This window comes from Dipodomys ordii, unplaced genomic scaffold, assembly GCF_000151885.1.
Source record: "Dipodomys ordii isolate 6190 unplaced genomic scaffold, Dord_2.0 Scaffold126, whole genome shotgun sequence".
Lineage (NCBI taxonomy): Eukaryota > Metazoa > Chordata > Mammalia > Rodentia > Heteromyidae > Dipodomys > Dipodomys ordii.
In genome coordinates, this window is record NW_012267342.1 from 8,103,769 (window position 1) to 8,175,857 (window position 72,089).

At 36.5% G+C, this 72,089-nt stretch overlaps 1 protein-coding gene across 1 annotated transcript; it reads right to left on the minus strand.

The window, feature by feature from the left end:
- Positions 1-12,436: 12,436 nt before the first annotated feature.
- On the minus strand, positions 12,437-44,692 carry Hnmt (histamine N-methyltransferase). Its single transcript, XM_013030082.1, has 6 exons — positions 44,444-44,692; positions 39,506-39,558; positions 22,188-22,295; positions 20,289-20,419; positions 19,003-19,096; positions 12,437-13,523 (listed from the first exon to the last, which is right to left on the minus strand). Exons 1-6 carry the CDS (start codon positions 44,578-44,580, stop codon positions 13,168-13,170), a joined length of 879 nt encoding a protein of 292 aa, XP_012885536.1. The 5' UTR covers positions 44,581-44,692; the 3' UTR covers positions 12,437-13,167.
- Positions 44,693-72,089: the final 27,397 nt, after the last annotated feature.

Consider the following 72,089-nt stretch of genomic DNA (forward strand, 5'->3'; position numbering starts at 1 on the left):
CTCTATGATTAATTCAAGTTGGAAATCTACAAAATAGAGCTGAAACTATAGGAAAAGCAGTGAGCCAGTTTTGTTCCTCTCTTTGTAGGCTATACAGATATGTAGCCCAAGAACTAACTGCTAAGCTTGCCCAAACAAATCTATCCAGGGCTTCTCCTGGAACAGTAAGCCCTAGCTATGTCCTTTGTCCCATTTTTGTGTAACTTTTAAGTAATAAGAAAGAAATCCAGACTCATTGCCCAATCAGTCCTGGAAGGATATAAAGTAAAACAATAAAAATAACCACAAGGACTGTGTATCTCCCACTCTGAGCTATTGCTGGTTAGATGGGGCCTTGGAAAAAGTGAAGAACAGCAGCAATATCTTGATAAATAAGCTAAGGCTGTAATGTGCTTGTGCTGATAATAAGTAGCCCAGAACAACTGCCTCTTGTACAAAATCCAAGGATTTATATCCAGTCTGCCTGCATTGAGAACTAGAGAATTAACTCATGAAACCCATATATCAACACGTGTGCAGAAATGAAATTAGCATGAAATTAGTTAGCTGGAGGACATAAATAGAGGTAACTGACATTTTCTTGCATCTTCTCTATCAAATGTCTTCAGAGAACTCACCAAGCCCAGACTATAATTGATAGCCAGTGTGATTTATTTTAATATTTTGTGCTCTGGGTAGGTTGTTTGCAAAGTCCTTCAAGTATCATTAAGATGAATCAGGAAACATGGATAATTCTTCAAGAAGAGAATGTGATCATGGAAAGACACTGCTTATACAGAATACCCACAATGTGTCATCTCAGCCTCCAGAACAAGGCGTCTCTGTATTTATGAATCCATTGCTACAGAGATTACAGCAATCTGACATGGAGCTCTAATGAATTTTTTGGCACATTTGGAAATTGTGATAGTTGTTGCCCTGAGAGCCTCTAAATCACCTTCCCTTGTACTGTGGTTGCCTTTTCGTGATGTATATCACATTGAGATATGGTTTACATGAAATGTGGTTTTAACCATCCTGTATTAGTTGATCCCATACTATGGATATGTGTTGTACAGTGTATGAATCATACACCCATATTGAATATGGGTGACAGATAATTTAAACATGAAATCACTGAGGCCTGGGCAGAAATAAAGGCAGAGAAATACAGGCAAAAGTCAAGGTAGCTGGCTAGAAGAGTCCAGTTATCTATGACTAGCTTATAGATTCATTACTGAAGTGTGTTGTCCAGAAAGAGGGTTATTTCACCATTCAAGGAGATGACTTTTTCTATTTACACATTTTTCTTCACTGCTTCTCCTCTTCTATAATCAGATTTCCTTCAGCTTAGGGCTGGACATCAAGAAACAAAGGCAATGAAGTTCTACAAGGTCACACTCTATATCAAAGATGAAAGATTGTTTGTTCAATTGAGCCAACCAAAAGGCAATGTGAGGTCCTAAGACTTAGAGTCAAACCTACATCTTGTTATCAACTAACTTCGCAAGCCTAAATTCTTTAACTTGTGTCTCAGTTTCCTCACTTTCAAACAGGATTAATTAGAAATGAGTATTTTTAACTCATTAAGAATGAAGCAAATCTTCTATTTGTTCCACTTAGGAGAAATTTATGCAGACACTCAGAGGATCCTTAAGTGAAATGTAATGTGTGCTCATCACAGAGATCAGGAATGGAAATGGCATGGGGCTTTCCATGAGACAGTCAAAACTCACCTCCCACTTAGAGGTTACTGCATCTCTTACTTCTGGTATCTTTCATCCTCTTAAATCTTACAGTTTCCTGTCATTCACATTGTGGCATGCTAGATGGTCCTCCCAACATGTGGGCCACAGTGGGTACTCTGGGTTGAATCTATCCAATGATCTTTCAGCTCAGTTACTATAGAAAGCCACCAAGACTTTCTTACTACTTACTTCTCGGTCATGTCAGACTTATTCTTCCCACAGAGACTTTGCATTTGCACTTCTTCTTAAAATATTTTTTCCACCTAGCTCTTTGTAGGCCCTGTTCCTTTATTACTTCATTTACATTTTGTTTACTCTGTTAACAGAGATTTTTTGTTGCTGTTGTTGGTCCTGGGACTTGAACTCTAGGCTTGGGCTTGGGCTCTGTCCTTGTGCTCTTCAGTTCAACACGAATGCTCTACCGCTTGAGACACAGTACCACTTCTGGTTTTCTAGTGGTTTATTGGCGATAAGAGTCTCACGGACTTTTCTGCCTGGGCTGGCTTTGAACCGAGATCCTCAGATGTCAGCCTCCTGAGTAGCTAGGATTACAGGCGTGAGCTACCAGCGCCCAGCAACAGAGATTTTTAAAGTGATCTCTAGTGCTCTTGCCCCCTTATTCACTTTGATTTTTTTAAAATGTTACTGCTATGGTTTGAATATGAAATGTCCTACATAGACTTATTTTTTTAATACTTGGTCTACAGCTGCTATTTTGGGAGCTTGTGACAACTTTGGGAAGTAGGATCTAACTGAAATAAGCAGGTCACTGGGGTGTGCTTTGAAAGTTATAAGGGGTCCCAGACCCCTCCTTCTTTTCTGCTTACTGTCTTCATGAGCTGATTGCCTTTCATACCAAGGAAGGTATTGCCAGGATGATCTTCCCAAGCAGATCAAGTGACTCTAGACTAGATCCTTTGAAAGGGTGAGCAAAAATAATCCTTTCTCCTTTAAGTTGTTTACATTAGGTATTTTGTCAGATCAACACAAAGTAACTAATACCAAAGTAACTAATCTCTAATACTAAAGAGTGTTGCTGTAAATAAATGTGATCTTGTGGTCTTAAGCCTTTGTAAGTGATGGGAATCTGCTTTGTTCTCATAACTCAATATTGTTCCCACAGGTTGGCTTACTGATTACTCTCTCCACCTCCCCTGACATTCCTGAAATTCTCCAGCCCAGAAGCAATCTAGATGGGCTTCCAGCCCACTTCTCATCCCCACCCCTCAGGTGCCAAGCACCTGAGTTCTTGACACTGGCTATACCTGGCTGAACCAGGTTATAGCTTATAAAATAGGCTCCTGGACCATTTTAGGCAATTACCATGAATTCTTTGGACAGAACTCTCACTCTCAAGACATATCCCAAAATTCCTTGCAACTCTTTAGTTACCTGTGACCCTGCCCCTCACCCAAAACCATATCTAAATCCCTGTCCCTCAGGTCACCATGGTGTCCTCTTCATCTTTCCTATAAAGTTTATCTAGAGTGTTCAGTTCACTTTCTGCTCTTTCTTTATTCTAATAACCTCATGACCCAGTTTCCTAACAGAAACTAGTTTGTTGGAAGAATTCAGGGAACTTTAGGATTCCAGAAAGAGATGCCCTAGCATGCTAGAAGCAAAGCTTAATGGGCAATTCTGAAGGATATGCAGAAGATAAGAATGCCAATAGGAATGTCAACAAAATAGATGACTAAAGTTTCAAGACAAAATTAGCACAGCATTTCTCTATATTTTTCACCTGTTCAGGGACTTTGAGTCTTAATTAAAAATCAACGGACTAATTCCCTCTATTAGAAGAAATTTCAAACAGCATAGAATTCAGGTTGTGGCATGGTTAGTGCTGGCTGCTTTTAATCAGATTTATATTGAGAACTGGGAGCAAAAAGTGGGGGTATTGCTTTCACTGTATTTGATGTTGGTATAATTTGTGGAGGGGAAGGGGAAAAACAAATCATTTAAATAGGGATACAGGTGGACCCTTTGCAACAATGAGATGTACAAGTCGTTAGGTCGAAAACGAACTTCACAACTTTGGTGCGGGGGGTGGGAGGAGAGGATTGGGTGGGGGGTGGGGGGAGGATGGGAAGGGATGGGAAGGGGAAACAAAGGAGGAGGCTACAATGCTTGATAAGAAATGTACTCATTATCTTGCCCATGTAATTGTAACCCCTCTGTACAGTATTTTCACAATAAAAAAAAAGTGGCGGGTAACACTGTTCAAAAAGAAATGTACTCATTACCTTATTCATGTAATTGTAACCCCTCTGGACATCACCTATATAATAAAATTTAAAAAAATAAGCATGGTGTTGATGCTTCATGCTTGTAATCCTAGCTACTTAAGAATCTGAGATCTGAGGATCATGGTTCAAAGCCAGCCTGGTCAGGAAAGTCTGCAAGACTTTTATCTCCAATTAACTACCAGAAAACTGGAACTGGCACTATAGCTCAAGTGGTAGAGCACTTGCCTTGAGCTGAAGAGCTGAGGGATACTATCCAGGCCCAGAGTTCAAGCCCTATGACTGACCAAAATAACTAAGGAAAGGAAGGAAGGAAGGAAGGAAGGAAGGAAGGAAGGAAGGAAGGAAGGAGAGGAAGGAAGGGGAAGAAGGAAGGAAGGGAAAGAGAAGGAAAGAAAGAAAGAAAGAAGGAAAGAAAGAAAGAAAGAAAGAAAGAAAGAAAGAAAGAAAGAAAAGAAAGAAAGAAAGAAAAAGAAAAATGTATATAAGTCCATTTGTCTGGTCACTGGTAACTCATGCCTTTAATCCTAATTATTCCTGAAGGTAAGATATAATGATCAAGATTCAGAGCTACCTCAGGCAGACAAAACCTAGAAATTGTATCTCCAATTAACCAGGAATGAGAGACAAGGCTCAAGTGATAGAGCACCAATTGTGAGCAAAGTAGTCAGCAGAGTGAGTACACGAGACTGAGTTTAAGGGCTTGTACTGGTGTTTGTGAGCATGTGTGTGTGCACGCGCGCACGCACACACACACACACACACACAGAATAGGAGGTAGGAGAAAGTTGTAGTCAATCATTAGCATTATTAAAATGAAGCCAAGCACTTTGCACTAGAACAATAGGGAAGATGCCTTTAGGGTATCTCAGTAATTTACCTACTGTATCCACTTCAAGGTGTTAAAGGTTTTACACTGAAGAACAGTATACTAGATTGATGCCTTGCTTTCACTCAGCCACCAGGGAAGTGTTTCACCAGGTTCAGCTATTAAGGTACACAGAGATAGTGGCATCCATGGACTAAGGAGGTACATCATTAATACTGTCCACAATTATGGTTATGCTGTAACCATGCAGAATGCCAGAATTATGAGTTTAGGGAGGCTTCCACTTACATATCAAAGGAAAGCTTAAAAGGCCAGACAAATGGGGACAGGGTCACAGTTCCTGCTGCAGCCTCAGAAAAGATGGCACATGAGCTTGAAGCCTCAGTACTATAGAGATACAGAATGCTGGAGATTGCAGGGACATGAATATTAGCTGAGGACAACTGCAGGAAACAAGTGGACCAGACAACAGAGTCTATGTGAGCTGCCAACAGCAAGGTGCCATCGGTGGGGCTGCCCAAGTCTGTTGGATTTCATCAAATCACCTTACCAGATATCCCATGTTGCCCATATCGTTCACCTTACCATTCAGACATGGAATTACAGGATTTAATTTCTTCCCTGCTGTGTGTTGTTCATATTTGGTTCCAATTTCTCATTTCTATTCTACCATCTCCCCATTCTAGAAGGAGACTCTTCACTGTGTGCCATTGCATCTTGGAATCCATGACCTGCTTTTCATTTTTACAGGAACTCACAAATAAGAGTTGTTTTGAAAGTTGTCTGAGAGATGTGCACAGGCCTCCTCTCTCTTATCTCTGCTTCTGGCCTGCCACCAAGACGAAAATCTCATCCACCCTACATTCCTGCCAAGTACTGAGAAAGCATGTGATACCAAGGCAGCCTGGGGTGAATCTTCTTAGAAAGTGATTAAAGTTAAATCCTTCTTTATGTTGTTTGTCAGCCACTTTGTCACAATGATGAGAAAAGTAACTAGTATAATTGCCTGTCATTTGACCACAAGAAATCAAGTCAGTCAGGCAATATCTTCCTTGCTTAACATGACTTGCATCTAGGAAGCATTCAATAAACATTGGAAGAAACATATTTCATGAAGAAATAAATAAGCTCTATTGGTCAAGATTTATAATTCCAAGTTTCTCAGAGAAGAATTCAGTGGGTCTACTTTTAATTTTTCAAAACAGGCTGATCCAATCAATCTCTGGCTGGCCAGCTATCTACCCTTTTTTGGGGGGTGGGCAGGTCCTGGGGTTTGAACTCTGGGCTTGGACACTGTCCTTGAGCTCTTCAGCTCAAGGTGAGCGTTCTACCACTGGAGCGACAGCGCTACTTCCGCTTTTCTAGTGGTTTATTAGAGATAAGAGTCTCACAGACTTTCCTGCCCTGGCTGACTTTGAACCTCAATGCTCAGCCTCCTGAGTAGCTAGGGTTACAGATGAGAGCCACCGGTGCCCAGCTGCTGTCTACCCTTTGGTCTGATCAGACAGGATTTAAATGAGGCCACTTCTTCACATGGCATAGAGCACAAATACTTATTAGATCAGGAGACAAGAAAAGCAGATCCTTTAAGGTATCCCTTACATAATCTTTCCCTGATGATATTGTTGCCATCTTGAAGAGTCAGCAAAAATCTCAAGGTGAAAAACTAGAATGGCTCCTCTGGGATCCTACCTCTTTTTCCTCAGTCTGTGAGCAACCAATAGTCATTAGACTATTTTTTTTTTTATCTATTTACTCCACTGTGGAACTTAACAAGAAGTCCCAGGTATTTAAAAATAATATTCTGGAGAGGTAAACATATATATGATTTCAAAATGGTAAAATATTATGCCTAACTCTACTGTCTTTCTTAGGGTATATTGGCTGTGCAAAGCAAGGAGATTAATTATAGCATCTCCAAATATGTATAAAGAATAATTTGGGGGGTGGGGGGAGGGGGGAAGGAGAAGGATTGGGATGGGGGGGAGGCTGGGAAGGGATGGGAAGGGTAAACAAAGGAGGAGGCTGCAATGCTTGGTAAGAAATGTACGCATTATCCTGCCCATGCAATTGTAACCCCTCTGTACAGTTTGTTCACAAATAAAATAAAATTAAATTAAAAAAAAAGAATAATTTGGTCATGGTCATCCCCCCATTATAGTCTTACTCTCACCCTCCTTTCTATTTGCCATTTTCCTTCTCTCCTTTCTAGCAGCTCTCTTTTATTATTTTGAACTGTGTTTTTTTAATCTTTAGAATTTTATTTTATTTCATTGTAAAGATGCCAAGCAGAGGGGTTGCAGTTACATGAGTAAGGCAATGAGTACATTACTTGTCAATCATTGTTACCCCTTCCCTTGTTGTTGTCCCACTATCCACTTCCTTCCCCCCACTCACCTCCCCCACCACCCAAAGTTTTAAAGTTTATATATATATATATATATATAAACTTTATATACATATATATATGCTGAATATATATATTCAATATATTTCTGATATACTGTCCTATGGGTATTTTTGTTGCAATGGGTAATCCTGTGTCCTTGTTTCATCATTTTGTTATTCCCCTTCCCCTCCCCAGATAAGACAAATGTACATACAAGATGCAAAATCAAATACAGTGACAACAGGGGATATACCGTAGGAGGAAGAACATACAAAGGAAACAAAAAAAATCACATAGTACGTTTAAAAAAACAACAATAAAGACTGACCTCTTGTGCCCATATCTTGGGGTTCATTTCCCTTAGCATCATCTTTGCACAGATTTTCGAGATTCCCAATCATAGCTAGGTGTTCCCTTATTTATCTCTGCTATGTGTGGCAGTGGAAGAGTATTGTGTTTCAGAAGTGGGACTATAAACAGTTATAATCTGCAAGTATCTGTGTGATGAGGTTTAGAATGGTTTGGGCGGAAGGGATAACACCCTGAGGCACTTTGGCACTGTCTCACTGACTACCAATATGGTCGAGCTCAGTGTTTCACACATGGAGATCAACAGAGTAAAGAAATCAAAGAGGGAATGAAGGAGTAGAAATAATTGTAAATAGGTTGAGGTGAAGTTAGAGGAAAGATTACAATATGCAATGAAATATAGGAGAAGAAAAATCAGATTAGAGGGATGTAGCAAAGCCAAGGAACAGAGGGAGGAAAGTTATGACCTAACTTCTAAGTAAGAAAGAGAGAAGAAAAATTAAAACAAAACAAACAAAAAAAGAAAGAAGAAAAAATATACATATACATTAAAAAATTAGATCAATTATGTATGTATGAAGTAATAACACTAAAATCAAGAATACTAACATTGTGCACTATGGAATTGAGTGATCAACTTATACTCTGAATTACGTCTATACACAGTTATGGAGAAAGCCTAGTGGTCACCGTAGGCTGTGTATCCAGTTGTGAACAGAAGAGCAATGAGGAAGGAAAAAACATAAACAAAACAGGATTGTTGCAAAAAGAAAACAAAGCTAAAAACAAAAACACAAAAATACTGACAGAAAAAAAAGATACCAGAGAGTTAAACTAGTTGCAAAAAAACAAAAGAAGAGAAGTAGAAAAAAATTAAAGAACTTAAAAAGAATAAAGAAAAATTAAAAAAATAATTGGGGAAAAATAAAAGAGAAAAAAGTATCTTCAACTTATTTGGATGACTCTTATGTCTCTCCTAAGTCTGCTTTCCAGTCCCTCGATGGCGTCTTTGATTTGCTGGTAAAGGTTGGTTTTCCCTGTTGTTTGGTTGGTTTCTCAAATCAGCTTGTTTTAGTGTGCAGAAAAAAGTTCTGCTTTACAGGCTTGGGATCTTTGCCACCTTCTTCCTAGACTAAAAAGCACAATCTGCTTTGTTTGTTTGTTTGTTTGTTTGTGCTGTCAGGCGGAGGTGGCTGGAGACTGTAGTTTGTTGCAGTTGGGACTGAGTTTGGGCGTGGTGGGGTTTTGGCCTGTCTGGAGTCAGTGGTATTTCCAAAGTGGGGAGACCCCTTTTGGCCTCTAACCTGGATCCTTTCTCAGCTTTTATAGCCTGTCCAGTTTTTATGTATTTATTTTTAGTGAATTTTAGTGAGATTCCTGAAGCCGACTGCATTGCCAGTTCGGCTGGGCTGTGGTATGGGTGGACTTCCTTTGTGGCCTGCAGGGAGCTTGGCTGCCTCTCTGGGATCTGCAGGTAGTGAAGGCTGATCCTCCCTGGCCCTGTGAGGAGTTCCCCTCCTCCTGGGCAGGACAGCATTCCCCTGGCAGAACTTACTCTTACAGGTCCAGATCCTTGCCCTAGACAAAAATGGTGCTGCCTACTGCTTTTGTGTCCGGAGTTATCTGTTAGCTGTTATGGTGGAGTCTATTCCAGTATCAAATATGGTGATCTTCTCTGGTGGCGGAGGGGGTAGGGGCTGGGCCTGCCTTCCTTGGGTTGTTCTGTGGGAAGGATTGGGGATATTCACAGTTTTCCTTTTTGGCCAAACCGATCTATGTCTGACAGTAGCCAGCAGGATGTGGAATTCCACTCCTGATCCCTCCAGTTTGAGCTGGAGGAGTTGGGTGAAGAGATGCACGCCCTTGGTCTCTGGCTGGTCCCACAGCAGGTGCTCAAGGCTGCCACAGCCACCTGTACTCAAATCTGTCTTCTGGCGAAAACTGCCTGAATTTTTTTTTTCACTATACAGAGTCTCTGTACTATTACAGGTCACTAGGTGTGATTTTCCCATAGTGAGTTATTCACTGAACTGCAAAAACTGGTTTCTTGGGGAGAGATCACATATAGCCCAGCTACACCTCCACCATCTTTCCCCGGTCTCTTGAACTGTGCTTTTCCCTCTTAGCTTTTACAAAATGATAAAAACATTTTTGGGAGTACAAATAGGAATGGTTTGTTTCAATTAACATCATGAATGATCTCTAGTTCTATACTTTCTAATAAATGACGTATTTTCATTGTTCTGAAAGGCCCAGTAAAACTCCATTGTGCATATGCATCACATTTTCTTTATTCATTCATTGAAGGGCACCTAGGCTGATTTCATAATTTGGCTACTGCAAAAAGTTCTACAATAAACATGAATATATAGGTTTTTCTACAATAAGTTTACTTTGATCATTTTGGTATATGTCCAGAAGAGTTAGGATGAATCTAATTAAATAAACATTTAAAATACATTACTATTAGGGTGTGCATACTTTTACGGAGCTAATATTTAATATCTTCTATGTTCTTTACATCTCTTTATATGGATGACCATCAAATAGGACTTAATTTGTTTTGATGTAGAGTGGCTGAGTTGTTCATTAAGAAAGTTGCCAATTTTTATTACCAACAAATAATAATGACATAAAATACTGTTCAACACTATACTTTCTCTTAGGAATTTGACAATATTCTCTAAAAAAACAAATAAAAAAATAAGGGGTTGAGGGTGGCTTAACAAGAGATTAGACTGTGAGATCCCAATAGTCAATACCCACAGTGACACACACATAAAAATAAAAACTGTCAAAAACAACCCTAAATAAATTAATAGCACTAATCATAGTAACAATAAATAATAATAATAATGTTGGGAGAGAGACACAATTGTTGGGTTATTTTTCCTTTCTCCTTTCTTTCCTTTTTCCTTGCTCCTTCCTTCCTTCCTTCCTTTCCTCCTATGCTTTCTTCCTTTTTCATTTCTTTTTGTTGTTTGATGCCTGTGTCTGTTTCAGGGAATTAAGTCAAGAGCCTTGCACATGTCATAAAATTTCTCTACCACTGAGCTACACTTTAAGGTCCTTAGTTCAGTTTATTGAACTATGTTTGTAATCCCCAAATAACTGCATAAGGTAGAAGGCAGAAGCCTGAGAAGGATATAATTCATTCACTCCCATGTCCTTAGCATCTACCATATATAAGACACTATGTTAAAACACGGAGATATGCATGATTTATGAAGTAGCATTCCAAATTCATATCAGGCATCTTTTTCTAAACCACAAGAACAAATTTGTAAAATCAATATATGACTATTTCAAATCCTTCATAATATAAGCAGTACAGAAAGAGTCCAACAATTCCATCCCTTGATACTATATGGCGTTGAATTACTAAGTGATAGGTAGTCATGGAAATTTTTCTCTTAAAAATTCTTGTGTATTCCAATTAACCTAAACTGAAGCAGGTGAATATTTATTTATTCTTGTGTTTTACAGAAAAGGCTTTATAGCAATCACTTTTTTTAGTGTTTTCTATCCTTAATTTCCACATCAGTTCTATTTTTGTTTCTTCCTACATGTGTGCTTTTTATGAACAGACATAATTTACTCAATAGTCTCAGTTTCCAGCCTTTTAGTAATATTGTTCAAGGTCATCACGGCTCCATTCCCATCAATCATGTGCTCCTCACAGATTTCCTCACTCAGGATGATTAATCAGGATGATTAATGGCTCAATGTTCATATGCAGGAATCTGACTGGATAACTGTCATTTTATTTGTTGAAATTCATAACAAATAACACATTGAAACATTGATAAAGTTGTCTAGGAGAAGAGATCAATGGAAGTCAGCTTTACTTATTATGAACAACAATGCTTGATAATGTATTATTTTCCATGGAATCTAGGCCTGTATACTTCTTGGGGGTGAGGTAGGTGGGTAAGGAGGGGCTGGGCATATACACTTCAATATAAATATCCCATAGCATGAGAGAGTAACACTGTAAATAGCAAGGAATCATTATCATCCTGGGTTGAAGTCTTCTATGCAAAGTCCATGAGTATTTAGTAAGTACTAACTTTTATTCTATGCCTGAAAAGAATAGTCTTATTTACTATAAAAAATTATCCATTATTAACTTTCTAAATTATTTACTGACTTCAAAGATATATTGTACTATAAAAATGATGTGCTTAATATTTAAAACAAAGTAGGGAGCATTAAGAAAATTTTCAAAAATTCTGTCAAACCCCACTGTAGAGATGACCCCTGACCTTTGAAGAAATATGAAAGCAACATAAAGGATGATAAGCTATCAAAAGAAATAAAAGGTTTCCTTGAATTAGAAAAGGCTAAAATGTACACTTCAAGGCAGGAGATTTGGAAGTTTTTCATTTCAGTGCATTTTATTGGTACAGTGGGCTATTATTTTGGGAGATACAACTTGTTCTCATTAACAGTTTAAAACACATGAGTTTCAACTACAGCAAAGATTTTTAAAATTGTAGAATTATTATAATGTACACCAGAATTATTAAGCTATGACTATAGAAGATCTTTTAAATTGTGTGTGTCAAAAACCAGAAATGTAAAATATACAAAGAACTAAACCAGACTGAATAAAATAAATTTTAATGTATCAAAAAAGCATATCAAATAGCAAGAAATGAAAATATATGGCAATATATTATAAAGCTTTGCTTTTGTAGTATTCTTAATATTCTAAATTGCTTATCTTTTTTTTTTCTTGTTGGTTGTGGGGCTTGAACTCTGGGCCTGGGTGCTGTCCCTCGCTCTTCAGCTCAAGGCAAGAAACTTCCAGTTTTCTAGTGGTTTATTCTAAGATAAGAGTTTCATGGACTTTCCTATCTGGGCTGGTTTTGAACCATGGTCCTCTGATCTCAGTCTCTTGAGTAGCTAGGATTACAGGCCTGAGCTACCACTCAGCTTTTTTTTTTTTGCTTCCTTCAGTTGTTTTTCAAAGAGTTTCTCAAGTCTTTCTAGAGAGTGTCTTGCAGACCTATCTTGACCAGAAATACCAAACTTGATCCTTCAGATCTCAGCCCTCTTTGGCTTACAGGAGCAAGCAACAGTGTCTAGCTGTCTCTTGTTAACTTTTTCCCACGTTGGTCTCAAACTACTACCATCTTACTTCTAACTTCTGAGTAGCTAGAAATATAGGCTTGGGCCATGGTGCCCAATCAGCATTTGTTTCTCAGTAGTAGATTTAAATTGTTTTTAAGATGACAATAAGAGAATGTACAAAGAAAAATACTTCTTAAGAGGAGGAGAAAAATCTATTTTATTAGCAGTCAAAGTATCAATAAATTCTTACTTTACTAGCATTTAAGAATCCAGTGGACATATTTTATTAGTAGTCTACAAATGTATAGTAAAATCAGCTAATGGAAATGATTTTGTTTTCAACAAGTCAATGGAACTCAGGTCTTCTATTTCTAGCTGACATGGTAGTTAGCCTGCATGTGATTTCTCAGGGACGAAATTAGTGCAGAAGTACTCCCATACGATTCTGCATGAAAGTTTATGAAATTTTTTAGATTCAATTTGTAAGAAGCAATTATTTATATATTATGAAAAACAGTTGTAATTTTAATTGGGAAATAAATGACCAACTGCTATTGAAAATATAATTTTTGAATATATTCTTGTGATGGATAGTTAAGCTTCAATCACAATGAAACTCAGATTATTATTAAAAAGAACTTTCCCATCTTTCTTAATACTAAATTCAGGCTCATTAAGATCTTTCATGATTTCTGCTTTGAGTCTTGGTGGAGCTGTCGTATTAAAGTTGCAGGTTTCTGTCAAAAAATCCCAAAGTAAGTCTCCATTTTCATTACCATCAACAAAGCAGTCACTTATGTCCATGGTGGACGGTAGATCATAACAATCATACTTAATTCCTAGGTTATCCAGTATCTGAGTGAGGTCAGATGAAGTGACATACTGGCAGAGATCATCCCGAGGTAGGCGGGATCCATACTTTTTCCACAATTTGTCCCAGCCACTGGTGCCTGTGAAATAAAACATAGTACATATTTTCATTTATTCTTCCTTTCATAACTTCTTTTACTTTCTTTTTGGAATTCATCAGTGAACAAAATAACCTGCTCAGACATCAAGGTGGGGAAGATTAAGTAAGTTCTACACACATCTGATGATGGCATGTGTAAATGAGAAACTAATCAGAATAAGAGATCGGGAGGTGAAGTAAAATAGGTTGAGTAACCACTGCTTTACCTACAGTTGTCACAAAGAGTCTTTAATAAGGTGACATTAGAACAGAGACCTGAAAAACATGTAGACATGACAGGGAAGATTGTGCCAAACAAACATAAAAGCAACTGCAAAGGAATTAAAGCAGGTGCATGTCTGTTGTGTTCAAGACCTTAATAGGAAGTCCATGCAATTGGAGTTGAGTGAGAAAGAAACAGAGGCTGAATGTGTGGCAGAGGGAGTATATGAAGGTGTAGATGAGGGAATGGTTCTTATAAGACCAAACTGGAAACCATAGTGTTGTCTATTGGGCGTTTCTGGATTGACAGGTGTGTTTTATATCTGCATAGTCTCATGCAGTAGCCACTTATTATGTGGAACTGTAGGATACTTAAAATGTGGTTAGTGTGACTGAAGAACCTAATTTTAGGTTTATTCCATTTTAATCAATTTTAATTTTAACTTTAATAGCCAAGTGTAGCTTCTATTTTGCACAGCACTGTGCTAGGGTGACTTAATTTGCATTTTAATAAGGTGACTCTGGACATGCAGCCTATAGGAACAGGACAGAGAGACTATTGCAATCAAGTAGGTGATACGTGAAGGTAACTTAGAATGGTTAACTAGAAGGTGAAGACATGTGTTTGGAACATCTTTATGCATTATTCTTCTAATTCCAGTAGGTTTGCCAACAACTTGAATATAAAGTGTAAGCAAAATAAATAAACAAAACAAAACAAAAATACAGAGCCAGTAAACACTGGTGATTTTTGTTTGAGCACCTCCAAAAATAGAATTATTATTATTAGAAATGAGAAGAATAAAAGGCAAAAGCTTTTACATTTATAAACAGACTTTGGTTTGGATATACAAACTTGAAAGAGCTACTGGATGTTCAGGAGGTGACATGAGGAAGGGAGTTGTTTGTATACTATGGAGATTAGCAGGAAAGGCTCCAAGAATAAAGAATTGAAATGGAAAGAAATGGCACAATGAATAAATGGTGATTTTACCAAGCAGTTGGGTCGACTTTCATGTCCATAGTCTACTTACAAAAGGCTGCCTGCAACTGTCAGTAAAAGGTTGACTTCACATATTTTGTCCCATGCTTTAGAAGACAATTCAGCAATACCTGATGTGTTTAACTGAAAATTCAACCTAGCCTAGAGGCTAAAATGTATCATCTAAAATGTATCATCTGAAATGTAAATATCTAATGTTTACAGACTTCCCTCAGCTCAAGAGATCATCTAATAAAGGAAATAATAATTATATAGCCTAGTTAATTAGACTGTTTCTAATATTTCAGAAGAAGATAGATAACTACAGGATCTGTTCTAGGAGAAGATGGCATTGGAATGTAGCAGAAAAATTTAAGTCCCAGTAAAATAAAAGAATAAGCCTTGTGAGAACCTATTTAAAAATCTTCCATTCCAAAGGCAGCAGGTTGTCTTCCTAAATGAAAGGCTCTGTTATCATCATTATTATTTTTAACCTGGCAGAGGAAAAAGAACCAAGCACTAATTGCAGAAAATTTGCTGGTGTCAGTACTGTGACTCAGTGCCATTTCTGAGCTGAGCAATATGCACTCCCTGACTGATGTATTACCATAATGTCTCTCAGTGAGCACACATATGGTGTAACTTTTACTTTCAACATGCCATAAACTAGAATCTTTTTCTCCACCACTCTATTAGAAACAACACACATTTACTTGCTACTTCCTTAGATAGGTAAAGACAAGACAAACAGAAAGCTTAATGAATTCCTTCTGCCTCATCTCCCTTACCTAAGAAAGTTTCCTTCTAACAACTCAACTAAAACATAATTACAGATGTATGCCACTCACATTATTTTACTATTGTGCATTCTTCAATTAAAACAAAATCCAAATCTTCCATTCTCTTCTTTTTTGCCTCCAAATTAACTCTCTCTTATTTTCATAGTCAGAAGCTTCTGTGAGTTATCACTAAGGATATTTACTACAGTGGGCTGGTATGTAATGCATGCTCAGGAACATAGAGGAAAGGGCCTTTGTCTAAAGCAAGATGTATTCTAGTAGGCTAAGAAATGTATCATTTAATTCTGATTCCAGTTTTCTTTCTTTTCCTAATTAGTTTTATTTATCTATACCATATTGCTTTGTCTGGATTTTCCCTTATGAAATATGCATGTACACATGTGTATATGCATGTGTCTTTTTATTCGTATATATTAAACCAATTTGCAAATATATCAAAGTTTCCTTACTCCCTGATTTTTTACCCCTATAGTAAAGTCAATTTTAATGGACACAAATCTTCTTTTTTGGTGGAGGGTGAATTTTCCCAAGCAACTATAGGGGATTTTTGTTGTTGTTGTTGGTCTGTTGTAGGGCCTGACCTCTGGGCCTAGGTGCTGTCCCTCAGTTCTTCAGCTCAAGGCTAACACTCTATCACTTGAGCTGCAGTGCCATTTCCAGCTTTTTCTACTTATGTGGTGCTGAAGAATCAAACCCAGGGCCTCATGCATGCAAGACAAGCGCTCTACCACTGAGCCATCTTCCCAGCCTCCAAGAAATTATAATTTTGATATCACAGGTAGAAATGAAAAAAGTATTCAGCTCAATTAAAAACATTTTGAGTATCTTCTATGTGCCTAAGTCTTTACAAAAGTCTGAGAACACTTTGAGAAGGAAAGACTGATTCTCTAGGGACCTTTATAATCTTCCTGGGTATCTCTGATGGGCATGACACAAGAAATACTTACAGTGAAGGAGTGATGAGAAGGGAAACAGACCAACCAAGTTACTAAAGACAAAATCATCAGTCATCTACTCTGTATTTAAATCAAGTGTGAACAAGTATAACTTATGTAACTCTCTGGCAACATATAGTTGGTCACTAAGTTGAGGATGATGATCAACATATTTGACAGTTTTGTTTTTCTTTTTGTGTTAGACTTGCCTGTTTATCTGCAAAGCAAACTATATTGAGCAAGTGGAGGTCCTTTATATATTTTGGCTTTATATTGAATTAATTTGCTTAACATTTCTGATGAACAAAAACAAACACAAACCAGAGACTTCAGCCTTAGGAAAGACGCAAGTAGAAAATTCAACATAAAGTATCTAATAATATCTTTTCCTTTGGCTCAGTGGTTGTACTTTGCAGAAAAAATGGATGTGTTATTTCTTCTAAAGTGGTTAAAACTTGAAATAGTGACTACTATAAAAGAAAGAGACTTCCAAGTTCCAGTTTAATAATCTGACCACTATTTGCTGAATTATTATATGTAGGAGCATTATCTATTAATGATTAATGTGTTTTTATTAGAATAGCAGTCCCCCATTCTGTTATCAGTAATATAAAATGTGAAATATCAATTGAGAAAGTCAATAAAATGTTTTTACCATATAGAAATACATCAAATAATTTTATACTTAAACTACTTTTCACAGAAGGCTGACTTCTGACTCTTCACTCTCTTTTGATATCTTCCCATAAGTTCTTGTTTACATAGTACATACATATCATATATTAGGAAAAATATGACAGTATAATTATCCAGAAATAGCTTTAATTTGGAGATCAAATTAACACAAGTAGGTATTCTTCTTCCATGTGTCATCATATCTTTCATGGGTTTATTTTGATTTATCTTGATGCCAATTGCATTGAATTTTATTAATTCCTCATTATATACCCAGTTAATGTATCTACAAAGGCACTAAGTACATCCTCAGATTCATGTAGACTATTCATGTCATTTTCTATATCTTAGATGAATACATGTAATAAATACTGCCTAGTAGTACTCCAACATTACACTTTTGCAAACTAATAGAGAATAGATCTGCTCTTGATGTCAAATATAACCTGATCTCAAACTCTATGACTTCTGGATAAATCTCTGCCTATAATATCTCTTCTGATCCTGGCGAACAGACTTTCTCCAGTGTTGGTAACTAAGTTTACTCTTGAATTCCTAAATGTAATACAGAATGTTTCAGAACAGCATCCTAATTTAACCAGAGGTTGGTAGGATCAAGTTCACATCCTCCTAAATGGGAAATCAGAATTTCCTCTCATAAATGAGTACTTTGAACTGACTAGACGTAAAAATAGTACATCAAAATGTTCCCTTTGTGAACATTGCCAAGCTCACACATAAATTTACGCCCAAGATTACAAGGAACAGCCATATTTGCCATGTTTAAAGCTATTCCTTGTATCTGAGAGGAAATTAATTTTGTGACATATGGTTTTTGAGTATGGAGTCTGCTGTATCCTAAGAAAAATAGGCACCGCTGTGTATTTAGAATCAATCCATGGACATTGGGTGGGTAATTTGTAAGAACTGCTGCCTCAAAGAAGTACTGTATTGAATGGATGACCTCAACAATTTTAGTGTTTTATTTTCTGACAACATTTACTTATATTCCTGCTGTGGTGCTTATTATAACTTTGGAAGTAACATAATATGATGAAATGCCTTCTTTGTAAACAAAACAATACCACAAAACAAATCGAATAGACTATTTTGAAAGGTATTTGAGAAAAGCTATGATGAGCAATGCATCTAATTTCTCCACAAATGCAAATTAACCAAAAATTGTGGGCATCCCACATATTTAAACCTTTATTAATTAATATGACAGAGGGAAAAAAGTAAGGTTGGTGGCAAAAGAAAAGTAAATATAAAATTAAGTATTTGTAGTCTCATTTTAAAACAATAGCTTGAATTTTCTGTGTTACATAAAAAAAAGAGTTCATATATACAGGGCAAGGAATTTTTTATTTTTTAAATTGTTTTGGTCATGGGTCTTGAACTCTGGGCCTGGGCACTGTCCCTGAACCCTTAAGCTCAAGGCTAGTGTTCTACTAATTGAGCCATAGCGCCACTTCTGGGTTTCTGGTGGTTAATTGGAGATAACAGTTTCATGGACTTTCCTGCCTGGACTGGCTTAGAACTGAGATCCTTAAATCTCAGCCTCCTGAGTGGCTAGAATTACAGGTGTGAGACACCAGTACTCAGCAGGCAAGGAATTTTTTAAAAGAACTAAGTAAATAGATATTGAATTACATTACACTCTTAAATTGGGAGGTGTTGTGAACGGCATTTCTACTAGTGTAAAAATTAACTGAATATAATCAGAAACCAAAGCAACAATTTCATAACAAAAATAAAAGATATGAATATTCTAAAAAACAAACAAACAAACAGCAAAAGTACATGAATGCATGCATACACATACAGGTGCCACTTTAAAATTCATTCTGAATGGAGACAGCTTACCTGACACAACAATAATGAGAATCTTGGCTTTGGTAGCTAAGATACTATGGAAGAATTTTAGAGTAGCTGGGATGTCTTTTACATAATACAGCATCTAAATAAGAGGGTAAAGAGAAATTAGATATTTTCCAATGTTGGAGTCTTTGTTGCCTGTACTAGATACACTGGAAGGTTTTGTTTTCAAATCGAGTATATTTTTAGTTAACAACAACTTAAAATTTTTGAAGACTAAAGATGTTTTATTGGAGGTAGAACATTAATGTAAGAAAATATTTGAGGAAAAGGGAAAACTACAGCATTTTGCTCAAAGGTAACCAAATACCTTCAGACATACTTTTTTGGTTTCCGTAGCACACATTTGTAGCTGAAAACATTGACTCCATTCTACATAGTGACAATGATCTTCTGCCTATTCTATGCTTTATGAATTGTAGTACTCTGAGGGGAAAGTGTTATGGGCACTATAAGAATATGTCCATTTCACAGAACATTGTTTTAAAATTAAGTCTTTACACTGGCTTCTCCACATGCTTGAGTATGCTTTTGTTCTCCTTAAATCACAGAAAAAGTAACAAGGTATTACTACTGAGAGATTCTCTAGGACATGGGACTAGGAGAGACATACGTCTACCCAGTTGGTCACAGGATGTTAAAGGGTCAGCCGATTGACAAGAAGTCTCTTCTTATCAAAATATGTCTGTATGGGAGTGGTACTAGAGATTGAATTCAAAGCCTCATTCTTGTTAGACATGTATTGAATTACTTGAGTCACACTTTCAGTCTTGTTGCTTTGAGTTTGTTTTCCAGATAACATTTCATGCCAACTTGGACTGGTTGTGGCACCATGGAAATAAAATCATATGGAATGAGTAGTTGAAGAATCACAAAATCTTTCCTGTTTGTCGTATGCTCATTAGGTAGGCCATACTTTAAAGGCAAAAGTGAGAAGATTCTAAAAAAAAAATCTGAGACATTAGACTTTGGAGATTCTTAGAATCATTGGAAAACTAATTAGGATTTGTTATTGTTCTCCTTTCCTCAAGTCAATACATGGACTACTGTAGAAAACCAGCCCATCACTGTAAAGGTTATGAGTGGGGAGCAAAAAAAATAGGCTATTTTGATGTTAAGAAAGAATCTTAGTGCTATCAACATCTTTATAGATAATGCTCACTTATAACATGGAAATCAAGTTTTCATTTAAAAATGGGAAAATAATTCATTCTTCATAGATATCTCTGGAAAGAATCTCCTTTCTGATAATATGTTATAATAGATATGCTTACCTGAATCATGTGAATAAAGTCCCACTTTTGGAGTTCTTTTCTCTCCACCACTCTATTTTGATATTCAGATGATGTCTCCTTATGCCAAGCAAACTTTATGTTCTCCAGGTTTGATTTCTTGGCTACAAGCTCTAAAATACAGAGAAGAGGTGATGCACCATCAATTTTAATTGCAAATGTGGAACCCATTTCCATTTAGAATTTTAATGTAATCAATGCTACATTCATAACAGATATAAACCACATTTTTTCAGTTTTATGTAGCTCTGAGAAAACAGAAGGTTCATTTTTTTTCCATTGAAATGAAATTGGAAGCAATAGATAAGAGTAATTTTGAGAACTTGGTCACACAGGGGTTATAGTATCTTAATGTTAATGAGAATCAACTGGTAAATTTTATTGATAGAAAATTGATGTGAAACAGGTATAGAATTGTGTGAGCCATGAGTAAGCAAAAATGATGGCACACAGGCTTTCTTTGGTGTAACACCTATTTTTGCATGGAATAGAAGTCAAAAACTTACTATTCTGCTTTCTAATTTTGTGTCTCTGTCATTTATGTTTACAGGGAGGGAAAGCATACAGACCAGGGAATATAAAAGCCCCTTCATTATACCCCATTTGGTGTGTAATGACTTAGACACATAGACAAGGGTATGATGATACAGGCTGCCCATGGCCTGTCATACCTGTATTGATAGTTTTGTATGGGCCATGATAATGTTATAATGTTATAATGTTTGTTGGCCTTTGGCAGAAAAAAGTCCCCTACTTCTTCATTACATTTTTAAATGATCAGGAAAAAATAAAAAGATAACATTTCATAATTTATAAAATAATATAAATTCAAATATCAATATTTATAAATAAAGTTTTATTAGAACACATTCATGCTTAATCTATAACTGCCTTTGGGCCACAATGGCAGAATTCATTATCTGGCACAAAGATGTGACTTTCTTTTTCTTTTTTCTTTTTTTTTTTTGAATTTGCATTTAATTTCATTTATTTTTAATAAGTTCTTTTATTGTAAAAACACTGTACAGAGGGGTTACAGTTACATGAGCAAGGTAATGAGTACAATTTTTATCAAGCATTATTGCCTCCTCCTTTGTTTTTCCCCTACCATTCCTTCCCTCCTACCTCCTCAACTACGTTCCCCCCCACACCTAAATTGTAAAGTTCCTTTTTCAACATACTATCTTGTACATCTTATTGTTGAAATGGGACAATCTGTATCCCGATTTAACAAACAAAATGTTTCTTTTATCTTTCTTTTTTTTTTTCAGTCATGGGGCTTGAACTCTGGGCCTGGGCGCTGTCCCTGAGCTCTTCAGCTCAAGGCGAGAGCTCTACCACTTGAGCCACTGCACCACTTATGGTTTTCTGGTGGTTAATTGGACATAAGGGTCTCACAGACTTTCTGGCCCGGGCTGGCTTTGAACAGCGATCCTCAGATCTCAGTTTCCTGAGTAGCTAGGATTACAGTCATGAGCCACAGGCGCCTGGTAGGTATGACTTTCTAAGTCTAAATTATTTACTATTTGGCCTCTTCTAAAAAAAGTTTCCCAAATCCTGTTATAACCCATTAAGGATAAACCCTTTAGGGGTAGGGACTCTTTTTTAAATATTTCTGAATGAATGAATAGTTCTGTCTTTAAGAATAAACATTAATGATGACAGAGGCATGAATAGGGAATCAATAAAGAAATCCAATTATTCACGGTTAAGAGTCTGAAGTGTTCAGTCATGCCTGCCAAGAATTAATTAGGTTCTTCTTCCTGTAGGCTTACAAAGAGCATAATGCGGCCAGAGTACTATTAATCACTCCAGGCAAAAATGAGAAGTGGAAAGCCTTTGGCAACAGAGCTGGCATGCAGCATCACAGGTTACAGGTACCTTTGTACTTGGCAATTTGGTCAGAGCTGGGCTCAACAACTTCATTGTGGATACAAACTCCTGGGTGTTGAGCCTGGACTTTGGACAGAATTTGAAGATCAATTTCACCTAGAAGATAAATATATGAAATGGGTTATATCATTCTAGAAAGAAGTGATTAAGAGCTGTTTGAGTTGATTTATTACCTTTCTTACCTTCACATCAACTAGCATAAAAAGTAATGTTCAATTGTTTTACTGTCACTATGCCTGTGAGCCACAGAAGAAAGGCTTCAAGTAGGAATAATAGTATGCTTTTGAGGAGGTCTATCCATTCTATTCATTTATATAATCATTAGTATCATTATGTTTCATTAAGTCAAATATATCATTGACTGTAGATGGTAAACCCTCTTTATTTTTGTTTTACTAAATGAGAAAATCCCTGCCAAATATAATTTTAAGATTCTACCAACTGAACAATACTACTTAAGTCAGACATATTAATGGAAAAAACATACTTTAGAACTAACAAAGTAATCGCATCTGGACTATATACATTATGATAGATGTAAATATTGATACATATGTTTTAAAAACATATACATGTTAGATATAAACACTAGATACAAAAGTGTGTCAAATAGCTCCTTCAATAAAACCAAGTGGAGGCTAGAGGCATGACCTAAATTCAAACACCAATGAATAATAAAATCAAGTGGAAGAAGCATAAGCATGGACACACCCTGAATGTTGTGGACTAAGGTAGCATGAGGAAGTTTTGGAGAACATAAAGGAGGTCAGAGCAAAGCAAAATGCACAGAAGGACTTCACTTTAAAGGGCTGACTTGCTAAGCGAGGAGAAAAGAGTTTATGCAAGTGAAGAATTATAGGTAAAGAGGGTAGGATGACAGAGGCACAAAGTCCGAAAGCAGGAGAACATAGAGAAATTCTAGCAATTTGGAGTCCTTAGAATACTACTAAAAAGACAGGAGCTTTAAGACAGAAGAGATCCCTGAAGTAAATAGAGAGGAATTATGGATAGAATAGATACCTATTAATCGATTCATTTATCAGCTATTAATTGGCCGTTTACATGTGCCAGATACTACACTAGACTCTAGCAAAGGAAAAGGGCAGATAGACCTCCCCTGATGAGAACTCAGCCTCTATGCCTTGTGTGAGAGGGGTGGTAAGTTAGATAATCTTGAGCACCAAGCCTGTCTTCTTCATCATCTATCTCTCCAAACTTCATTTTTGATCCTCAGAAAAATAACAAAAAAGTAATACTTAATTTATTAGGTGAGAGGATTTAAGGACATAATGCATGGAAAGCAGAGTGCAAGACTGACCTGGCCATGAACAAATGTTAGCTGTTAATTATTTCTATTATTGTCATTGAGTCTCTTTTCCTAAAATATTTCCTTCTCTCCCTATTGCTGATGGCTCCAAATTAGGTTTCTCACTTTCACACGATTAGGTTATGATGTTGACCTTCATTAAAATGGAAATATCTTTTGGCAAAATTAGCATATGAAAATTAGGTTAGTCTTTAGTATTTTGGCATACATGACATTAACAGAACCTTTTCAAGGTTAGACATGACAGGCAGCTAAAGCATGGGTGATGAGATTGGAGCATCTAGATGAAGGATGAGAATGATAAGGAACAGAAACTGCTAGGCTTAAAACAGAGGTCAGTTAATGGCAGAATGAAATCCCAAAGTTAGTTAGGGACCCCAATTCTGGAGATGGTGTGTGTGAAATAGGAGGAAGGTAAGTAGAAAGGGAGCTGAAATGCAGGAAGAAAGAAGCCTAGTTTTCTCCAAAACTGGTCCAACCTACATAAAACCTTTTACTTCTTCCCTAAGAACCATAACTATCATTTATTGGCCATTTGCTATTTGGGCTAGAAATTACCTGGAATACCTATATTACTCCCAATCAGATTAAATGATTTCAGTATTTTGACAGTCAGGTTATTAATAATACACCTGAAGTCCTATCTGCCTAAATCTAAAGTAATTGTTCTAACGGCCTTACAAAAGGAAATAGGAAAATACCAAATACCAAAAGAACATAAAAAAGTATCTCTTTTGCAGCTATATTTGAAAAGTAAATAATGAAGGTACAGACTAAAAAGAAAAGCTTCTTGAGAGAGCTATTAAGAAAGAGCTATATGGGTTAATGAGAGAGTCGTTCCTTTGCCCCAGAGGACTAGAAGATGAAAGTTTTGCTCTTGCATCTATCAGCCACTATCTTTTAATTTAAAAAAAATCATCAACTATGGAGATCTCAAGTTCAATTTTGAAATTTTGAAAGGAACAACTGAAATGCCACAATTCCTCCCCACATGCCAGGATTTAATTAGTTCCTCTCCTAAGATAAACCCAGAAATTTCAGAACTGCTCAAAGAGCAAATCAATCAAATCTACCCAGCCCCAGGTACATCCTGGACTAGATAGCCCCTCCTTCTGGGTCATTGACAGAGGACCTTGTTAGAACTGCCATTGTAATATTGCAGGCCAGGTTGAGCATCAGCCACTGGAGTGTGAGCACAGCGATCCAAACTCTGGGTGATTATAATGTGTTCATGAAAGCTGATGAATTTTACTAAATATGCAACTTTGCTAAGATGTTAATGAGATTATGTCTGTAGGAGAGGGATGCATGGGTCTATCTGTACATTCCTTTCAATTTTATTGAGAATTTAGAATTGCTTTAAAGATAATGTTTGAATTAAACAAAAAGATTTGTACAAATTCCTTCCTAGCAGTAAAGATCACAAAATAATTCAGATCTTTCTCATTGTATTACACATAGCCTAGTTTAACCACTCAGCATTTAGTTATGTTTTCTTGAATCTCTCCCCTGTGCTGTTAATTATGTTTTCAATCATTCTAGCTCTATTCCTTCCTTTCGTCTACTTCCCTGGTCATTAGTTTTCCTACTAAATGATTCTTCCCTTTTTCTTTTCTGTTCCTTCCTTTCTGTTCTGTATGGAATAGTCTCCCTCACCACCATTCCCTTCATCTGACTAGCACTTATGAGTCTTTAGTGCTATGCTATCATCATGACTAGTTATTAGCCTTTCCTACGGAGTCTAGAACTTGGCTCAGAATCCTCCAGAATCCTGCCTGCAGTTGGCAGCAGAAAAAAAAACCCTACTTATCTTCCCTAATCTAAATTATTGTTTTCCTTCACTTACTTGACTCACTAGCAAAGGCTTGATTCCAGTTAATTTGTTAAAAAAAGAACCAAGGATTCCAACTACTAGGGTGAACAACTGAGCTGGGGTAATCATAAATCACTGAAAATTTCAGGCCCTAGTTCTGTGATCCAGGAGTAAAAGGGATCCAAGAAAAGAGGAGGTGGGGAAGTGACCATTTATTTTTCTCCCATCTGAATACTTCTGAACAAGAGCCATAAGGCATAATGTGCTTCCATCAATCAATCATTAAACCCGTCTAGAGAGCACACAAGCCAAAAGAGTGTGCCAAAAGTAAACTGAACTTGATCATCAAATAGTTCAGACATTCTCAGAACATTCATGAGTGAATGTAAGATATGAGAAGCCAGGAGTCTTCTCTAAGGAAAAGCAGAACATGTCCAATTAGTAGTCTCTTTTCACATATGAATGGCCAATAGGCATTACTTGATCCTAACTCCAACACTTCTTTCTCAACTACTTATTTTTTATATTTTAACCCTTGACGCACATAACCAACAGCTGTTTTTATTAACTGAAGACATATTAAGAAAGCAGTTTCATTCCTTAAAAAAACACCAAATTTGTGTTATCAAGGGTGAAATAATAATGATTAAGTAGCTCTATTCAAACACATTGTCCTTTTCTTTATTCTTTTCTTTTCTTCCCCTTTTGTGCATAGCAAAGAAAATTAACCATTTTTGAAGTCTGGGCATGTTATAATGATATAACAACTGATTTTCTATTTGATCAATGTGGAGAATTTGAGCAGTTAGGCAAATCCAAATATCTGTCAGCATGAATCAATGGGTTATAAAGCACTTCTTTTGAATGCTCAGTGCTCAGATGATATTCATTGAATTACAATCAGTAGTTATCTCAGAGTGGTAGAATTATAGGTTATTTTAAATTTGATTTTTCTTATCTACAATTTAAAAGGTTTCTACAAAAGTTTAGTTAGATTAATTATTTTAATGTGTTTGTTTACTTCTCAATTAAAAACGCTTCATAGATGGTTAGTTGTATGTGTTGACTCAAATGTGCCATGAGGTACCCAGGATATCTGGATGCTTCTGGATGACATTGACCATTTGGACCAGTCCATTAAGTAAAGCAGATAGTCCTCTCCAAATAGGGTGGGCTTCATCTAATCAGGTGAAGGTTAATATAAAACTGAGCAGGGGCATTGGTCTTTTGTTGACCCGAAACTCAGGTTGAAATTTCAGGATCTTCTTGGATCTGGAGACTACCAGATCTTTGTGATTGGAACGTATTACCAGCTTCACTGAATCGCCAGCAAGGATTGCTCAATCTCTGTGATCACATGAAACAATTTGTTATTTTATATTTGGGTGGTTTTGTTTCTCTGGAGAATACTTTTCTGCCTTATCATCATTCAGCCAAACAATAACCAAAGAACTCTGTGTCAATGAGTTGTTGTTATAATTGTGTGTGTGTGTGTGTGTGTGTGCGCGCGCGCGCTCTTGTGTGTCAGTTATAAGACTTGAACTGTGGGCCTGGGCACTATCCTTCAGCTCTTCAGCTCAAGTCGAGTGCTCTGCTGCTTGAGCCACAACACCACTTCTGGTTTTCTGGTGGCTAATTGGATATAAGCATCTCATGGCATTTCCTGCTTGGGCTGGCTTTGAACCATGATCCTCAGATCTCAGCCTTCTAAGTAGTTAGGATTACAGGTGTGAGCCACTGGCACCCAGCTTGGTTATAACTTTATGTGCAAATAACTATCCCAAGGCATGTAAAATGTAATGTGGAAAAGATTATATCAGTGCTAATTCAATATTTAGCTTAGTGTCATTATTGTCCTCTCATGTATTGAATGCATATTTGATTTTATAAAAACACGAACATGTAGTTCTAAGGTATGATTGCAATACAACAAATATATGAAAGATGTATACTAAGATCAGACATGGTCTTTATCTAGTGACCCAAAAGACTGGCCCTCTGAGTTGGAATCTTTCTATAGTATATAACTGTACTAGGGAGACTAGAAAATGACATTTTGATGGCTTATAAAGATGAATGAATAGGTAGATATGTGATTTGATGGATAGACACATGGACAAGCTAGTAAGTGAACAGATAACTACTTGAATGACTACAAAGAAAACAATGTAGTCAAGAAGGAAGTCACAACTTGGAAAAATGGATTTTCTAAATGCTCTACTATGACCAAGAAGAAGAAAGCCAAATGTAGCTCTTTAACATGACAATTATTTTTGAGCTAATAGAAACTAAGAAGTGGCAAATGGAAAAACAAAGTTTCCTGATCTCGCAACCGCCTCCTGTTTTTCTGTCTCAAAGTAAGATGGGAGTTAATGATAGATTCTTATTAACCCAGAGATAAGATCAGAAGTATCTGAAAACAAGCCTTAATCTTAGTTTTCCCCCCCCCCCGCATATTTACATTTGTTTAGGTTCCACTTTTCTTTAGAGACATAACACTACTTGTTTTCCTTTGTCCTGAATTTCTGCCCACATTTACCTTTTTTTGTTGAAAGTGGTCTAATAAAGTGGAGTTCTAAGTCTTTACTTTGAGTTACTTATGCTGTCTTTCATGTTATTCATTGTATGTATTAAAAGTGTGCATCTCTCTCCTCTCTTTGCATCTCTGTGTGTATTGGTCTGTCTGTTTCTGTCTCTGTTTCTCTCTCTGTGTCTCTCTCTGTGTGTCTCTGTCTCTGTCTGTCTGTCTGTCTGTCTCTCTCTCTCTCTCTCTCTCCTCTTCTCTTCTCTTCTCTCTCCCCTGCTGGTCCTCTAGCTTGCTAACCTGATGCTATACCATTTGACATTTAGTTCATAGTTCCAGCCCTGCTTTTTTCTGGTTATTGGGAGATGTAGTCTAGCAAACTTTCTGTCCACATGGCTTTGAATCATGATCTTCCAGATGTCAGTCTCCTGTGTAGCTAGGACCCAAGGCATCAGTCACTAGTGTTCAACCATTTTTGTCTTTTTATTCTGTCTTTGCTTACATTTGTCTGTCCCACTGAAGATCTCATTAGGGTGGAGAGGATAAAATACTTTTCAACATATTATGTGATCATACAAGACAATGTTGAAACATACAGATTGGTAAGACACAAAACACATTTAAGTGCAATAATTTGCTACAATACCATTTGGAAATCTCTAGAACAAACAAAGAAGTTATACATGCTCAGTAATTGGCTGTCATGAAGAAGAGGGAGAGTGAATCAGAGAGGATGCTGGGAATTATAATTATTTGAGCAGGAAACTACCCCTGAGCTAGTGTGTGTGTTTACCATTTACTCTGTTCTAGGTTTTCCAGCACTTACTCTAGATCTTTAACATAATTATGAGTAACTGGAAGGCTCTACATGTTGTTTATGGTAGAGGTTTCCTGACATAAGGGATGAATCAGAGTTTAGAGAAAATTAGATCTGAGCTTAGGCCTCCACTCCACCACCTACCACCTAACCATAAGCATAGCAAATCCTCTGAGATTCAGAATATCTGAACATTAGCTTGTTCACTTTTAAATGAAACCCCATAGAGTTACGGAGGAGAATGAAGACTAACATAAAGAAGCATGAAGCAACAGGCTTTTAATGAAGCTTGGTTATGCTTTGGCTCCTTTTTGAAATATATAGTACAAAGATGGTCTACGCTATAATGAAGGTCAAAACAACTTTTATTAAAAATACTGCTTTGTGAATTTTACAAAGTTATCTGAACATAATTTACTTCAAAAGCTAATATATTTTAATTTAATCAAAAGTTATTTTCTAATAGGTTAGCTTATGAATATTTTTTGCCCCTCTCATTCTTGAGTACCCAAGAATGAATGCTAAATAAAAGCTAATTTAAAACAAAACTCCTTCCCTGTAAACAAATATCCTTTGTACCACTGTATCCCTCAAACCTGCCACAAACATATAATGACTTGTCATGACTGTGGGCTATATGGGTGGTTATATTTAATTGAAAAGTCATATATTTTTGGAGTATCTTGCTTTCTTGAAGCAATTTTGTTAGCATGCAAGCCATACTTTAAATACATCATGGTTGCACATAGAAACACTTAACGGAAATCTCTAAAAAATTAGTGCATAGAGCAACAAAACTGAGCCCAAGTTTAGTATTGCCAACAATTATCTTATAACTATTTGTAAATCTCTCTGTCCTTGAAATTGTGCTTTTATAAGTCATGGGGAATATGGTTTATGTTCTAGGATCACTGTGTTAGAGACACAATGTACCATACTTCATGATATCTAGTAAATGTTCAATAAATTGAAGCTACAAAATGCCAGATTCTAAGCATTAGAAATATAGCAATAAAATATATAAATATGTAATCTATCTGCATAACACTAAGCATCACAGAGAAAAATCAAACTAAAAAACATGGGAAGCTGTGGCAGAAGGTCTCTGTGATTTTCAATTGAGTGGTCAAGTAAGCTTCTTGGAAAAGGTGACATTTACAAGAATCCTCAAGGAGAATAGGAATGAGAGAAATGGAGATTTGCCTTTTTAAATGCACAGCTCCATAATAAAATGACAACTGAGAAAAGCATGCATCACATATTTGTGATGTCTGGCTTATCATACTGACTGATCCTACATAAAATGAAATACAAATCCCTGCTTGAGAACCCCAGGCTGCCCTAAATGAGAAAATCTGTAGGTCAAGAAAATGAAGAATTAGAGACTGGTGAGTTCTGCTATTTGATCTCACTCAGCCTGCTTTTGCTTCATTTCTCATTATTGAAATACATGTGAATTCCTTAGATTATCAGCAGGAAAAAATTTTTATTCCATTACATGCTGCAATAAGATTTTTTATCAACCTTGTTCCTGTTACTAAAATATCAGGCAAAAAAATATTTCTAGGAAGAAAGATTACTCAGATAACTCCATACTTGGCAATGAGAAATAATTTCATCTCTGGGTTTGTTACTAGAATAAGAACAATCTGATTGTGAGCTGCAGTGTGAAAGATAGAAGATTCCTGACAAGATCCCCCACTTTTGTTCCCCTTCTATCTCTACTTTTCCCCTGGGTGAATCAGTATTGAAGCAGTTTTGTCAGTAAGAAAGGAAGAGAGGAGAATATTAAAATAGTTGTAAGATTTCAGGGAGAGGATTATAAATATAAATCCTGAGCCAAAAGGGCATTGCCATTTGCTTTCATGTGTCTTCTGGCCCTTGGCCCAGGAAATCTACTGTCTGAATACTTTGCAACTGCTGAATGCCTATGAAAGCCATGTTGCCAAAATGTTCTATGAAATATAAACATAGAGAAAACGCCCCAAAGGCTGTGATCACTGAAGTGTTGAGATATTTGATAGACAACTCAGAGAAAAACTGGTGAGCCCTAATTTCCAACTTACAATTTTTAAACATAGAGATACTAAAACTCTACTTCAGTACATACAAAGAAAAAGGTAGATTCTAAATTCTACACAAACAAACTTCTAATGCATAAAATTCATATTTTAAAATGTGAAAGTTGTATTTACTTTTTTTGAGGCAGGATCAAGTTGTGTAGCCCAGGCTGACTCCAAATTGAAGATCTTCTTGCCTCTGCCTCCCAAGTACTACTGTTACAATCCTATGCCACCATGTCTGGCTTTTTCCTTTACTCTTAAGTATTTCCTTCTATCTTTATAACATAAAGCTGTTTGTGCTAGCCAGAGTAGGCAAAGATAATCACATGGTTGTGATCTCATCATTACTAATTGTCTCTCTCCTTCTGTCTCAATCTTCATTTCTTACCTGAGCTGCACTTTGTTAGCCCAACACCATTAATGACACAGATTTTCCTGAAGAAAATAACCATTTATAGTTGTGAAACAATCTAAGAGCCTGTTGCCCAATAAAGATAAGAAGCCACAAAAAAAAACAACAGAAACCATCAAGAAATGAGGACAAGCACCTTGCTTTCAATTAGCATCACCCTCAGTCTCTGTGAGTCAAAGTTCCCTTGGAGTCAGGCATAGGAGAAATGATAGACTAAAGTATGAATTGAAATCTACAGAAGCTCCGATAGCTCTTAAAGCATTTGTTCAGGTACAGTACTGTTACAAGTCAATCAAAAACATGTAAGCTGGACTGGGTAAGTGGCTCAGTGGTAGAGTGCTTGCCTTGCATGCACGAGACCCTAGGTTCTATTATTCAGCACCACATAAGTAGAAAAAGCTAAAGTGGCGCTGTGGCTCAAGTGGTAGATCACTTGCCTTGAGCTGAAGAGCTGAGGGACAGTGCCCAGGCCCAGACTTCAGGCCCCACAACCGAAAAAAAATAAGCAAACAAAAAAAAACCAAAACATGTAAACTAGCATGAAAATGTACTGGGGCAGCAGGTGAGATTGCCACCACTTAGCTATAGAAGAAGGAAAAAGAGCCAGGGAGTCCAGTCCCTATCGTTATCACGCATGTGTTATATTAGTTTTAAGTAAGTCTATTTTCCCATCTCCAGTTATAAAGTATTATAGAAAACTAAACATAGAGTAATGTATAAAATAGAAAGAAATTAATATCTCATTGCTAGAGAAAGCAAAAGTTCTCATTTAGATTTACTCCTTTCCTAAGGGTTTTATTTGCCTTCTGTAGTCTGGGATCATTATGAATATGTGTGAATAGATCTGCTTTTCTTACCAGGGAATTAAAACATTAATATTATATTGAAATGCATTGAAATGTGTTATTTGTAATGGCTATATCACACTGTATTGTGTAAAAATAGATTCATGAAATAATTGATTTAATGACTAACTTATATATATATATATATATATAATATAAATTAAAGTGCATATATAAAATGTGGTTTTATATGTATATACTTACATATGAATATGTATAGATTATCTACAAAGTTTATATTATGTATATATATATATGTATAAAATCATATGCATAACAATGAGTTAATCAGCAACTCTGTATATACAATGATGAGCCCAGAAGATGCCTAATGACACCTTAGATGTTTTAGTGTGGGTTTTTATATCCCATGCTATCCATACAATGGCAAAATCTCTTAAGAACACATGTCATGGAATGATATATGACTGTACTACATGGGTGTATTTATATAACATGCATAAATATATAGCATGCATTATATATATGTGCATATATATATATTCCTTTGGAGCTAGGGGTATAACACAGTGGTAGAATATGATCTAAGCATGCATAAAGCCATGGGTTCTATTCTTAGCACCAAAAGGGAACAAAACAACAACATATAAAAGAACTAACTAGCCAGGGGTGCCAGTGGCTCACAACTGTAATCCTAGCTACTTAGGAGGCTGATACCTGAGGATTGTGGTTCAAAGCCAGCCCAGGCAGGAAAGCCTGTGAGACTCTTATCTCCAATAAACCAGTAGAAAACTGGAAGTGGTGCTGTGGGTCAAGTGGTAGGGTGCTAGCCTTGAGCTGAAGAGCTGAGGGACAGCGCCCAAGCCCAGAGTTCAAGTCCCATGACCTACAAAAAAACAACTAACTATGGTATTAAGAGAACTAACTGTGAAGTTAAATATATATAGTTTAAAATATTTTTCTATTGTGAGGAGCCTAAACATGAACCATACATTTGGGGGCAAAAAGTTTTAACTTTATTTGGTTAATTCCAAGACCTAGGATTAATGTTCAGAATGAGACTCTTTGTCTGTGGTAATACTCAAAAGAAAACAAGATTAAGGAGAGTTACAAGCTGCTCAGCAAGGCACAGGCTCAGAAGCCCTCCCCCTAGGTGAACACAACCAATCCAGTACAGGGGTGGGCAGTAAGTGGGTGGGCAGCAGAGGCACTGAAATAGCACCAGTGACTGTGGAGGGCCAGCAGGGGAGTGGCCATTGGCCAAGTATTTCAAGATTTTAAGCAAACAGCATGACAAAGCCAGTGTAAATTAAATGAGAAGCAGAACTATCCATGATAGCAAATGTCAAATTTCATTCAGGAAAATATCAATTATTTCCATAGCTTACATGAAAGACCACAGTGTAACAATAGGCTAGGGTTTAACGAGCAACCAATTCTTAGCCTAATAACCAGTTCTTAGCTTAACAATAATAGGCTTTTTAAATCTTCTCAGTGAACACTTAAACTTTTCTTGAGCATTTTTTGTATTTGGATTTAATACACAATCAATAGCTAACCAGATATTTGCCATCGTTTCTCTCAGTTCATTACTGTGAATAAAGTTTCAGGAGACCCTGAACAATGACCCTAATTTCTGTAACTTTCAAATCCCTAGTGTACATATTATCATACTAAAATGAAGTCAATAGACACCCACAACAGAGCTGCATGTATGTTGTATTAAGTTGTGATGTTATACTTAACAGGAAATGTCAAATAGAAACCTAGTCACTAAGACACTATATCCCAAACTATATCCAAACAAAAACTGCCAAGACCCAAATGTGTCCTTCAGGAAAATTACAGTAAGCATAAATCACAGACTTTCACCTTGATTTCAAACAATCAAAATGGAAAATGAAAACTTTTCAAATGCTAACAAAGAGTTTGGATCTAGAATATTTCTTTCTGTTTATAGTTCCTGTATTAGGCCACCACTGCTTTCTTAATTCTAAGACTTTACAATTGAGCTTGTTTGCTTTTCTAAAAATATATAGTCATTTAATCTGCAAATAATGATAGTTTTGTTTCCACTCTGCTCATTACCCCATTTTCTGTTTCAAGCCTTATTAAATTAGCCAAAACAATTGTGTTTGTTCTGCGTTTAATGACAATGACTTCAACATTGTTGCCTTGTGTTGCATTCTCTCAAATCTGTAATGGACTTGTTTTTAAACAATACTTTCACATTCCCTGGGAGTCTGAAATGCAATACAATGAGATACATTCTCTTACTAAAATTACATATATAGAAATGCTTTTAAACTGTGTAGTTGTATTCAAGGCCCCAAACAATAATGGTAATTGTCCTAATACACACACACACACACACACACACACACACACACACACACACACACATTACTTCATAGTTATGAAATATAGTTACTCATCTTAAATTATAAGTCATTAGAACATGGACTAAAAATTGCAAGGAGGCCCATTAAATTTCACTTCTGAATATAACTAAACATTGTGATGGCCATATTAGGTAGAAAGGCCTATTTCTTTCCTAAATGGTTGCTCATCAAACCATAGATTTTTGTTCAAGGCTAGTGCTCTACCACTTGAGCCACAGCACTACTTCTGGCTTTTTCTGAGAAGTTTATTGGAGATGAGTCTCACGTGGACTTTCCTGCCTGGGCTGGCTTAGAAACCAATCCTCAGATCTCAGCCTCCTGAGTAGCAAGGATTACAGGCATGAACCACCAGCGCCCAGCTGAAAAGTACTTTGAATGGCCCAAACACCCAAGAGGATCAGTGCCTGAGTCCCTCTACATCACTCCTGAAAAGTATTTTTCTAGTCCATGTTGATATTCATGAAATGACAAATGACTCTTCACTTCTCAAAACTGTGATTCCATTTCTAGATAATTTTGATCTTTAGCAAGTTCTTACAATGAACTAAGAAATCACTCTCTCGGCCTTTTGGGAGCAAATATTTTACAGTTATTTAACAGGAAATATCTAAAGTGGCAATAGATGCATTCAAGTTATTTTATCTGGGAGAAAAACTTCCCAGCTACCTCTACTTCCCTAATCATTTTAATTTATTGACATAAACTGTTGGCTTATTCTGTATCATTAGAAAAAATTGACCTTTGTATCCTGACTCCTCCTGGTTTGTAAACCTGCCATGCTGGCTCTTCTAGTTCTTAATTATACTCACTCTATTCCTATCCAAATAGCTTAAACTTCCATGTCACCTTACCATGGCATTTATGAAAGAAGACAAGAATCTCATAAGATTAGATTGTCAAATAATTGACTATTACTGTTATAATTTTTGCATTTGTCTCATACAATTGGTTAGACTGAACTAATGAGACTCCTGTTTTGTCCTGCCTTAATGGTGTTCAGGTTTTTGTAAAGTGAGGGTGTTGATGATCTATGATTTCTTTTCTACTTTTTAACCTCCATAGGAATGCTACATGGGAGGACAAAAAACCCACTTGGTTTCAACAGATACCAGTGAAACCACCAAAAAGATCAAATACTACCTGTATTTCATATTGGAATAGCTAAGATGGGTTAAAAAATATCAACAAACATCTATAAAAATATTAGATATTGCATACCAATTGGATTGGTATTTAATAGGTTAATGAAAATGCAAATATAAACTCAGATAAGATGAAATTATTGCAATAACTTTAGTTTTAATTCATATAAAACTTTCTGATATTTGCACATAAGAACTGAACAACAAGACAGATAAAAGGATTCTCATGTAAGCAGAGCTGAGAGCAAGAACACAGTCCCATTACTGCCTTCCAGAATGTTTAGGCATAAAAATATGCACTGTAAATTAATAGCATTCTCCCTTACAAAAACGAATATGGGTTTCTTTTTTCCATGCACCATCTAGCATAAAGACAACACTCATTAAATGTTGAATAATAATGAAGCTCCACTGGAGAGTTTAATTTTAAGAAGTACCAAAAACCAGGTTCTAAAAGATTTAGAATACAATGCCTTTATTCTCAAAACCTAAAAACAATGGCTGCAGTTCGTGGGATATAAACACATGGAGACCCAGGAAGAGAAATCCTGGTTCTAATTGTGTGTGTGTGTGTGTGTGTGTGTGTGTGTGTGTGTGTGTATAACAGAAATCCTGGTTCTAATTGTGTGTGTTTAAACACACAAACTCATGTATATGTACCAACAACTTCCAGTCTAAATTCCACAAAAAATTACATGGTCTGTATTTCTATTCATGATTAGTTTTCCTCCAGATTTCTTTTTTTGGGGGGAGGGGGTGGGGATCCGGTCGTGGGGCCTGAACTCTGGGCCTGGGAGCTGTCCCTCAGCTCTTCAGCCGCTCAGCTCTTCAGCTCAAGGCTAGTGCTCTACCACTTGAGCCACAGCGCCACTTCCGGCTTTTTTCTTTTTGCTTATGTGGTGCTGAGGAATCGAACCCAGGGCCTCATGCATGCAAGGCAAGTGCTCTATCACAGAGCTACCTTCCCAGCCACTCCTCCTGATTTCTTTTGGGGCCTCATGCAGTATTTATTTTGCACATGTCCCTAATAATTGAGTATACTATTTGTGGATAGCAGTGCTGCTCACCAGTTGTGTTTTATTGATAAGAAGAGTGACTTTAAGACCTCCCCAGGAGTTGGTCACCCATATTCTTTCTTTGGATCTGTTTGGGGCCATAATAATTGCTTAGTGATTGAACTGAAGTGCCAAGTCCCTTTTACAAAAACCTTACATTTTTTTTTCATAAGCTACAGAAGTCTCTCTATACAAATAACACCCTCTAATGAAGAAAAAAAGCACACATGTGACCTTCATGCTTATGTTTCTTAAAAGAAAATCAAATAAGGACTCCAAAGAACATGAGCACTCAGTACTATAAAAGCAGTAATTTCATTTATGGAAGCATTTAGTTTATTTGTTTCTCAATTGTGCTGGGAGTAGAGGCCACGTCATTATGAACATAGAGAGAAGATTTGCCCCCAAAGACATGCAGAACATCATTTGTAGTTGTCTAGGAAACTAATTATGGAATATTTTTGTCAATAAAATTGTCTTGTAAGCTAAGACTTCAATGGGATCCTATGAGACATAACAGGGGAATAAAGCATAAAGTACAGGACAAGGAGCAGTCCCTCACTTGCCACTGATTAGAGGTTAGTGACTGCTTTGTAAGGACACTCAAGCTGAAGATTATGTAATACATTTCACTGTAGATAGAAAAGCATGTGGGGCAATCACTTCTCCAAGGCAAGAATAGGCAGTTCCTCTGGGCATGGTATTCTCTATTGGGCAATGAAAGGGTTTTAGCTAAGCATTTCCCAACAGGTAATCTAAGCACTCAAGATAACCAAAGTGGAATATTCTCTCCCCTCAGAATGATGCTGTTTCATAACAGAACACTTAGACTGACTGATTTTAAATTCATTGCCTTGACTTCATATAGGTTACTTTGGAAGTGAAAAGTGGGTACTCATAACTTGAATTTGTCTTAGCATTTTTCAAATTGTTTTCAGTGATCTTTTAAAATGAAGAATCACTTTCAGGGTGTCCATATTCTCCCCCAGGCAAAGACTATTACTAATAAAATGCTCAGTTCCACCACAATACTAAGTGTTACTCCCTTTATTTTGGTAAGTTCTCTATTTTAGCTTTTAGGTGTACCTTGATGTGAAAAAAAATCAGTGTGCAAGCCAAACATTCTTTTCTTGAGATAGCTCATAAGCATTTGGATAAATTTGCATTAGAAATTCAATTAACTTTATATTAGGAGGTCAATTAACTGGGCCATGATAGGGATTGTTTTTTAATTACTTTTCTTTGTAAGGCTTCTTTTCTTGTCCAAGCGTGAGTGACACTATCAAATCATAGTCTCATTGCCCGTTGGCTACTTGAGACCCATATGCAAAAATTGGAAATGACTATCTTGGTTAAGTGAATTAATAAGATGCTCTTTGGGTAGTTCATCACTATTATAATCCTGTGGGCTTATAGTATCAGTAAGCAATAATGGAGTGTTTTAGCTTAAACACTCTCTATAGTATTATTCGTGACAGTATCCTTCTTTATTTGTTCTTTCTAGTTTCTATTTTCTTGGTGAAAGATGATAATAAAATGAAATGATTTTAAGGATTAGTTCTTATTACATTATATCACAGTGTATTTTATGAAAAATGAACAAATAATGACATCATAAACTAGCTATCCAATTTCACCAGAGGGCTCTTCATTTGCGTTGTGTTAATATGGGCCACAATTCAACTCATTCATGTGGCACTGAAACACTTGTACTTAACAGACTAAAGGAATTACAACTTAGCACTAAGTCACAATTGGCAGTGTACTCTCCAAGTGGTGATCATAATTAAGCCAGCAGGTAGACAAAAAACAAACAAGAAAAAGAAAACAAACAAAAAAAAGGACCCAGAAACAAAAGCCTGAATAGATAACATTTACCTGTTTTGTAAAACAATATTTTAACTGAAACCTACAGATGAAAATAAATTTAAAGGAAATACCAATTCTTGAAATGAAACTTTGTGTTTGATTTTTGCAGAAAGGAATAGCCTTTCCCTTATAGAATAATCACATGATATTCTCACTATAATCCTGTGAGATAAGACTCAATGTTCCTATTTTACTGATGAGTAAATTGCAGTTTTTGTCTCAGCCAAGGCTATATGTGCAATTTCATTAAAGTATTAACTCTAAGCACAATGCCACCATAAAATACTTACACAAGGAGGGTAGTATAAATGTTTTGAATGGTTAGAACACAGTTCCAGAACTCAAATAGAGGAAGGGAGGTTGAGGCCAATGTAATTCAAACTAGGTTCACAATTAGGTAAATTAATTAGGGTTCAGCAAACTTTTACCCCAAAGTGAGTCTTTCTCAATGAAGTGTCTATGTAGCAACTGCATTCTGGTGAATATTTCAAATCCACTCATAGACAGACCAATAACAGTCAACAAATAAATAACCAGTCTATAGGCCTTGCTTTAAATGGCACAAATTTAAAGACCTTATGAAATTTTCCTTTTCTATAAATATTTAAATTATTGTTGATAAAGATAAGCTTTAATATTATCTTGTTTTTCTATTCATAAAAAGAATGAAGTGGGGCTGGGAAGATGGCTCAGTGGTAGAGTGTTTGCCTTGCATGCATGAGGCCCTGGGTTCGATTCCTCAGCACCACATAAGCAGAAAAAGCTAGTAGTGCTATGGCTCAAGTGGTAGAGTGGGAGCCTTGAGCTGAAGAGCTAAGGGACAGCACCCAGGCCTAGAGTTCAAGCCCATGACCCCAAAAAAAGAAAAGGAATAAAGAAGCCATATCTTAAAGTATATACTACAAATAAATATGAAAGTTACTATCCTAAACCCTGTAAATCTTTAGGGGCATCAATTTTAATTATAATGATCTATTCCAAAAACTAAAGAAATCAGCAAGCAAAAGAATAATTAACATAGCCATGAAATGGCATATTTTCAGTGAAATATATATTATTGGGTATATTATACATACCTGCACCTCCTCCTATGCTCAGAATCTTAATTTCTGACTTTGAGTCTCCAATACTGAAAAAAGAAAATCAGACGATATAAGAAAAAAAATGTTAGGTGTTTTTCAAAATCTGATTATCAAGTCTATTTAAAAAGAACAGTACTAAAACTCTAATGAAGTGAAACGAGGCCAATAAAATTCTCCAGTCATTTCAGTGATTATATGACTGTCTTTAGGATATCCTTAAAATATAGATTCCATTCATTAACTGTATTTACTTGGGAGACTTAGAAACAGTCCCATGAACAGCTCATAATTAGGAAATCATGTTTGTTTAGAGATTGTTTGGAGACTACAGACAAAAAATGTGAGCATTTGAGTATGGTGGTATGAAACGCCATTCATTATAAATGGCGATAGGTCAATAATGACTTTATTATATACTTGCTATGTATTTATTCTAGCCATTGAGTTCCACAAGTGAATAGCATACTACTTCCTCCCCAGTTAAAATGTGAGCTTATAGAACCCTGAGTTTGTTTTAGTAGTAGAATCAGAATGGATACGTAGGCTGAGAAGTAAGTTAATAGGGCTTGTTTATAGCTAGGTGTGAAGGGGTCAGGAAAGTGTCCAAGTGCACAATGATGACTGTGGGTTCAGCTTGGATACCTTGGCAAGAGGTGGTTCCAGAAACTTGATTATATAGTGTGATAAGCAAGGTTTCATTTTATCTGGTTTTTAAAAATATGAACTCTGCAGAAATTTGTATGTGTAAGATTTCAGCTGGGTTTGAGAGAGAGCACGGTCAATTAACATTCTAGGGAACTATCATCATAAGGCAGTGGTCAAAAACAGGAGAGTGAACTCCATCATCCAATGATATTGCCACATAAAAGAATTAGTGGGAAGGTGATACAGCACCACATTTTAGGTCACTGGACTTCGAGGACCACACAAAGGAGACAGAAAAAAAATGATACAGTTTGGAGAGGCACTGGGCAATGAGAAACAGGGATAAGCAACTGTAGTATTTAAGAAAGCAGAGTACACTACTAAACAAATGAGGGGGATAAAACTCCACTGAAGTTGGAAGAATAAATATCTTCATTAAAAACAGTTTGAAAATAAAGATTCAGATCAATATATGAAAGAAAGATTAAAAATGACCTTGATAAGGAGGGGGGAGAACTAGAGACTGTTGGAAAAGGATGAAAGTGAGAAGGGAATAGATGACAAGTGGAAGGGAAATGGGAACTGGAGAAATAGTGTCTGTGTGTTTGGACTGTGAGGTTGTGGCTGAAATTAAAGATCTTGCACAGAGTACCAGGATGAAGACAAAAGTTGAAGCCTGGTTTTGAGGAAACTGGGAAGGCTAGAGTCAAAGATACCAATGAAAAACTGTACCCCTTGCCAATGTTCTAAATTATATTCCAATTCATAATCATAAACTTTAGTGCATCATCATTATCTATCTATACCACTTATTCATTTGTAAAAGTGGTCCTGTAGTTAGTATAGGAAGGCTACAATGCAGAACACCAATTGGGGTGTGTGCGTGTGTCTGTGTGTATGTGAGTTTAGAAGGTACATTCAGAGAGCACAGGAATATTTTGTAATAGATAAAAGGAGATAGTATAAGGATGAAAAGTATACTATACAAAGGAATATTTTTAATATAGTAACAAAAATATCAATAGTCAGCTGACAGATAACATAGAACACTGAAAATATATTTTAAAAATAGAGAAGTAATCTAAGAGGTATTATGGCTGATGAAGAGAATTTTTAAAAAAGAAAATGGTGGAGAAGGATGATCAGATAATTCTGAAGTTTCTCTGGAGAATCTGAATCTTAACTGAGCAGCCTAAGGAGTATGAGCAAAAAAGTGGGTGAAAAAGACCTACTGTACAACTCAATATAGTAGAGTATTAAGATAAAGAGAAAATCCTAAAAAAACATTCAAAGTAAGTCAACAAAGCCAATCAAAACCAACCAAAAGGTTTTTTATATAAAAATAGCTCTTTTGAATAAACACTAGATTCATTAAGTAGTAGCTAAATGACTATTTAAGAATATATTTAAATTTGTGATACAAAATCATTTTCAGTACAGAATTTTATACCTAGTTAAACTGTCTAATAAATAAAGGCATTTTTTTAAAAACACAAAGCCTCAAATAGTTTGCCTTGTGTTCACCCTAAACCCACATACTATTACCTCAAAAAAATGGTAGACTGAAGAAATGAAGAAAAATAAAACACCCAACATCAAGAAATTACATGAAAGAGAGATAAGAATTTCAAAGTAAATGAAAAAAAAAACCTCATTAATAGCTTTGAGGCCAAATAAAAGCAATTTTTTTCAACAGAGCACTCCAGAATTTTTATTTTACTTTTTCCAGTCATAGGGCTTGAACTCTGGGCTGTCCCTCAGCTCTTCAGCTCAAGGCTAGCACTTTACCACTTGAGCCACAGTGCCACTTTTGGTTTGCTGGTAGTTAATTAGAGGTAAGAGCCTCACATACTTTCTTGCCTGGGCTGGCTTTGAACCATGATCCTCAGATCTCAGTCTTCTGAGTAGCTAGGATTACAGACATGAGCCACCAGCGCCTGGCCAGAAAAATATTTTCACAGTAAAAAACTATATAGGTCACTTACATATTTGAGAAGAGATTAGTATAAAAGGAAAAATATGTGATATATTGACAAGAGATTAGTACAAAAGGCAACAAAGTAATTATAGATATTGCTAAGTTCTGAATTATATGTACTAGGAAAACTGGGCACAAACCAATATTTTAATCAGTTTTTGGCACAAATAATGAAATTGATAGATGAGAAAGATATCTGTGTTATTTAGTTAATTTAATAAGCAAGTTATTTAGAATTATGAAAGGAAATACCATAGGAAATATTTTTGAAGGTTGAAGATGATTGTTTCTGGATAGTGAAAGTCAAGCTAGAATGGAAAGGACACTATTTGTTGTTGTTATTGTTGTTATTTTTAGAACCATTGTTTGTTTGTTTCAAATATGAAAACATCTTCAGCCAGGCTCATGCATATAACCCTAGCTATTCACGAAGCAGATATCTGAGGATTGGGGTTGGAAGCCAGTCCTGGCAAAAAAAGTCTATGAGGCCCTTATCTTCACTAACTACTAAAAATAGTAATAAAGCCAGAAGTGAAACTGTGGATCAAGTGGTCAAGTGCCAACCTTGAGCAACAGAAGTTCAAGGACAGCACCCAATCCCCAGAACCAACCAGCAGCAAACAACAACAAAAAAACCCAAAATGATAACAAAATGAAAACCATCTTTCTTTAATAAAAATATTAAGTGGCAACCATACCCAAATAACAGTGAGGTCCACACACAATTAGCACAGCAAACCTCTCACTCAGCAAAACCTGCCCTTGTAGGTACAATGATATTCTGATCCACTTTTTAGCATCTCATACACATGAACACCTTTAACCAAAAAACAGAGGACTTTTAGCTAAACCTAATTTTAAACATTATTTTCAGGAAATAACCCCACACTCCTTTCTTAAAGGTTGACAATTTGATTCAAGTATTTCTATTACCATTATAATGCAAAGTTAGTTATAACTTGGAAAATTAATCCATCACGAATTTTACATTCCAGTTAAACTAGATATGCTTAAACTGGGAAGAGGGCATCCATGATTCCCTATAGTTACATCCATCCATGATGTCTCTTTAGACTCAGACTTATGGCTGAGGAAAACTAGGGACTTGGATAAGCTATAGAAATGAACAAATTCTCTTACACTTGGAAAAGAATAGGGAATTAATTTGTTACCTTTAAGTTTAGAAGTAAGTAAGTGACACAATGAGGTAAGCTATAGTTTCTAGATCTGGTTTGTTTGTTTTTTTCTTATAGCCAGCCTAATGCATGTTAATTGTTCATATATTACATAATACTCTGGGGTTCTTTTCAGAAACTAATATTTTCAAAACAAGCTATGTAAATTTTTTAAATTTAATTTTTTAATTAAATTAAGGAAGACTATATGCAGCCAGCAGTATTTATTTATTCTGGCTTGGGGAAAACATTCCAGGCCTACCAAAGAGAAATTTAACAAAAGATAAAATATCAAGTTTCTCCTCACCCCTCTATTAGATGGAATGCACAGTCATTCATTTCTTCCCAGTTTCCATCATTATTTCCTGAAGCAGAGGGAGTTACAGCAATTCATCTCCAGTTAGGTGATTTGATTATCTTTAGCATGTGGAATCTGTTATTCTCATAATGCTTATCAGCTCAGGCACAAATTGAACACATTAATCACAGAAGAAGAAGAAAAAAAAGGGAGTCTCCTGAGCAGGATAGAAACAGTGAGTTTTACTGATAATGGAGAAACTCTATTTTTTTAGGTGCCACGTTGCTAATATAAAGTTGGAAGAAAAAAAATCTCATTCTTTCGGAGAATGATAGCTATAATCAGAGATAAAGAAAAATGAATTGAAACAGATACTACGAGAACCTAGAAACATCCACTCAATCCTTAGAAGCAAATAGCATACGGCAATTATTTACATTTTCTTCACATGAAATGAACACTCCACTCCATTGGAGGCTTTTTCTTTAATGTCATATTTGGAGAAGGGTAGAACAGTCTGGAGTTGAAAGCTTTATATTTTATCTCCCGCCCCCCCCCGCCCCCAAGGAACATGGAATTGGGCCTGCAAATGGTTAATGGTTATCTCTGTGCAGCTGGAAAAGCAGCCTAAGTCAGAGCTCCGAATGTTTAAAGGGAAAGTGTGACCCAGAGCTGCAGGAGGCCTCCGGGGAGAGCGGGAGGTGGGGCTGGTGCAAGCTGCCGTCAGTAACTTGCTCTTATCCCTGCGCCCAGCCCCTCACCCACCCCCCAGCGCTGGGCTCGACCTATCCATCACCCAGGCTTGTCCCTTTGACGAAAACGGCCCTCTTTGTTACCTTGCTATTATGCCGGGCAGCTTCTTGTCCAAGAATTCCTGCATGCACTGGTGTTCCGTGGAGCTTTGGAGAAACCTCCGAAAAGATTCAACATATCTGCTGTGGTCAGAGAACAAGCTCCTCATGGAAGATGCCATATTGAGTTTTCTAAGGAACCCTGGGAAGAAAGCAACGTTTAACTTCCTCTCCTTCTCTTCCCAGTTCCCCTTTTTTTTCCCCACCCCCACCAGTTTCTGTCCAAAAAAAAAAAAAAAAAAACCAAAAAGAGGCTAAGGACGCTTTAATTTTGAGCATGCTCCCAGAAAAAAAAAAAAAAAAAAAGCCAAAAAGAGGCTAAGGACGCTTTAATTTTGAGCATGCTCCCAGAGCTGGGCAAAGAACAAAGTCTGTGTTTGCACAGGACTTTTTGCTTATAATTTAACCTATATGCAGGTGTTTGGGCTTGGTTATGTTTAAAATAATTTATGAGAAACAGAGGTCATAAAGCAACCCAGGGAATCCAAGGATAAAACTTACTTTAAAAAACTCTTGAGGTTGGGAAAGCCAAGAAAGCAGATTGCATGCAAATTACTTCCTGTTTTGTCAGCCTTGGCAACAAGTAAGTTCCAAGTGGAAAAGTGTTCTTTCAGGCTATGGAACAGGGAGCCAGAGAAAAACAATAATGGGGCTACAGATCACTTTCAGAGAACTACTGCAGCTGGAATTGAGACAAAAGTGTGTCACCTGCCTCAGCATGACACTTAGAGGGCCCAGTGTGCAAGTTCCTCACCATTCGCCCTTGAAACTCACTTGCTGCATTTTCTGCAAGTACCCATGGCTTCCTCAGCACTAAAGAAGACTCCGAAGTCTTAGGGGAGCTTGAGAACTCAGGGCTGGAATGTGGCATGGAACCTTCCATATTTCCTTCAAAAGAAGTAAATACTCCTGGGGGAAGTTTTTAAGCCTATTGAAAGTTTCAAAACTTTCATCCTTGTGTGATAACCATTTAAGATATTGTCTTAATTTCCTTTCTCATTCACTTATGATTATTAACGCATAAAGACAGGGAAGGAATGGCAGCAACTGCACGTGTTAGGTTGTCCACCATAGATCTTCAAGTTTTGTTTTGTTTTTGTACAATTATTGAAAATGTACGTGTACAATTCTACCACTGAGATGTTCTTCATCACTGTGTACTCTAAGTCACTAGTGGTACTACTAAGTTAATTTACTGAGTCTATGTATTAGTAGTATTAGTAACATAATGACTGCTTTCAAATCTAGTGACTTACCTCCATGAGCTTCTTTACAGTGATGATGAGAACACCGGAGTTTTGAGAAGCTGAATGTATTGCTCAAAGATTCCACCCCAAAAGGGGCAGAGCTGACATATAATATCAGGCTGTGAGACCCTAAGATCAGTGTCCTCAGAAAATCCCTTATATTCCACCACAAGCTATCTCATTCACAGTTTTGTTCCTTCCCCAAAAAATACTCATTGAAAAACTTGAAATTGTCTCTTAAGCTTACTCCCTATGGTATTTCATCCACAGCTCTTAATTGTTTCTTTTATAGCGTACTTTTATAATTATATTACTCTTGTCTCATTCTAAAAGATTCTAGTTTGTCTGGGATCCTTGAGGGGAAAAAAAATGGTTCTTGAAAATGAGCTAACCATGTCAAAAGCTGTTTAACCAGTGGATGTGTCACTGTCTAGGTTAGATATTGTTTCTCGGTGTTTTATAAAACCAAGTTCTGTAAGATTTTTTTACTATAGATAATGGGTTCCATAGTCAACTGTCTTTAGTATTTTCCTGTTGGTCTACAAAATGCACATTACTGCACTAAAAGTTTTATAATCTCCTGATATACAGATACACAGTATGCCATGTTTTTTGTTTTTGTTTTTTGTTTTATTTTTTGGTCTTGGGGCCTGAACTCTGGGCCTGGGCGCTGTCCCTCAGCTCTTCAGCTCAAGGCCAGCATTCTACCATTTGAGCCACAATGCCACTTCCGGCTTTTTCTGCTTATGTAGTGTTGAGAAATCAAACCCAGGGCTTCAAACATGCAAGGCAAGCACTCTACCACTGAGCCACCTTCTCAGCTCCCGTGATTTTTTAAATTCATCTTTCAACTCCTAAACTTTGTCTTAACAAAAGGAAGTCTTGTTGCTTTCAACATGACTTGCATTTGATTAGGTGCTGGTTTCAGCAACCACAACTTCCTTTTAACATTTTATATAGAATAGGTCTTATTACCTATAATCTGTCTGGAATTCTAATGGGGTTAACATATTTAGCTGCTTGATTACAAATACCAAAGTCTAAGAACCCTCCTTTCCCTCTCTTTTGAAAATTGGCCCTACAAATTAGCATATCTATCATTCTCACTGGCTTCTCAAAGATTACATGTAATGACATCATTATTGTTTTTACAAGGTTTTTGTCTGTTTGTGTGTATGTATGTAGTTTTGTTTTGGTCAGTCAGGGAGTTTGAACTGAGGGCCTGGAATCTGTCCCTAAGTTTGTTCACTCTACCAGTTTGAGTCACAGTGCCACTTCTGGTTTTCTGGTGGTTAATTGGAAATAAAGGTCTCATGGACTCTCTGCCCAGTCTGTCATTGAAGATCCTTAGAGCTCAGCTTCCTGAACAGCTAGGATTATAGGCTTGCACTACCTGTGCCCAGTGTTTTTTTGTTTTTGTTTTGTTTTGTTTTTCTTTTTTATGTATATTGGATGTAATACTTATAGACATGAAAATTGAAGGTTTTTAACAATACTATTTATTTTCTTATCTACTTGGTGTTTCTTTTTTAATTTGAATTTTATTGTAAAGGCAATGTACAGAGAGATTACAGTTACATAAGTAAGCCAATAAGTACATTTATTTTTGAACAGTGTTACCCCCTCCCTAATTTTCTCCCACACTCTCTCCCTTTCCCTCCAACAGTGTCTAATGAGTATAACTGTTGAATTGGTTCACCCTGTGTCCCATTTCTGTGATTCCCTTTCTTTCCCCAAATCAGATAAATGTATATACAAGACAAATGTTATAGAAATCAAGAACAGTGACAACACGGAATAAACCAAAGGAGCGGGGGGGGGGGGAGAAATAACTGCAAACAGTACAATTAAAAAACCTCTTGTTTCCATTCTTGGAGTTCATTTCAATATGCATCATTTCATATGGTCATATGCACATATCTATTGAGACATTGTGATCCTCTTCTAGAAATATCTTCCTACATTCTCAGTGTGAAATACTTAGAGTGCTGTTTAATTAATCATGTCCACGTCACATAAAGAAATGCCCAACATCTTTGGCTATAAAAGAAATACAAATCAAAACATTGGGTTTCTATCTCACCCCAGTCAGAAAGCCCATGGTCAAGAAAACTAATACAGGGATGTGGCCAAAATGGAATGCTACTATACTCTTGGTGGGAATGTAAACTTGTTCAACCATTCTGGAAAGCAGTATGGAGGTTCCTCAAAAGACTAAACATAGGACTAATTATCCAGCAATACCACTCCTGAACATTTACCCAAATGACCATAAACCAGGGTGCACTAAAATCATCAGCACAACCATATTCATTGCACCAGTATTTACTAGAGCTAAGATATGGAATTAACCCAGATGTCCCTCAGTAGATGAATGGATCAAGAAAATGTGGCATATATACACAATGGAATTTGATTCTTCCATCAGAAAGAATGACATTGCCCCATTTGTAAGGAAATGGAAATATTTGGGGAAAATTATATTAAGCAAGTAAGCCAGACTCAAAAAAACATAGTTTCTTTCTGCATGATTTCATTTGTAATAACTAGAGTGTCTATAAATGTATATGTTAATGCAATGGATAGTAAATGACAAATAATTACACTTGGACATATTAAACAGTACTCTAAGCATCTACTTGGTGTTTCTATGCCATATTATTTATCATGTATTAAGTTGTTACTGTCTAAGTACCTTATATACATTATCTCATTTAATACTCTTAACACACCAGGGATGGATCTATTGATATTATCAGGTAGTAAGTTGCAAAAGATTACAAGGTTCTTTAAGAATGGGGATCTCAATTTGTATTTGGTGTCATGGTCATTTTGTTTTGTTTTGGTTTGTTTGCTTTTTTTGAAACAATGTCTTGCTATTTAGCCCAGACTGGTCTCAGATGTGTGATCCTTCTCTCTCTGCCTCCAAAGGCTGGAATTACAGGTGTGTGACACGGTATCTGCTCCCTCCTATCTTTTTAATTGTACCATACTATCTTTCACTATCCAATACATTTCTTATATGGTACCTTATATACCTATACATTTAGTATATGCTAACTATATGTGAGAATTAAATAATTTGAGAATTAATAATCCAAAGACCCAAAAGAGTCTAGATGCCCTTTCATGCCATAGGAGGAACTGGACAGCAATTTTTAAAGTATATCTACCAAAAATAATAGGAGGAGTAAAGGAGGAATGGGAAAATGGAGTAGGTGAATTTATTCAAAGTGCACTGTGTATACGTATGGAAATAATGAAATTCTCATACTACAAAAGTATGTTAATTCAAAAATAAAAGTCAAACAATTCAAAACACAAAATGAAATACAACTCATTAAATAAGCTTTGCCTAAGCATCTATATTACAAATCATGCACACTTCTTGACCAGGAACTATCTTTGGAAGTTTATATGCTTAAATCTCAACCTCCTGAATAGCTTGGATTACAGATATGAGCCATTAGCACCCAGCTGCATATCTTTTGATGGATATATGAACTCAGTTCTGTTATCATGAGTATAATTATTATTTTGTAGCATAGGAAATGGCTAGCTCTAGAAAAAACTTTTTTTAAAAAAAGTTTGTGTTGGGGCTGGGAAGGTGGCTCAGTGGTAGAGCGCTTGTTTTGTATGCTCGAGGCCCTGGGTTCGATTCCTCAGCACCACATAAGCAAAAAGAAAAAAGCTGGAAGTGGCGCTGTGGCTCAAGTGGTAGAGCGCTAGCCTTGAGCTGAAGAGCTGAGGGACAGCGCCCAGGCCCAGAGTTCAGGCCCCACAACCGGACCCCCCCAAAAAAAAGTTTGTGTTTATCCACAAACACCATTAACATTTAAGAGTGCCAAATGCTCCTTATACTTAGGAATTATTTGTAACTCTCGTCACTTTGTTTTATCATTTGTATAGGACAATATCAATACATTCTGAGGACAAAACTGATTAATTTGTATTTTATACATTTATCTAGTGGTATTGTAGACATGACTGTTTAATTTCAGAAATATTGTATGTGATTGATACCTATAGCTTAAAATAAGCTATGGTAGGAATATTTACACCACGGAAATTGGTAAGCTCTATGGATCAGGTCTATTTTTATCCCTCCTGGGGAGCAGACTATGTACCAAATGTTCATCATAGTACATGGCCCTGGTGTGATCACACATTACACCTTTATAAAATAAAGATAATAGTGATATTAATCCGAACCCAATTCTGGAATCTCTATTAAGTAGTCTGGAACAAATTTCTAAGAGAGAGGTCATTATTTTAAGAGGTGTTGTAAGAGGTAAAAACACAAATTTGGGTAGTAATGTAGTCTGCCTAGTCACCTGTAAAGCTGGAAGGACAAAGGCAAAATATGTTGTTACTAATTAAAAACCAGTTGACCAGAAAATTCAAATGATATGACTTGTAAGATCCATTGTGTTAAAGTACTGGACAGAGCAGGGGAAAACAGACAAATAGTAGTAAATAGGCAATGATCAGCACAAGTGCCTACTTTATCTATTGAGAACATATCTCAAAATTCCTAGAACTTAAGTGTGTCCTGAAAAATAGATACTTAAAGTAGAACAATGAAAACATATGAGAGCTGCTTTGAGAGGTACAGGTCAAAGGAAGACTAATATAAACAGGAGTTTGGGGCCAAAAGCCTACCTCTATCATTTCCACATGCTGGGTCTGGCTACAAATAAAGAGGCAAGTATAGGTGAAGGACAAAGAAAGGACATCTATCATGTGTGGCACAGTTATGCCATGTGGGATGAGACAAAGAGTGCTTCAGCTCACCTTGGGTACAGATATGACCTTCACAGTTAAAGAAAGAAAGAATTTGGGTAAGGGGTGAGACATATGCATAATTATTCAACAAGCAAAGATGTGGCCCAGTTGATCATTATCTCAAGATGATCAAATGACATTGACATTGAATGGAGATGATAAGAAAGGAATTGACATTTTCAACTTTTGTCACAAGATGTTTATCCATCACACCTGTCCCTCTCAGATTCCAAGGCAGCTGCTAGGAGACTACTGAGAACAAAGACAGGTAAAAGGAAGGCGGTGTTACCAAACACTTATATGCTGCTTCTAGTTAACTCATGGACTCAAATAAGGAGCTAATGCCTTTTAGAAAAAAAAAAAAAAAAACAGTTTCTAGTTACTTGTCTCTATTCTAATATTCATGAAATTTTAAAGGACCGAGATCAGCTATTATGATCACTAACTCCCTAAGGTCCTTAAGAAGATTGGCTTTGTTTAATGAGTAGGGAATTGGCCAGAAACTATTTCTTGGGAATGCATCAGGAATTTGGTAAAGTCGTCAGAAGAATATCACCTTGGAATGTCTCTGTCTCCATGCTTCAGAGCTGACCATGTGCATGGCCATTAGCTTCTTTCTCTTCAAGCACACACAGGAGTCAATACGAAGAGGAATAGTGTAATCTCTGGTTATTTGTGATTTTATGCTAATCTTTGCTTCTCTACTGTCTTCCATGTGTGACTTAGAGCAAGTTTTCAATAGAGTTAGGCTGAGTTTTTTCTCAGTCTCACACTATTAAGAGTAAAATTCCAAGATTGCTTTAGTTGAAAACTATAAATGAGAATATGACTAATATTTCAGGTTGGAAAAAAGAAATCATTCCTAAGACATTTGGCACTCTGGGTACATCATTCTCTGACTCTGGGTTCCCACCTTTCCTAACATACATGCAAAGCTATTTTCCATTTTTTAAACATAAATTACAGCATCACAATGCATTAAACATTTGGAAAACATAAGGGAATCAAAGTAATTACCCATATGTTCTTAGGCAGAAGAAAATAATTAAAGTCTGTTTATAAATATGGCTAATTAAAATAAAAGGCATGCATATCCAATGTTTAGTCCTATTAATTCCTATGGGGGCAGGATGGATTGTTTTTAAATATAGCTGAAACATCTAGAAGAACTAGGTACTTTCTAGGATGTTATATCAATGAGGTATTATGTGCTATGGTATATTTAAAGTATCTCTGTTATACTTGTCCAAATTCATACTTCCATTGGGACAGTTTGTGGCAGCATGTAAAGCATATTGGGTCAAGATGGTGAAGGCACATGAAATCAATTCAGTAACTTACAAATTTGGTTCTTGGAACTTCTCAGTGGAGTTGTAAGCAGATCTGGGGACATATCTCTGTACCTCTAAACACATGCATATATAAGACAAATTAAGAAGATAAAGTAGATGAAAAGAGGAGGAAAAGAAAAAACAATGATTTTTGTCTTCTACTTACATGCACACTCTTTTTTATAGTCTTCCTTTAGTTTAGATGCCAAATGAATGCTGGTTGAAATTTCAAAGTTGGTTAAAACTTTTCATACCACTTGCCCTTTCTTAAACACTGAACACTTTTGTGCTTTTTGTATTATTGCTGCTACAATTTTTTTTTCTAAGATTCATTTTTATCGCCTTTTCATCTCCAGGCAAGATAAGAAATGAACACATGTAGGAATTTAATTTGTTTAGGGAATTCAGTTTGTTTAATTTGGATTTAAAATACTAACTGTAATCCAGTCTTGAGAGGAGATAGTTCAAATTCTTTAATAGCTGTATCGAGAGAGATTTACAAAGGCAAAATGTGAGCAAAAAATAAATAGATATTGATGATATTCAAGCAAATATTTCAGTAAAACCCCAAGAAGGAATCACAATTATAGAAAAACTCATATTGGAATTAGAATTCAAAGCAAGATCTCTGTGAATACAGGGCTCTGCACCTTCTGCTAGATGGCATACACAAAGAAGAATAAATGAGCTCCAGCTTTTGAGAAACTTAATTAAAAGTTATATCAAACCTGGGATTCTCTTGAAAGAATTTGTACTTACTTTAATAAAAGCTGTTTCTCATTGAGAAGCAATTCTAATTTTACAGTGGGGCTGCAATTCTGTGCTGAAAATGGTTTTTCTATGTGATTGTACTCATTTTTACAAACACAATATATCCTCCCCACCCTGAGGACCTTCCTTTGGCATTCTGACAAGAGAGAATTTGCCAAAACAATGACAGGTATGCTCTGAGTACAACAGCACTTCTATGAACTTCATTGCCATGAGCTACAGTACAACTAAAGTCTAGACCAGAGACAATGCTGAGGTAACCATGTCTAACACTCAGATAAATATTTCTCATTTTTTAAAAAAAAATTAATAAGGAGAGAGAATGGATTAGCCATTTGCAGATCTCAATGGGGGGAGAGATGGGTTGTACTGCATAGGAGATGTAAGGGGGAACTTTGTCAGTCTATGTGTTCTAAACATGGTGGCCTCATTTGTCAAAATTCTCCCAAGGAGTGAATTTACTGTAGGCAGATTTTTTAAAAAAATAAGTAAACTGGGCTGGGAAGGTGGCTCAGTGGTAGAGTGTTTGCCTTGCATGCATGAGGCCCTGGGTTCGATTCCTCAGCACCACATAAGCAGAAAAAAGCCCAAAGTGGTGCTGTGGCTCAAGTGGTAGATTGCTAGCCTTGAGTTGAAGAGCTGAGGGACAGCGTCCAGGCCCAGAGTTGAAGGCCCATGACTGGCAAAAATAAATAAATAAATAAATAAGTAAACTTTCTCAACTTTTAAACTATGGAAACGTGGGTTTTGTATTAGGTTACCTGAATCATCTTGTTATTCTCTACCTCCCTACCTGCTATTTCAAAGTTTCTTTCCTTCCTACTTCTCAGTTTCTCAGCTTCCTGAAGGTTTGCTAGGATTTCCTGATTTCTCTCTTATGCACAAAAGCACGTGGAGAAAAAACTCAAATGAACCAAGCAGATGACAAGAATTCAGACTTGGAAAAAAGACATTTGAGAGTAGCGAATGTGCTGACTGAACTGAAAAAGTTCAGAGAGAAAAGGTAACATTCTTTTTACTTTGATTTTTTTTCAAACCCATGTAAGTCTAAAGAGAGGAAAGAAGAAAATATCATCACAACCTTACAAACATTGGTAAATTGTGTTGTAGCTTATAATAATCTTCAGTTAGCTCCTTTAAAACTTTAGCCTGAATTACTAGCATTTCACTAATGAGGAACTGTGATCCACATGGGTGACTTCCCTATGGTCACAGGGCTAGGGAATGAAAAACATTTGATTTTAAGGTTGACTCAGTTGACATACTTGTGGGTAATTGCCCAAGAGTGTGGATGAGAAATCAGTCAGAAACCTTGACTCTAGGCTGGTCTTTTAGAGATGGAGTATCTGCTGATTGCATGCTGATGAATTTTCTCTCTCACTCTCTGTCTTTCATCGACTTAGGGAACATCACAAAAGGAGGCAGTATAGACTGGACAAGTGCTTTCTCCATGAAAATCCATCTTTAAATCATCAGTGTCACACCGAGCAATCCACTTGGAAAATAATGTATAGGATCTCATCTTCCACATATGCAAGGAGATCAGTTCAGACAGGCTTCCCCTCGTGAAACACAGAGTGATGTCCTGGAGAGAAATATCATTATTTATTTATCCTGTGCATTATTCCACAGATAATCCTAGAAGACTAATGAGCATAGCACAGATCTAGTCCTATTAATCAAATGTTGTTCAAGAAAGCAGTCTCCTGCGCTTCTTGAGACATTTCCTCAAGGGATTTTAACTTTGCCAAATACTGTATGTTTTGCTTTCTGCCATGGATTAAGTATTTCTCAATATGTTTCAAAGTATAAATAGCAAACCAGTTGAGCAAAGGCCCATCTGTTAGTCTAATCTTTTCTTTTTAATAGAGAAATGAAATTCCTTTTTACTGGAGAAAAACACATGGAGGTAGTTGGTGGCTCTACTTGAGGCCTGATCTGGTCACATTCCTAACAATAATCCTAACAATAATAACCTAAACTCATTTTAAGGGCTGGGAATGAAGCTCATCCAAAGACTATTGTGTAACATGAGAGAAGCCCTGGGCCTATTCCATATGCAGTGGGTAAAAGGGGCAAGTAATTGTTTCATTACAGAAAAGAGTCTTTGATCTCTCCTGTTCTCTTCACTTTAGTAGCTGTCCTACCTTCTTCTAGTCTGTTACATTCTCAAATAACTAGGATTATTTCTTCAAAACATTTATTTTAAAAGTTCCCTTTTAGTTGGGGTCCAGTGACTCATGCCTGAAGTCCTAGCTACTCAGGATGCTGAGATCTGAGGATAATGATTCAAAGCCAGCCTTAGGAGGAAAGGCCTTGAGACTCTGATCTCCAATTAATCAGCAGAAAACTGGAAATGGTGCTGTGGCTCAAGTGGTAGAGCACTTGCTTTGACCTGAAGAGCTCAGGCACAACACCCAGGCCCAAAGTTCAATCCCCACAACTGACAAAAAGGGAAAAAACAAAACAAAACAACAACAAAAAAACTCTTTTATTAGGTTGAAATACCACTGGACCAAGGAGATGTGTACAGGCTATGGGTGTATCTGTGCATACCTCCAGTTTCTGGCATAAAATGCAGATTAAATTAAAGTTTATCCAGCTTATATTTGTAATCAGGGGTCGAGAGACCCAATGTAGATTCTATTTCTGTTACTTCTTAGCAATTGCCATATTCAGCAAAAGCCTTATTTCCACTGAAATTCAATTTTCTTTTCTATAAAATAGAACTAATATTCTTCATCTATAAAATAGAATTAATATTCATCTATCACCCTCATGTGATACCTGTGAGGCCCCAGTGATATAAGTAAAGTAAGTCATTTAACATTTCTTCTACACATGCAAATGAAATGATTTTTACTGTCAGCATGAAATCTTGGTAGATGGTGACTCTGGGATATGAAAGAACTAAAGTAATTTATCCTACAAAAGAAAAAATGGGTTCTAATCACAGGAAGATGTGCCACCTCATGCTCTTCAGCTAAATTCTGAGATGACACTGAAATCCTAGTTATGTGTGTTCTTTCATCCCTCAGGGCTTATTGGTTTTGAATGGCTTACTTGTTATTTGTTTATTGTATGTAATGAGATACAGTGGTAACAAGAATTACGGAAAGGCAATAAGTCATATTTTTATTTAAATAAAAATTTATGTAATTTTAATTATGAACAAATACCAATCATATATAACTTAATTTTGTCCTCATATATTTTGGTATATTTGGTATTTGTCTATAATTTTAATTGGTTATTTTACTATGCATCCCTAAATTGATACTTTATACATGCTTTATTAAGTAGCTGCAGTGTAAAGCACCATGTGATTCTCTTCTTATATATAGGTACTATGTTATGTTAAGTGTTTAAGAAGATTAATAGATTAATATCTGTGCTTTACAAAGAACCAAAACTTAATTGGAGAACAACAATGAATGAATTAGGCAAATAAAAGAACAATGCGAAATCCCTAACTTGGAAAACTGCTCATAGAAAAGAAAGATGGGTTATACTGTGGGGAAGGGACATACAAATCAAGAAAAAAAAATCACCTTATAACTCCTGTTTTCACTGTATTTGATGTTGGTATAACTTGGGGAGGGAAAGGGAAAAAACAAATTGTTTAAATAGGGATACAGGTAGACCCATTGCAACAATGTGATGTACAAGACACTATGTTGAAAAATGAACTTTATAACTTTACAACTTTGGTGGGGGGGAGCGGGGAGTGTAGTCATGGAGATGGTAGGGGGAAAACAAAGGAGCAGGCAACAATGCTTGATAAGAAATGTACTCATTACCTTGTTCATGTAACTGTAACCCCTCTGTATGGTATTTTCACAATAAAACACTTATTTAAAAAAAAGATGGGTAGATTAGAACAAAAATTATACAAGATTATACAAAAATGCATACTTTTATTATCTTTTAAATTGTTAACCAAACAATGCACAGAGCCTATTTGACCTTCCCATACTTGCCCAACACAGGCATATCTGTATTGATTTCTAACAAGCACTGCCCTCTGGTGGCTTGTGAGTTTGTTTCTATTAAAGGAAGGACTGTTCATTTAGATTCTGCAGCCGGGAACAGGCCTACATGGGCTTGCTATTGTAGAACTTTTAGGTTTTTAGATCTCAATGGTTGAAGACCATAATATATTTACTCAATAGTTGCTAGCTAAAAATACCTATACTTTTCAAGGTGTTTAAAAAATGATAGTCTCAGTCAATACTGGAATCCACCAAAACTTCTAGTAAATACAGGTTAAAATCACAAATCTAATCACATATATTTGAATACTCATCTTTGTTTGCTTTTGATTCAACAAGCCTCCTGTCCTTTGTTGTATTTGACCTTGTGTGTTAAGCTCTTATTGGCTCTGTAGTTACTGAGTAATGAAGTCCAGGACAATGGTGTCCTTAAGGAAAGTGCATGTGATAGGTAGACAGAAAGACAAGGAAAATAGGAGCCACCTGAAGCTCTTTAGAGAAGTGTACTTTCCCAAAACAGCAACCTGCTATAGGTATCTTAGACTGACCTTGATTCTGAGAACAAATGTTTTCACTCATAGCCAACACTGTACCACCTACATTTTATTTTCCACAAACACAGGACATGTCAAGATTTCTTAACACTTTTCTTAATCCCTTCTGTATGCCTGAAAAATCCCAATCTGTCACTAAAACATTTCTCTCGGAATTTCCTAATTGAAAGGTTTCCCATGCAAAAACAAAAAAAAAGTCTCCCCCAAACCCTCTCTAAGAAGGAGCAATGTTCTCTTTTCCATATCACCACATTTTGTCTTCACCTTTCTTCTCAGCTCTTCCTTTTATAAAGTTCACTCTGGGAGAGGGGCAGATCTAACACATTTTTGTGAACAGAGAGTGTTATGAACAAAGGGTATCTGTTCCCCACAGTTCTAGGAACTTGAGAGCCAAGACCAGTGCTGGTGTGCCCAGGTTCTGGTAAGAGCTCATTTTCTCATGGACCAGACCTTCTCACCTTGTCCTTACATGGTAGGAGGAGGAAGGGAGCTTTGTGACATTAGTTCTATTCATGAGTGCCTGCTCTCACAGATGAATTTTCTCTCTTAAAGGCCCTCTCTTCTAATACCATTGCTTTGGGGGCAGGATTTCAGTATATGACTATGGCAGAGCCCACAAGCATGTTCCATATCTTGTCTATTTAAATGTATCCAGTTTCCTTGAACTTTGTCATTTTTAGGATCAAACACTGAATTCCTCAATCCTGTCTTCCAAATATTATTGAGGTTTGTGGATGCTAGAGTACATAATATCCATTCTACATTACAGGAGAGTAATTCTGGAATGAAATTTAACAAGTGTGTGCTAGATATACCTTCAAGATTCCAGATTGCCTGAGGGTTACAGAGTGAAAGTAAACGTTATATAAAAGCCTCTGTGTATGCTAACACACAGGGATTCTGAGCTTTTACTGTGCTTCTTAGGGCCCCACTCAGAATATATAGACAATTTATATGCATGCATGTATGTATGTGTTTTTTATTTATTTATTTTATTTTGAGAATACTTTACAGAGGAGTTACAATTACATGGGCAAGATAATGAGAACATTTCTTATCAAGCATTGTTGCCTCCTCTTTGTTTCCCCTTCTCAACCCTTCCCATACTCCCCCACTCCCCACACCCGATTCTCCCTTCCCACCAAAGTTGTAAAGTTTGTTTTTCAACATAACAACTTGTACATCTCATTGTTGCAATGGAAACCCTAGGTCTCCTTGGCACAGGCCGAAATTTTCTTAATAGAGACCCAGAAACACAAGAAATCAGAGAAAGGTTGGACAAATGGGATTGCATGAAATTGCAGAGCTTCTGCATGGCAAAGGACATAGCTAGCAAGATCCACAGAACGCCCACGGATTGGGAGAAGATCTTCACTAGCCATACAATGGACAAGGGTCTCATATCTAAAATATACCTGGAACTTAAAAAATTAAATTCCTCAAAAACAAATCTTCAAAGAAACAACTGCCCAATAAATAAGTGGGCTAAAGGCTTAAAGAGAAACTTCTCTGAAGAGGAAAGAAGGATGGCCAATAGACACATGAAATGCTCATCCTTTCTAGCCATAAAAAAAGATGGAAATCAAAACAACATTAAGATATCACCTCACTCCAGTTAGAATGGCTATAATCAAGAACTCTAATAACAACAGATGCTGGAGGGGATGTGGACAGAAGGGAACCTTACTACATTGTTGGTGGGAGTGTAAACTTATTCAACCACTTTGGAAAGCAGTATGGAGGTTCCTCAAAAGATTGCACATAGAGCTCCCCTATGACCCAGCAATCCCACTTTTGGGCCTTTACCCAAATGTTCACAAACAAGGCCATACTAAAGCTACCAGCACAACCATGTTTATTACAGCATTATTTACCATAGCTAAGATATGTATTTTTTTGTTTGTGTGTGTGCGTGTGTGTGTCTGTGTGTGTGTGTGTGTGTGTGTGTGTGTATGTGTGTGGTTCCACCCTGGGTCTTTGGGTTCGCTGGAGATGCCTTACAGACTTTCCTACCTGGGCTTGCTTGGAACTGGGATATTTAGATCTCAGCTTCCTGAGTAGTCAGGATTACAGGGATGAGCCACTAGCATCTGGCTATCAGCTATTTTTACCATCAGGTGAGTTTTATAAATTGAGAAAGGGTTCAGCTCTTTTGCTAAAAATCCCCTTACTGAGAATATGCAGACATAGTTTCTGGAACTTTTTCATTTTCCTAGAAAGTACACCTGAAACATAACTAGGAGTGCAGCTTTTGATCATTGGTTTATTCTCTAGAAGCAAGGGAAGGGAAGATATCCAAAGGTTCTTTTTTTAAAAATAAGTGTTTTTTTAATTGTGAAAATACTGTCCAGAGGGGTTACAATTACATGATTAAGGTAATGAGTACATTTCTTATCAAGATTGTTGCCTCCTCCTTTGTTTTTCCCCTACCATCCCTTCCCTTCCACATCCACAACTACACTCCCCACCCCCACCACCCACTCCCGCTTAAATTGTAAAGTTCTTTTTTCAACATAGTGTCTTCTATATCTCATTGATGCAATGGGTCAACATGTATCTCTATTTAAACATTTTGTTTTTTCCCTTCCCCTCCCCAAATTATACAATGTCAAATACAGTGAAAACAGGGGTTATACCACCGGGGAGGGACATACAAAGCAACAACAACAAAAAAAATCACATGGTATCTTATATGTTAGAAACAATAGCAGGAAAGAAAAAAAAAACTTGTGTACCTATCTTGGGGTTCATTTCACTTAACTTCATCTTATTTGGTCATATGTATATAGCTTTTGACCTTTTCTAATTGTCCCAGACATATATTAGTTCTTGCAAATAAGGGAAACCATGGGACCTATGTTTCTTTGGACCTGGCTTACTTTACTTAATATCATTTTTTACAAGTCTTTTCATTTCCTAACAAATGGGGCAATATCATTCTTTCTGATGGAGCCATAGAATTCCATTGTATAAATATATATACCTCATTCTTAAGGTTAGTTATGCAACATGGAGAGATGAGGGGTACTTAAATAAAAAGAAGCAAGGTTAGAATAAAAACATTAATATTATTCATAGCTTTAAATGGATAAGAGAAGATACTTTATTCATCTCCTATGAGTGCTACAAAAATGTAATTAGAAATCTAATAGCTAAGATATAATTAATAAAAGATGGCAAAGTTAATTATATGTCTTTAAAAATAGAGAAAATTGGCCAAAAAATATCCAGGAGTAATTAAGAAGAATAACTAGAGAAGAGACACAATGAGAAAAACTTGAACAAAGGGAGCCATTGGCCACAAAATGTAGGCCTCCAGAAGCTGGGAAAGACAAGAAAATGAATTATCCCCTAGAATGTCTAGAAAGGACTCTGTCTCTATCAGTACCTTGATATCAGCCCAGTAATATAGGCTCTAGGTTTTATACCAATAAGATACCAGTTCTGTTGTTTTCAGTCCCTAACTTTGTACTAATTTGTTCCAACAGACATAAAAATTGACCCTGATTCCCAGGATTCTGCCCTTTCATAGAATATGGTCTTCTCAGCAAGTTTTACTCACTAGAGTTATCCCAGCCTAACTAATTCCTTCTGGCTTCAATTTTCCTGGATTGAGTGATGATTTACTGACTGCCCTAACTCACTGTCCCCTGAAAGAGGATGACATTAAGAAGAATATTGTCCTCTCTGGGCTTCCTTAGCATTTTTACATAGACAAGGAAGGTTCTGTACTTTATCTCCCCTCTCCCTTTGGTGTGCTTCTTTGACTAGTTCCAATGTGTTGATGAATCTTAGCGGTCTTGATGGAAATTTCCTTGCACAATTTTGAACAAAAGCACTTTGAATAAGCTGGCTCAAGACATGCTTCATCCTTGATTTACTGAGGACCAGTTTTGGCCAATCCAAAAATAATTATTATGGAAAATGGCTTTGATTTTTCAGACTTGCAAAGGATTGCAAAAACTAATGAAAATTTAGCCAGATATTTAAGGCAAAAGGAGTGTATGGAATGTATTAACTGAAATATAGTATATTTAAGGAGACCCCCAAATGGTGTAATTCCTTAGAAAGGCAAAATCAAAATTCAGCAAAATAAAGCAATAGGAAGCCAGTACTCAAAAGGAGTAGAGTGAGGTCAAGTGAAAAGAGGCAGAAAACTGAATAGGAGAAGAAGGGGAGAACACAACAAAAAAATGTGATATGTATCCTATAGAATTAAGACAAGTAAGGGAAGGGGCGAGTAGAGATAGGTAAAAATGTTGAAACGGGTGACACTGATCAAGATATATTATATTCATAAACTGCTTTGTTAACTGGCAACTCCTTTGTACAACTACTTCAAGATAATTTTTAAAATTAAAAGCATGTGTATAGGCTTATTGAGAGTCATGAATGACCAAAAGATCCCAAAGAAGGAAGTTGAGTACAAAGACTCATTAGTAGTGAGTGGCATAGAGACTAAGCAGAAGCAGGAAAACTACAGGAGAGGACAAGTTCATCTGAGTTAAGAACCTAATCAGATGATAAAGAACTTAGCTTCATACTAATCTGACATATTTACTTATTTTCTTCATATGTAAGATCAAAATCAAATTATACTCAGGTTAGGCTGGAAGGACAGCTGGTAGGAATTGAATATTCACAATCTCAGTCTGATCTGTTTCCCTGAGGACTGGGAGATGATCTGCAAAGGTAAACAAAAGGCCCAGCCAGGATTTTGCACTTTGCAGACAAAAATCTTATTTTAGAAGACAAGTGTTCTGTTGGGGATAAAAACATAGGTATTCTTTCATCTCTTATGATTCTCCAAGATTGTTCGTATGAAAACAAAATTTTCAAGGCTTTATGCAGGACTCACAGATGCAAGAAGTGTCGCACCAGCATAGCTATAATTGTCTTCTCTTGTTCCTGAACTCAGCACTTGGAGATTTATTAATTAACATTGCATCCCAAGAGCTTAACATTTCCCAACTGTGGGCTATTAAACAAATCTCAGTGGGTACAGAGTTGTCAGTGTTTTAGTGTTGTTGCTCCTTCTGTTCTGCATACCTAATTATACTTTTTCTTCATTTTTCATTTGACATACCCATATTAAACTTGTAGTGCAATAAGCTACATTATTAAATGCTGTAGAGGATATAGACATAAATAGAATAAAACTCACTGATTCAAAATATTGAACGTGGCAGGTAGGGTGACATGTAGAGGAACATAGGTATGTGGCTATTAACTTGAGTTAAGACTATAAACCTCAAATTATTTATCTTCACTCAGTCTCCAAATTTTAATGTCAACAAAATTATCCTTAGTTTAGTGGCAAAATAGCAAATTTAAAAATGCTTGGACAATGCTCTCAAACTTTGTGGTTGGCAGCTAATCTGTATTATAACCTGCAAGAAAAGTTTTATTACCTTCCCAGTCATCATGACACTCACAAAGCGATAATTGCTTTTACCCATACTCTGTCAATGAAAGAATTCCAGAAATCTGTGCATTTCTGTTCCACAAATTATTATTCATACTGAACAGACGCAGGGTTGACCTACTCCTGGTGGGTCACAATTCTAGCCAGACAAAGCCTGTAGTAGAACTGGCATCTCTGCTCTGAAAAAAGGCAAAACTTGAACTCTGTGTTAGTGAGTTGTGCTCTAGAATTATTTTACTTGTGCATATTGAAAATTAATTTAATAACCACACTATTTTTTGTGGCAGATAAACTGAGATTGTGGAATCTGTGTGCCAGTCTAGGAGGGTCAGCAAGAAGAGTCAAGCCCTGAAAGAGGTATTTGGGGACTGAAGAGTTACAGCCCCCCAGAACAGCAAATTACTGGATCTCTACAAGTAAGCCTAAGGAGGGGCATTACTAAACACAGAACTATTTGTGTACACTGAGCGTAGTTAAGATAGCATTCACACCAGTCACCAGTACACAGCAGAAATCCATAGACAGTAACCAATTCAGTAATCAATTGCTCACTCTAGGCCAAGGGTATCCATCATTGTTTACTTTCAACTTTGCCTGTGATCTTCTCAACAATGCCCATAAGGTCATTTGGAGTAGAGAAAGCATAATAGTGGATTAATAGATTTTGCTGTCTTCAATATCATCTGGAATTGGAATTTAGCAATTATTACCAAATAGGTTTTCCTCAAATAGGAACAGTGCCCTTGCTTAGGATGCAAATCTCTTATACTTCATATCAATGAATAATTGTAAAGTTCTTGATATATTGAACTTAGGCTTTTCCTTGTCTCTTTGAACACTAATACAAGGTTCTTTTTGTTAGTTTGTTTGCTCACCTTAGAAAGGTGAACACTACTTTCACCTGAGGCAATGAATACTTCACCAATTTTACTCTGAGCAAGTGTTCCTGCTTTATGACCCTGTCTGCTTACTCTTGACTCATTCTTCCTTTAATCTTCAAGAGGAGAATCATACTGCATAGGAATTCAAACTTCACCATCCTTTTTCTCTCAACATTCCTATGAACTTTGTTTCAAGTACAGAAATAGAACTCTGATTCTGTTTACTAACTGAATTGATATGGACAGAAGGGAGCATACAGTGTGCCATTTACAGGAGTTATTTCTTATGATCAGTAATTTTAAAGCAGGGTACCTCCTCCAGCTCTTAAATATGTCATCCCAGGAGCTGCTGCTTCTCTTTTCCCATCTCCTTTGTCATCCATGTGTGAGATGTGCCTCAGGCCTGCCAGGCATCTGCTGTTTACCAGTGGGCTGCTCCTTGCCCTCCTTCCCCTGGGAAAGCCCTCTGAGGACTGAAATATTAGCACAAAGGAACCTATAGAGAATACACTCCAAACTGTTTTAGTTCCTAGTTTAGCAAAAATTATTAGTGAGATGGCTGGAAAGATGGTTCCAACAGAGGCTCTATTGAAAACAACAATAAAAATTAAAAATAAAAATAAATAAGTTACTTATTCTATAGTCACTAAAGTACTCTGAAGAGATTAAAATGGAATTTTTAATAAATTTTATTTGACCTCTTATAAAAGATAAATATAATCTATTGTAACTATTGACTATATAATATAAAGTATATATAATTTTAAGTAGAAATATTATATAATTCAGGTAGTACTTTGACAAATAGATCTCCTTCAAGGCAGAACCACAGACTTGTTGGGGGAGATAATCACATAATAAGATAATCACAGAAGCTATAGTTACACAACAGCAATTCTATTTAACAATAGATACAGGAGAGTCCCTTGGTGCAGAAACCCAGCAATTCTCTGTAGAGAGGTGGCACCAACACTGAGACATAATGACTGAATTTTTTAGGAGAGGAAGCTTAAATAAAGGAGGGAACAATATTCTTCATTCTGTTGTTCCCTAGTTCTATTTATTATTAGCACACCCTGGGGAATTTATAACTACTAATTTTGCAGAATCCATTTCACCTGGGTTCTGTTTCCATGGAATTCCTCTGAATTTGCTTAATTAAAGCACTATGATAGACTGGGGAGGCATTTCCTAGTGATTTATGATCAGCTGGAGGAGCTTAGGTCTTGAAGCAAAGCTGTGAAAATATGCAGTTATGCTTATATTAAAAGTAGTTAAATCATTACCTTTTCACATCTTGATCAAGCAAAAGTTGAAAAGGCATATTGTTGTAGTTGACAAGCTGCATTTACAGCTTGGGTTCTTTTCCTACTTATTGAAAAATATCCACAAATAAACAAGAGTAGAGAAGCACACACCCTGAAGCTGACACATTTTGTTTTGCATTAGATATTTAGAGTTCAGATTTACTTGAAGAACTTGAAGAGTTGCTATTTGATACCCTTAGATTTGTTGCCACTATCTGCAGGTAGAGAACATACTGTAAAGACCATCATGAAGATCTTTACAATATATTTAATCAAGATCTCTGTTTAGTCAAGTATTACCTACAGATGGTAGAACTGGCAAGATGGGTTCTCTGACTAATGGATACATCAATTCAAACTGTAACACTTGGAATCTTCAAAGAAATTACTATGTAATACATCATTATTTACCTGTCCTGAGTTTCTAGAAGATTTCATAATTTACAGAAAATATTTCCCATCTGGAACAAGGAAAAGATTTTGGAAATACTTTCTCACTGGAATCCTGTGATGATGGACTAATTCTTTTCTTTCAGCCCATTCTATCATTTGGCAGAATACTAAATTCACCATCTTAAAGGAAGTTTGAAAGAAAAAAGTAAATGGTGTGGTTTTATTCAGACAGGAAGGGAGAGCAAAGTTGACTCATTCCTGATCTGGAAGGTAATGGAAGAGGAAGAAAGAAATCTGCTTACGTCTTAGGGACATGGGAGTTGTTAGGGACATGGGACAGCACACAAATATTGGCGAAGCAGCTTCGTTTACAGGGTAGATAGTTAGGAGGCCACAGGCTTTCAGAATAGCCTATAGATATTATTTACTCTCTGTTCCACAACTAGCTATACTGTGATGGAGAATATGTATTTTTTTCTGAATTTAGAAATGATGATTATATTTGATGGAAGATAAGTAGATGGTGATTTAGCAACATGTCTTCTGACTTTATTTTATTTACTTTTTACTCTTATTGTGATCCTTGGAGAAATAAAAAAGAAGAATATATTTCTTCTAACAGCTCTGAAGGTCAAGGTAACATAAATGGGGGATGGGTATAGACAGTGTCTCCAGATTGAGATTTACATTTTCAGCCTTTTTGCTGAAGAATAAAGAAGTACAAGATGAATGATTTTATCTAGAGGTAGAAATCAGCTTGTGGTGTTAACTTAATCAAGAGAAGGGACAGCCGAGACTAGACAATTCAATACAAAGGACATTAATTAAGCTCCTAATATACACATGGCAGGTGAGCAAGTGGTACATAGATTTGCCAGGGTACAATAACAAGCAATAAAGAAAATGCACTGAAATGATTTTTCCCTATTTACAAAGCAGCTTCTTTCCTGCTCTGATCTTCGTAAAACTAAACGCAGGATCTGCACCTTTGTGAAGATGATATGGTGTGCCACTCTCTGGAAAGATGGAGCTGCTTAATGAATCCAGCCCCTTTCACCTCATCACACTTGCACTCTGTTCTGCACTATCTGGCTTCTATCATATATTGTGTTTCTCTTGCTTTCTTTATGCTCTTATCTAGTTCAGCCTTGTTTGTCAGCTCTTTTGCAACCTGCACAAGTGGAATTCTCCTTGGACTCTTCTGCTCAGACATAAATTGAAAAACAGCAACTTTGGCAATGACCTGGTAGACATATTTTGATGTACTCATATCTCAACTACCTGAGTCAGAGGCCAACTTGTCTGTACTGACACCCTAAAGTCAAAGGTACTTCAGGGTGATGAAAAAGTCCCATTCTGAGAGTACTTTGAAGGAGATTTCATGGGAAGGAAATGGCAATGGAATGTTATTGCTTTTCAACAAGTAAACCTAGACTACAGAATATATATATATATATATATATATAATATATATATATATATAATATATATATATATATATATATATATGGGTAACTACACAGGAGCAAACATTATTGAGTTTGTTTCTCCAAGGAAAATCAACTGGGAATAAGAAACATGTTCTTATGAATTTCTTTAAAAAGAATTGATGACACAACCTGCCCTCCTCTTACCATGCTAGATCAGCCTGCTTCCTTATCTAGAAACTCAGAACTTTTACCTGATTTCAGTGGCCCTGGGAAGTCCCCTACATACCTCATAAACCAATAACTTATGCTGACCATGGTATATGAAAAGATTCTATTGTGATATCAGGCTTCCTTGCTGGAGAGAATAACCTGTTAAATTATGGTTTCGAGCCACTGCTGGAAAGAAAGTAGAGAGTAGGTAAAAGAAATTTAACTGTGCTTTGTTATTGTTTGCATAAAAATGTCCCCCACAGGCTTATGATTTGAATGCTTGCTTTTCAGCTGCTAGTGGTTCCTGGGGCAGTTCTGGAAACTTTAGGAGATGGGCACGGGGAGAGTCTAGTTATAGGAAGTAGGTCACAGGGATGGGGAATGCCTTAGAGGATTATAGCAAGCTCCCAGTCCTCCCCTGAACTCTAACATGAAGTGAACACACTCCTCCTCTGTATATTCTTACTGCTATGATATTCTGCCCAAAGGCATGAGGCCAAACAATTCTGCACTAAAACTTCCCAAACTGGAAGCCATGATGTATCCTTTCTCTTTTAAGATGCTCTCTCATGCATTTAGTCCCAGCAATGAGAATATTACCAATTTGCCATTGCCTTATCCCAGGTGTCTTGCTGCCCATTCCTACTATGACATCACAGAAGGTACATACCATAAATGCTGATCTGCAGGCTGTAAGTGCACTGTATGATGGTCTCAAGGTTGGTCATTTGGTGTAGAGGAACCAGTCCCCTTTCACTGCACATTCATCCACTAGTTTCTTTACCTCATCCTCTGGAACTCTAATCCTTGTGGACTTATTTTCCTTTCTCCTTGTACAAATACATTGCCCCCACACGATCTGACTTACATAACTACCCAAGCAAAGGCAGGAGGGAAAATTTTGGAAAACAATAACTCAGCATGAGTTAGAGAACAGTCTGGAAGAGCCAAGATAATACACACTCCTTTTTTGTTCCCATGTCTCTGTGAAACAAGGACTGTGAAGGAGATTGTGTAGGTGATTGTCCAGGCCCTCTTTTCTGTCCACCCTATGCGCACCACATTTCCCAATCTCACTTGCAGATAAGTAGCATCTGAGTGTGGCCAATGGGCCATGGGTAGAAGTGATTACTGTCTTTAGCTCTCACCTTCCTGTACACAATTCTCTTTCTCTTTCTTTGTTGTTGTTGGTAGTTGACTCAAGAGACCCCAGAATCTCCAAGCTGAAGAAGATGGGTCCTCTTCAGCCTGGATCTCTGCAAGCATCTGCAGAACATTGCTAGTAACTGCATTGCCCCTTGATAAGTAAAGGATAAAGGCCAGGCCATGTCTGTGTACTCTGACTCTGTCATTGTTTCTTATTTATGCTTTTTTCCAAGAACCATCCTTATGGCAACTTGATCTTGCACCTTCAGCCTCCAAAATTGTGAGAAAAAAATACTCTTAAGTCACACAGGATGTGATATTTTGTTATAGGAGTATGAGCTGGCTAATACAACCTTGGATTTCTCTCCCATTCCAACCACTGCTACAAATTGGATTTTATGTGAGGAAAAGTGAACCTCTGTATTTGTTAAGCTACAAGATTTGCAAGTTTTTACCTCTTAAGGCAGCTAGAGTTGATATTTCAAATCCAAAGTTAGAGCTAATCAAATGTATTCTATTCAATTACTGAAAGTGTATGAGCTGGGATTATAAATGAAAATTTTACCTTATGGCAAAGGTTCCTGGAGTCCAAAAAAAAAACCAAAAAAGATCATTCTTATCTTAACAGATATTTAAAAAATAAGAATACTTGTTTAAGCTAGATAATTTTACAAACATATCATGAACATTATTTCATTGCACTTTCACAGAGAACTATTAGTCAGGATCATTATCACTAAACCCTAGAGGATAGTGACTACACCTCAGATACATAGCTAGGAAGCAGTAGATTTAGGATTTGAACAGAGGCATCTAGTCTCTAATCTGTGCACTCAATTGTGCCATGCTAATGTATTCACCTTTGCTGGCATGTTTTTTTATTTATTTTCCTTCATGTATAATAGCTTTATATTATCATGGCATAAGGTAATTGTAAAAAGTAAATGCACAACATTTAAAATTAATTTTATAATACTAATCTAATCAGACTTCAATGACTCTCAATCATTCCTTGTTCATTTGTATAAACCTTGAGATGTGAGGGCATATGCTCACAGTCTGAGGAATCTGTTCTTTGGGTAGGCTCTGTGCATTATTCAAGTTTGAGAAATACTTCTTAGATGAGCCCTCTTACAGACAGAACCTTGAATCTTATATTTTATATAAAATTTAGCATATCACATTTTATGAAAAAAAGTTTGATAGAAACAGTCACTTTAGATTCCAGATAGTCATTTTATTTACAGGCCGATAAAACTTTTTTCAAATATATGTCTTTTACTAAATAATCCAGGGACCTTTCTCCATTTAATTTTCTACCTGAGATTTGTATGACTACAGGGGAAAAAGCTTTCTATGTAATCAATCTCATATTAACATATTGTATTCAGTTCTGTCCATAGGTTTATTCTTCTACTTTATTCTTCTTCTTCTTCAAATTTACTTTGCTAATTTACTAAGGCATGTGAGGAGAACATTAATTAATTAGAAGACAGTGAAAGAGTAAGACATATCAAAGGAAATAAAGAAAATTTTGATGTAAATCATTAGCCTAACCTCTGACATTGAGTAGGTCAGTTAGATTTACTGGGCTTAGTTTCCAAATCTCCAAAATGGAGTCCTGAGTACTTTTTTGATAGGAATACTGAAGCATAACTACATTTTTTGAGAAGATGTTTCCTATCAAGGGTCTCCAATTTAATAACATATAAGACTATAAAACAGAGAGGCAAATAATTTGGTGGAAAATATAATCCCAAAGGTTAGGATGGATTGCCACATAAGATATTAACCAATATTGAATAAACCTTGACATGTTTAATCTGAAAAGATATTTGTTAAATTGTCTATAAATATCTTGAGCACACTACAACATTTAAAGTCTAATTGATTTCCCTTATTAATTAATGAATTGAACAAATCCTTGACATATATTCATCTTATGCATGCATAAGCCTTCTAATATTTCCCTTTTGAAATTATACTTTAGCAATGGGAATAAAAATTGTAGTCAAAATATTAGCACTTAACCATAAGAATGATGTGTCAATTAGGGTTGAGTAAAGAAAAATCAGTTCTAGGTAATTTAGATTTTTAAAAAGGCTTAACGTAGGAGAAAAATGAGGAAGAGGGTAACAAGTTTGACAAAAAATATACTTATTACCTTACTTATGTAACTATAACCCCTCTGTATATCACCATAAATCAAAAGGCTTAATGTAGTGGCCAAGAAGTGTGCACAACCACTGGAAGACAGAGGAAATTGACACAGAGAAGATAGCACTGGGGACAACTTCAGCCTCAACTGAGTTTCCTACCTACTGTGCTTTACCATTGAGCTTCTAGAAGTTTCTTCTGCACTGTAAGAGGCTACAACAATGAAGGAAATGTTTTTTCCGCTTCTTATAACCTCATGTCTGTCCATATTTCTACTCACAACTGCTTCCAGAAAAATGGCAGCCTATTCTTTGCAGCTTCCCAAACCTCTATTGTGATATCTGTTCTTGGTAAGCCAAACTGTAAACATAAGAAAAGAGCATTTTTCATAGGCATCTCCCAACTCCTCTGAAAGGCAACGGAGACTTTGGAAGGAAAGAGTGGTGATGCCTATTTGGTCATTAGGAACCTGGGAGTGAAACTCAGCTTTGTGTCTGTGTTCATGCACCTCACAGTGTCACTTAAGGAAGAGTATTGAGTGAGTGAGTAAAAGCACAGAATAAATGATTACTACCTTGTATAGAATCAAAGGGGATTTAAATAACCTTTATATATATATATATATATATATGTTTTTATTGTGGAAAAACTGTACACAGGGGTTACAGTTACATGAGTAAGGCAATGAGTACATTTCTTTTTTTATTAATATGCTTTTTAAAAATTTGTTTCCTGCCTCTTGGAGGATAATCTTTTATTTATTTTATTTTGTTTTGTTTTTATTGTGAGAATACCATACAGAGGAGTTACAATTACATGGGCAAGATAACGAGTACATTTCTTATCAAGCATTGTTACCTTCTCTTTGCTTTCCCTTCCCATCCCTTCCCATACTCCTCCCACTTCCCCCAACCCGATCCTCCCACCCCCACCAAAGTTGTAAAGTTCGTTTTTCGACATAAGGACTTATACATCTCATTGTTGCAATGGGTCTACCTGATCCCTATTGAAACAATTTGTTTTTTCCCTTCCCCTCCACAAATTATACCAACATCAAATACAGTGAAAGCAGGGGTTATACCGTGGGGGAGGGACATATAGAGCAACATAGAAATCATCTTATAAATATGTTAGAAACAATTGCATGAAAGGAAACAAAAAACAAAAAAAACATTTGAATACTTATCTTGGGGTTCATTCCCCTAAAGTTTTGTGTGTGTGTGTGAAAATACCATACAGAGGGGTTACAATTACATGAGCAGGGTAATGAGTACATTTCTTATCAAGCATTGTTACCTCCTCCTTTGTTTTTCCCTTACTATCCCTGCCCTCCCATCTCCACGACTACACTCCCTCCCCCCTGCCAAAGTTGTAAAGTTCATTTTTAGACACAGCATCTTGTATAACACATTGTTACAATGTGTCCACCTGTATCCCTATTTAAACAATTTGTTTTCTTCCCCTCCCCAAATTACACCAACATCAAATACAGTGAAAACAGGGTTATACCGTGGGGGAGGGACACACAAAGGAATGAAAAAATCACCTTATAAATATGTTAGAAACAATAGCAAGAAAGAAAAACCTCAAAGGAGGAGGCAATAATGCTTGATAAGAAATGAACTCATTATCTTGCCCATGTAATTGTAACCCCTCTGTACAGTATTTTCACAATGAAAAGACGGAAAGAAAGAAAAACCACTTGAGTCTTTATCTTGGAGTAAGTTTCTTATTGAACACTGTTACCTCCTCCTTTGTTTTTCCCCTACCATCCCTTTCCTCCCCACATCCCCCCCCCAAAGTTGTAAAGCTTGTTTTCAACATAGTGTCTTGTACATCTCATTGTTACAATGGGTCAACCTGTATCCTTGTTTCAGCATTTTGTTATTTCCCTTCCCCTCCCCAAATTAGAAAAATGTTATATACAAGATGCAGGGCACCAGAATCAAATACATATACATTATAAATACGTTAAAAACAATAACAAGAAAGAAAAAAAACC

Coding starts and splice junctions, on each gene's coding strand:
- Hnmt (XM_013030082.1), bottom strand. CDS start 44,580: ATGGCATCTTCCATGAGGAGCTTGTTCTCTGACCACAGCAGATATGTT. Junction 39,559..44,443: donor CTGCCCGGCATAATAGCAAG/GTAACAAAGAGG, acceptor TTCTTTTTTCAG/TATTGGAGACTCAAAGTCAG. Junction 22,296..39,505: donor GAGCATAGGAGGAGGTGCAG/GTATGTATAATA, acceptor TTTATCTTCTAG/GTGAAATTGATCTTCAAATT.